This window comes from Macrosteles quadrilineatus, unplaced genomic scaffold (assembly GCF_028750875.1).
Source record: "Macrosteles quadrilineatus isolate MER2022 unplaced genomic scaffold, UCM_ALF_1.0 Scaffold_9__3_contigs__length_116548681, whole genome shotgun sequence".
Classification (NCBI taxonomy): Eukaryota; Metazoa; Arthropoda; class Insecta; order Hemiptera; family Cicadellidae; genus Macrosteles; species Macrosteles quadrilineatus.
This window is the reverse complement of record NW_026542602.1, coordinates 49,272,633-49,329,167: the sequence shown is the minus strand read 5'-3', so window position 1 is coordinate 49,329,167 and position 56,535 is coordinate 49,272,633. Positions and strand designations below refer to the sequence as shown.

At 37.5% G+C, this 56,535-nt stretch overlaps 1 protein-coding gene across 1 annotated transcript; it reads right to left on the bottom strand.

Moving 5' to 3' along the window:
* Positions 1-19,142: 19,142 nt before the first annotated feature.
* Positions 19,143-39,094, bottom strand: LOC129004376 (uncharacterized). The gene is made up of 2 exons (XM_054432944.1): positions 39,064-39,094; positions 19,143-22,150 (listed from the first exon to the last, which is right to left on the bottom strand). The coding sequence occupies exon 2, from the start codon at positions 22,101-22,103 to the stop codon at positions 21,597-21,599; it is 507 nt and encodes a 168-aa protein (XP_054288919.1). The 5' UTR covers positions 22,104-22,150; positions 39,064-39,094; the 3' UTR covers positions 19,143-21,596.
* Between the last annotated feature and the right edge of the window lie 17,441 nt (positions 39,095-56,535).

Below are 56,535 nucleotides of genomic sequence, written 5' to 3'. Positions count from 1 at the left end.
GAAGTTCGTCAAAATAGTGTAGCGTGGCGTAAAATTATTTTAACGTGAATACAAATTGAATGACATATTTTTATTTTATTTTCAAGATTGTACAATTTATAAAATAACCGTTATAATTCGTTGCAAAGCAGGAGTTTTCCAAGGCTCAGGTACATCGACCGGCTTACAGCCAATCCCTTATATTCCAGGTGTTTGGTTTTCATCACAAAGGATCTCTTATGTTTTAAGGGCCAAGATTTGAATAAGGCAAAGTCGTTACTGTAGCCCAAAGTCAACTTAACGATTTCTTGTTTTGTGTAAAGAAACATTTAAATTACATTAATAAACGTTTGCTTGAATATTGTTGGATTTGAAGCTCTTGTTAGCAGGGATAAGAGGCTCATGTAATTTATATGTAAGTATTGCTTTACTAGGGTTAAATTAACATGTTTGTCTGCCTATTTTATCTTTCTTTCCATCATTAAAGTATCAAGCTTTTTCAGTTGAAACTTATGACAAAACGACATCCATGTACTTAGGAGTGTCATAATAACATTACTGTTATGATAATTGTTTATGCTTCAATCAATGCTAACTATTTTTGACCCGTTGTAAATTTAAATTGATTTATTAATATATGCGAAGTGATTACGGAAAGTAAATAAAAATACATGTAATAATTTAATAACACTTAAAACAATATATTGACAAATAAATTTTGTGATTGGAATGCCTTCAGTGTGATAAATAAAATCAGCTGTTTCCTTCGGCAAAACAATCAATTGAAACCCCAACCATTTAGTACAGATGGGTCTAGTTTCAGAATGTTTAAACGTTGCGACTAACTACAACGTGTATCACAACATGTGACCGAAATATGCATGCCGAATTCGAACACAAATTTAAAATCACTTACACAGGCTGCTCTGTCAAGTAGATATTTTATTTAGCATCACAGATGCCCCAAGACTGACATTAGGTTCCCAATGTGTCCCTGGAGCCGGCGATGTCCGAGCTTTCTGATTCAAAAATGGAATAATTCCCGCTCCGGGTACATTCACAGTGCGTTTTCTTCCGTTATGCATAAAACACAACATTTCACTCGCCTCGCTCGAGCGTGCTCATATTTTTGAATATATTATCATTTATTTCTACCAAACTTGATTTTTTTAGGATCTTTTTCGAATTTCATTTTTTGAAATTCAACCCAGTAACTTTTGAATAATTTTAAGAATAGGGTTGAACAAACCTGATTCTAATTTATAGAATCAGTAATATTTCGCTTTTGAATATTTTTACTCTGATATTTTATCAACGAAAAAGAGTCAAGATCTGAAATGTAGCGTAGATTTTCGATTTTATATCAAATAATATATAAAAAAAACATTTTGAAGCAATACATGCCATTTGATGAATGACATAGTAAATTATTGACCTCTAAAGGCTTTACCCGGTGGATTTCAAAATGTTCATAGTATGAGTAAAATTAGCTTTATAGGGGATGATCGTGTTAATTGTACTTTAAGATGGATTAACGCAAGCCCATTGAGTTGAAGAGTTTTTGCAACTAAACTAATTTTGTACAGCTGTCTCGAAAGTCATTAAATGTATGTACAAATTTGGGATGGTAAATATTGGGTTCCTTAAATAAGAATATTTTATTACAAGTACCGAAAGTGGCATTTTCCGGAGCTCGCTCAAGCTTCATGTGCGAGACGAATCCGAGGAGGGAATGATTGAAGGAAGTGCAGGAAAGTCAATTTATGTCACCATACTTTTCGTTTCGACATACAAATAGTCCCATAGAGGAACCTTTGAGGTTACTAAAAAGGTTACTAAGGAAGCTTTTTAACCTTACTAAAACTATAACTATTGTATTGTCTAATTAAAGTTATTTTTATAAAGAAATGAAAGCCAAAAGTTATAGCAATTCCATATAAAAACTATCCAAAGTCAAAACTATAAGTTCAAGTTTAAGGTTATGTTTTTTGTTTATTAATTACACACTACAAAATAAAACATAACAAAACTATTTAAGATGTATTTCTGATCAAATTTATATTGTTGAACAGTAAAAACAGCTGATTTTTATAACGGAAATAAATTGTAAACAAACACTAAACAGGTGATAGAACTGATAGAGAGCAAAAGAAAGTAAGTTTAGAGCAAATATAAAATCAGCTGATCGTTTTCCCTTGCTCTAAACTACAGCTTGAAAACAAAGATTTATTTAATATCAGCTGTTATAGAAAATAACTAATTTTGTACGAAGTAAAAATATATTTTCTCAACAAAATAATTTTACAAGTACAAAGGTACTAATATAGTTACTCATATCACTTAAATATCATACGACTCACAACTTTTGCTCACATACAAAACACTAAACACATAAGGGAAGAATTGTGGCAGACAAACTTGTAGAGTAAAAGGTACCCAAAACAAGAAGTGTTCCCAAAAAAGTTGGCCTGAAGAACTATGGGACACGATATCATAGATAAGGCAAATATAAATAACAGTAAAGTCGCTCGCCTGACATCCAGTTCAGCGAGGATGTGTTCTAGACATGGAATATTTGCTCGAGCTTGGTGGCGTTATGAAATAGAAACTGTTTGATAGAATGCTTTGATATATCTACAAGAAAAACTTCAAGAAAAATATGGAACATGATTTTTAGGTTAATTACTTAAAATTTTCCATTTACATCATAGAAAGTTTAAAACAATCCACTTTAACACAATTAAACAATATATTAATAGGCAAGCATGTTTCTAAACCTTTTTTATCAGCTCGTGTGCATCGCAGGGAAAATCTACGCAGAAAGATAGTTTCCTGTAGATGTGCTGAGTTCCTTTACAAATTAAAATAGGCTCAAAAATAAGCACAAATAATGAGTTTAAAACTTTAAAAAATTAACATGGGTCTTATGAGTTGCCATTCTGGTGACGAATAACAACGAGAAATAAACAGAAAATCTAAACAAATGGAGGAAGTTCCAATCAGAAGTGTTATTTACAGGGTGGGATGAAATAGATAAGTCTGTACATTAAATATTTTTGATCAAGTTTTCCACCACTGGACGACTTCTAGTGAAATTTAAATTAACTATTTTAATTTTAGGGAAACATTAATCATTATAGAAGTTTACGCAACGATTGCGTAAGGCTAATTACGTGAGTTAACGTACACTACTTTACCTACGACAGTTTCTTAATTACTAAAAATCACTACTCATTTCCAAGAGAGGTTATGTTTGTAACCTCTCATTGCCATTGATTTTGATGCAATTACTTATTGTCCCAACCACAATTAAATTGGTCTCAACAGCTGAATTTGACGTTCGCAATGTTACAATTTTACTTCTTTTCTCTCAATTCTTGAAGTTCATTGGTCCAAACTTGTATTGTAAAGTAACAAAACAATACTGTAAGTAAACAATATTGTAAAGTGAATCTTTTCAATTCTAAGAACTGAAATGAAACGGCTACTTTAAAAATGCTATAAAAATATCCAATTTACCAATTGATAAAATGTTTCGGACTTATCCAATATCCCGATACAAACTAAGTCTTTAAAACAAGAAATTGGTCCCTGGCAAACAAACGACTTATAGAGGCTGAAGATCCCTTCTGATGAAATCCAAACACCGTGGAAAATAAGGCTCGCCATCCGACTATCCGAGATTGGTTATGGCTAAGCCTTGCATACGATGCGATGTGAGCGTTATATAGCGTTACAGCGTTATACATTACACATTTACTTTGCGTTACGAATGTGTGAAAACCCTTACAAAATATAAAAAAACACAAAGTCATTTGATGAATGTATACTGTACTTTCTGATGGAAAATAGGCGTGTTTTTCTACGATTTAGTTTGTAATGTCAAACGTCAAAAGGTGTTAAGTTTGTTAACAGAAAATACGATAGTGGGTATTTAAAGAAAACACACAGTAACTTCGACACGTTTGGAGTGAGTCTAGGTAACTTAACATATTCGGTAGAATTTTTTTGGTTTAAATTTTCTTAGAGCTTGAAATTTTATTATTTCTGTAATTCAGGGATTAAAAGAAAGGAAATGTTACTTGCCTATGATCATACAATGATAATTTATTATTTTATAATTGCTTAGATTATTTAAATGGCATAATGCATTTCAGTTTACACTGACACTTTTTTTCTTTGCTTATTTTCCTTCGTATATTCAAACCAGCAAAAACCAAACAACTAAACGATCAATCTTACAATAATATCGTGATTAATGTGTTTAAAATATATTTACACTAATAAATTAAGTTATAATGGCGATCGAGTTTGACCATAATCAGGACAGGATAAATCGTTGGAATTATTATATTCTTATATTCTCTGGAATTAATAATTATATAATAATTATTAATAATTATATAATTATAATATATAATTATAATATAATTATTAATAATTATATAATTATAATATATAATTATAATATAATTATAATATAATATAATTAATAATAATTAATTAATAATAATAATATATAATAATATAATATAATTATAATATTATTATAATTATAATATAATATAATTATAATTATAATATAATATAATTATAATTATAATAATATATAATTATTATATAATTATAATTAATTATTAATAATTATAATAATTATATAATAATTATTAATTATTATATTCTCTGGAATTATTATATCTCTTGGAAAAGGTCCCGGGTCTAAGTCTTGCCATGAGACCTACGTTAATAGATCATTCCCATAAATAAAGGACATTTTATAAATCAAGAACATTATGGGTCATGTTTCCACCAGTATTTAACATGTGAATATTGTACACAACAATATAACAATATGTGAACATTGTTGTGAACAATGTATAAATAAACAGCATATTAATTCACTTCATAACCAGAAGAGTAATTGCAATTGAGTAATTGAAGAGTATTTGCAGTGTTGGCAAATCTGCGTTGCAATTCAATATCTTTGCCAAGTATGATAATTGCTCACCAGACTCATCTTATAATTATGTTTCTAAACGAGTTGCCAACTAATTTTGAACTGGTGATACAAAGTTCCAATAAATGTCAGTTTGTCTTAGTTCCACACTACAGATAATATATAGGGACTACATGTTTGGCCCAAAAAATCAGCTCAAATGTGAATGATATTTTCCTTTTATTTTCAGTAAATATATAATGGTGTATTAACAGAATATTTATTCGTATCCAACTAAAATCATGGTTGGAATACGTATGGTAAAATCCTTTGAAAGAAAAAAAAGGAGAATGATAGATTAAACTTAAAACGCAATAAAATTAGTGGATATTGACACTTTAAGGACCACTTAAAATTAAACTTAAATTTAGGTGTAAATATTGTAAACATAAATTTCTAGTTTTTACAATAAAATTAATTTACCAATAAAAAACTCAAATCGATAATCGATTAGTAATTTAATTTGTTTATATAATACCGATAAAGATAGATTTACTTTTAAAAATCTATGACGTATTATAAAATAAATTATGATTAAATTATGAAATGAAAATATAACATAAAGATAGTCTTAAATTTTTGAATAAATATTTTTATCACGACTATATTCAATAAATAAATTCTAGATGTTGTTAATACATTTAGAAAATATAAATAATTCTAAAGTTCTTAATCCTATTTATAAAAAAGATTGGTTGTAAATGTTATAAAGTTTCTATATTATGAGTAACATTAAATAGATAGTTGCAGTTTAAAATAATACAATAATTATGACGGCAACTAATCGAAAAGTACCAAACACACTGTTAAATAGCTGACGCAAACGATTATATCATTCAATAATTTTTTTAGGTGTGTAAATAGGTTTACCAAACTCATCGTGAGCCAAGATCCTCTTACTTGCTTTCATGTTTGGATTTCATCAAAAAGGGATCTCGCAGGCGCAAGTTGCGATGCGCGATCGTCAAGTAATCTATGTGTTGTATGGAAGCCACCTGCAAAACACATAGTTGAGGTTCAAGGTTTGTGATACAGATGGAACCTCGATAACAAGTCGCCCTTGATAACAATTGTCATTTCCAAATCCCCTAGCATGTATTTTACCTCTAATAACATGTTAATGCAAACCTCGATAAGAATTCAACCTTGATAACAAGTCTTAATCTCTATGAGAGTGTTGTTATGGAGGTTCTACTGTAATACTAATTCATAGTTTGGATTTTATTTAGTCTGGTGGTTCCCTAAATTTCATAGGGAGTGATTGGCTGGGGGACCGCAGTTTCGTAGTTTTAACGTAAGTAGGACAAAAGAAGGCGTTATTCATGATTGCAGTGTATTTTAATGTAAACCACTATCATTTGGGGGTTTTGATTGAATTAAATGGTGGGTATTATTTTGGAAAAGTTTAAAAAGTAATAAAACCAATTTTTGAGCTGAACTATTCCTTCTCGAATACCCTTCTCACGGTTGGATCTGGCTGATTCACAAACAAATATAAATAATTAATTTATGTTTGCGTATTTCAAAATGAATCCAGACTATTTTTACAAAATCATTATGATCATCATCTAAAGAACATTCAACAAACGGTGTTTGTGGCTTCTTTAGAACCACTAAACGAAAAAGTACAGAGGTACCAAACCAAGGTCTTGCAGATTACGGCCAGAAACATTATCCGCAAACAAAAATTTACGGCCATAAAAAGTTATAGACTGATTTCCTAGCTTTAAGCCCCAATTAAAGTCAGAAGGTAAATCCTGTTATGCCATAGACCGTTGTAAAGTCGCCCACGCAGCCGATATCGGCTGATTTGTTTGACAAACAGCTGACTTGGAGACCAATTATCATTGTTGCCAACCACGGATAGCACCACTCTTGCCAGCTTTGCATATCGTTTAATTAACTTGTTCTGCCCAAGGATTATTGTGTTTAATATAGAGTTTTGCATATTTCCCGACTTATGGCTTCCTAAAGTAAATATTTTATTTGACAGTGTAATCGGAATTTCAGATAACGTGTACTAATAAACAACAGATTTTATTTGTTTTGGCTCGTTTCTTTATATGTATATTGGAACCACTAACGTGTATAATTATTGGAATACAAGACCTCGCTTTTATTATATGCTGCCCACTATATACCTACGCAAATAAGTAAATGATTTTGTTTTTGTTTCTTGTTTCACATTTTTTACTGATTACAATATTTTAATACGCTTAGAAGACTTAAAAACAGTTTTTCATTTTCGACAAGTAAGTCATAGAAGCAGGAAAATCTCTTGTGTCACACAAAGATAAAATTTAAAACTCTCCTAAAAAAAACCTATGTGTTATAGGAACTACTTAAGATTCTGTTCATTACTACTTTTAAAACTTTACAAAAAATAAACATTTACTTTTTTAAGTTGTATAGTACTTACGTTATAAACCATATACCTGGGCAATATTTCACGATAAATTGCACCGTCTGCTATCTAAAATTAATAAAAAAATGTAATATCGGTTTTTTGGAGAAAACTTTCATATCTTACAAAATAACGTTTCGTACGATTTTCTCTGGCAGTTATACGTGAAGTAACTTTAAAAAAAATAATATAACAATACTTATTAATTATTTTAATATTATTTTTTATTGATTTATATTTGTATTGCATTATTATATTGATTTTTAGTTTTTTTATCAATATTTATCAATTAAATTTTATTTATATGTAGTGTACGTACGATAACATTGTTCAAGGAATAAAAGTCCGCTTAAAAAATAATGTTTTATATTTTTTTTCAAATACAAATCTAGTATCTTTAACTCAAGTTATTAATTAGGTGAGATATTTTACTAACTTATATTTTGACAAGAGATCTAGAAGACTACAGTAGAGGTGGCATTGAACGTTCGATACAGTATCTGTGCTAGTCGGTACCACAGCACAAATATACCCAGGACATCCTCAACAAGACAACAGCCTTGGGTATTTCTCATTACCAAAGGTTGAATGGGGAAATTTGGATCGTAATATTGGCTTTGTCCAATTTCAAAATATTTAAAGTTAAAAATTAGTGAAAGCGACAAAAATGTCTTTGTCCTAACTAGATTTTAAGTTGGTTATTATTCTTATTTTTTTTAGTTTAGATGATCGATGATGTACTTTTAGCGAATTTCCCTATAGGGAAGTAGCTATTACCGTAGGTGGCACGGTAAGACCTAGACCCGGGACCGATTTACTTTTTCATTTTGATGTCCCCAGAGGCCAAAAACATCATTCGTTCAAATTTTTATATATGTGTATATATATATATATATATATATATATATACGTCCGTGAACGCGATAACTTGAGTAATTTTTGTCCGATTTTGATGAAATTTGGTTTAAAGGTGTAAATCGGGATAAACTTGAATGAGTTCGCGAACCAGCACGATCGGACCATGGGAAAGTGGTTTTTCTCACTTTTGACCCTCAAAACACAAAATTTCCCGATTTCTCTTTAGACCTTTTTAAAGAGCTTAAAAAAACAAATAATTTAGTATATAAAAGTATTTTTGTTCAATTATTAGTAACGGAGAAAATTTAAAAATTGTAAATTTCAAATTCCCATGTTATTCTTATGGAGAATATTGTCAAATGTTGCAGTTTGCTTGATTATGGATATATTTTGATCAAACTTGGCAAATTTATTTATTTTGTACTAAACTATCAATATTTTACTCAAAAACACACTTTATTAGTTTCCTTGTAGCAGCAAACCTAGGTACTCGTTAAACCTAATGTTATTAAAATATATTTAACTGAAAATCAATTCGGACAAATGGAAATTCGCTTAGTCGGCAGGTTTGCTGCGGCGGGGGTATTAATAATTCTAAGTAGTGTATCACTGCAACGTTAAAGAAATTGAGTTTTTCTCAAACAAGCAATTAATTCAGTTAATTCTGCAAGTATCTTCAGAATCAACAAATATACATTAAAATGACCTAAATATTTTTATTTCATAGATATTTTTCTAGGTTAAATCATAGTTATGCACGTTGAATGAATGAATGAATTCAACGATATGGCTATAGAATCATTTTTAATCACAACCAAAAACGTATTAGTGCAACGTTAAAAAAGTGCTTAGGTACTTAGAAATCGTAAACAATGTATTTTTTATGTTCATGCCAGTGGCATTTTGAATGAAAAAAGTAAAAACTATTTTAAGGAAAAGCAGGTTGAACTCCTAAATTTATTTTCGTAATTGTTGGGATTCGAACCTGTACCTTTTGACCCCGAGAGATATTTAATTCAGAGATTACCACTAGATTAGTTACACATCCGCCTTATTCAAACATACTGTAAACATTTAAAGTATTACCAACAGCAAACTGTAACATAAGTTGCATTCTACCCAGGACGGTTTCTGATTTTTCTTCTTTTCACCAAGTCCCTCCAAATCAGCTGATTGCTTGTAGTAAGACGTCTCTGTCAGCTGAACTGCTTGTAGCTTGTAGCTTGTAGCCTTGTACTCCTCGGTCCTTGTAATGTCTTGGCAAATAAACTTGCATGACGACAGCTCGGCTCGCGCCTCGAGAACTGACGATCCTTACTGGACGACGGTTAAACATTGTATCTTGTACTATTTTACTGTAAAATAAAAATATCAATAGTTTTACAATTTTTACGAATCTACCAACTCCTCACATGCATTGTAATTTTAAGTTTTAAGGTAAACTGTGTAATGTAGAGGGTATTGAGATTTTGCTGTTGTAATAAAATGTATTCTAAAACTATTTTGATTTTGATATAGGGTTGATTGAGAAATTAAGAACTCAGAAGTTCATAAACTGTCAGTCGTGCTGCGGTTACCATGGTTACCATAGGTTCTGGCACACATCGCTGGGAGCGGCATGTAGTTACGTAGTGCATACACTATAACTACATGGCGCTCCCAGCTGTGTGGCCAGAACCTATGGTAACCGCAGCACGGCTGACGGTCTATATTTAATTTTTGTTGTCTATGATAATACAGAACAGTACTTACTTACTACAGTAAATCGGGATACCATGTCAGTAAATTATGTTCAATATTTGTTTACAAATTAAAATACATTTTAAAAACATTTTGAAACAAATCGACGCCGTTTATTTATAATGCTAGTTTTATCGATTATAGATGGAACAGCAATATAGCCTCTACAGTATCCTATTTCACAGCTGCAATTAGCGTCTAAGTCATTAAGTTGTAGAATAATCGGTTTATCTGCACACCAGTAATCCTTGGTATAAGAAACATATGATCGCGACACCGGAGAGGCGAGAGCAGACTTCAGATGGTCTGTGACCTTTTCTCGCTCGTCCTCCGCAACCTCACCCAAACCAAAGCCCAAACAAGACATCAGAGCCGCGACCAGCGCCAAGCGGTATTTGTAATGTGTAATGTCTGGTATCAAATAAAACGGGGAAGTGGGCGAGCGTTGGCGCTTACAAGCGGTCCTAACTGACGACCAGTGTCGCACGGCTCTACTGTACGTTCTGTGTGAGGTTGGCGCTTACAAGCGGTCCAACTGACGACCAGTGTCGCACGGCTCTACTGTACGTTCTGTGTGAGGTTGGCGCTTACAAGCGGTCCTAACTGACCAGTGTCGCACGGCTCTACAGTACGTTCTGTGTGAGGTTGACGCTTACAAGCGGTTCTAACTGACGACCAGTGTCGCATGGCTGTACTGTACGTTCTGTGTGAGGTTGGCGCTTACAAGCGGTCCTAACTGACGACCAGTGTCGCACGGCTCTACAGTACGTTCTGTGTGAGGTTGGTGCTTACAAGCGGTCCTAACTGACGACCAGTGTCGCATGGCTGTACTGTACGTTCTGTGTGAGGTTGGCGCTTACAAGCGGTCCTAACTGACCAGTGTCGCACGGCTCTACAGTACATTCTGTGTGAGGTTGGTGCTTACAAGCGGTCCTAACTGACGACCAGTGTCGCACGGCTCTACTGTACGTTCTGTGTGAGGTAGGCGCTTACAAGCGGTCCTAACTGACGACCAGTGTCGCACGGCTCTACTGTACGTTCTGTGTGAGGTTGGCGCTTACAATCGGTCCTAACTGACCAGTGTCGCACGGCTCTAATGTACGTTCTGTGTGAAGTTGGCGCTTACAAGCGGTCCTAACTGACGACCAGTGTCGCACGGCTCTACTGTACGTTCTGTGTGAGGTTGGCGCTTACAATCGGTCCTAACTGACCAGTGTCGCACGGCTCTAATGTACGTTCTGTGTGAAGTTGGCGCTTACAAGCGGTCCTAACTGACGACCAGTGTCGCACGGCTCTACAGTACGTTCTGTGTGAGGTTGGCGCTTACAAGCGGTCCTAACTGACGACCAGTGTCGCACGGTTCTACTGTACGTTCTGTGTGAGATTGGCGCTTACAAGCGGTCCTAACTGACGACCAGTGTCGCACGGCTCTACTGTACGTTATGTGAGAGGTTGGCGCTTACAAGCGGTCCTAACTGACGACCAGTGTCGCACGGCTCTACTGTACGTTCTGTGTGAGATTGGCGCTTACAAGCGGTCCTAACTGACGACCAGTGTCGCACGGCTCTACTGTACGTTATGTGAGAGGTTGGCGCTTACAAGCGGTCCTAACTGACGACCAGTGTCGCACGGCTCTACTGTACGTTCTGTGTGAGGTTGGCGCTTACAAGCGGTCCTAACTGACGACCAGTGTCGCACGGCTCTACTGTACGTTCTGTGTGAGGTTGGCGCTTACAATCGGTCCTAACTGACCAGTGTCGCACGGCTCTACTGTACGTTCTGTGTGAGGTTGGCGCTTACAAGCGGTCCTAACTGACGACCAGTGTCGCTCGGCTTTACTTACGTTCTATGTGAGGTTGGTGCTTACAAGCGGTCCTAACTGACGACCAGTGTCGCACGGCTCTACTGTACGTTCTGTGTGAGGTTGGCGCTTACAAGCGGTCCTAACTGACGACCAGTTTCGTACGGCTCTACAGTACGTTCTGTGTGAGGTTGGTGCTTACAAGCGGTCCTAACTGACCAGTGTCACTTGGATCTACTGTACGTTCTGTGTGAGGTTGGCACTTACAAGCGGTCCTAACTGACGACCAGTGTCGCATGGCTCTACTGTACGTTCTGTGTGAGGTTGGCACTTACAAGCGGTCCTAACTGACGACCAGTTTCGTACGGCTCTACAGTACGTTCTGTGTGAGGTTGACGCTTACGAGCGGTCCTAACTTACCAGTGTCGCACGGCTCTACTGTACGTTCTGTGTGAGGTTGGCGCTTACAAGCGGTCCTAACTGACGACCAGTTTCGTACGGCTCTACAGTACGTTCTGTGTGAGGTTGACGCTTACAAGCGGTCCTAACTTACCAGTGTCGCACGGCTCTACTGTACATTCTGTGTGAGGTTGGCGCTTACAAGCGGTCCTAACTGATGACCAGTGTCGCACGGCTCTACAGTACGTTCTGTGTGAGGTTGACGCTTACAAGCGGTCCTAATTGACCAGTGTCGCACGGCTCTACAGTACGTTCTGTGTGAGGTTGGCACTTACAAGCGGTCCTAACTGACGACCAGTGTCACACGGCTCTACAGTACGTTCTGTGTGAGGTTGACGCTTACAAGCGGTCCTAACTGATGACCAGTGTCGCACGGCACTACTGTACATGTAATTTTAAATATTGTGACATTATTTAAATATCAGTTACATTATTTTGGTTTACTTGACATAATTTACCCTTGTGGTTTTATGGGTAAGAATATTATTCCAGCTTTTTTCAGTTTGTCGTAAGAGGCGCAATTGACTTTTCACCCTCCCAACTTTTCTCCTCATCTTTGTCTTGGTACTCAAATATTTAGCTTTTCCATAAATTCTTATCATTTCAACCACATGCTTGTTCACCTACTGACCTCAAGTAAAATGACAAACACTCCTACCTTTTAGATGTGTGCCCAATAAAGTCAAGTGATTTTATTATGTGAGTTGATCAATGCAGGAGTCTCACACTACATACCAGCCACTTGTGACTGTAAAAATATATTCTCCCCTTTCACTAGAAAAATTGTATTAATTATTTCAAATAATTCTATAGTGTCAATAATCTTGTATTTCATTGGATAATATTTTCCTCTATTATCCGTGTGTTCGTTTTTTAACGTGCAACACCTCCACAAGAAGCGTTGTACATTCGCCAGCTGCAGTGCCAAGATAAGCCAATGTTTGGTTACCCATAATGCAACAGCAATATTACCTCTGGAATTCACATCGGAAAACAAGTAACTCCTTGTGATGAAACGCAAACATAGTAGAGTAAAATCAAACTAAGCTAAAAGTAGTGTTTGGAATTTTTAACAGCACAATATGTGTGCACATTTTATACCTTTTGGATGAATCGGTTTGAATTTTAGACAGGATGGTAACTTGTGTTTGTGTAAAGATATTAAATATTTTTAAGTGTATATTTATTTCAACTACTATCAAAATATTCGGTAATCACTAATTTTTTACCAGTCGCAATTGTATGGTATAACCTATGATTTGGGAAACTGATTCATTTTGAAACTGGAAACTGGATGCAACATAATACAACATAATGCAACATGTATCTAGGCTATTTGGTTTGTGTTATTTTACACACCCTCGTGCAGGACCTTATGGATAAGCTAGCAACTGAAATGTATTTGTTCGTAGCATTACTTTGAGAAAGATAGTATCTGAACAAAAATTTTTTATGATATTCCCAACAACATATTTTTTTCTTATTTGTTTGTATTGCATTCTGTTTTGTAATAGTAAATGATTTAAATTTACTTGATGGTTTGCAAAATTCTATGTATATGCTATTTTCAAATGCTGTTGTTTTGTAAAAAAACATTTTGGAAATAAAATATTTCGAATCTCGTTTTTTTACTATTTGTGTCATTTCACGACAGTTAAAGCCATTTTAGCCAATATAATAATCTATTTGTAAAATACTAATTTATATTCTTAATTAAAACCAAATAGCAACGCCCCCTTAGTAAAACTACAATAGCATGTAAAATATCTATATTTAACATCAGTGGGCTCAAAAAATACCGGACCAACACTTCAGAAAGGTATACTCCCAGTATATAAAGTAAATTACACTCAAAATATCTTCAGTTTCTGCAAAACCCCTTCATGAAAACACACTAAACAAACGTATATTCGGAAACTAACCTCCGAAATTGACATTCTCAGTAATAGAAAAGCAATATCAATCTCGGTCTCAGTTCGGTCATAGCATTGTTGCTGATCGTATAATAACATATAACAATCAATGCTCGTCAAAGTCCCTGAGTAATAATGGAATCTCATATAAGTTTGTCCTTCGTGTCCCTGCATATACATATTGTTTTGTAGTCAATACCAGTTGGGGATATCCCTGAAATCTGGAAGATATTTTACTTGGCTTTAGTTATTTTTTGTGTAGTCTCAAATCGCTTGAACAATATAAGAGGTGTTACCTTGATTTTGTCTAGTGGTGAAATAACCTCTTAATTATTTTTTAAAATTATTATTTAGTAATGAAAACCTCCCCTTAGGCTAGTTAAAATGTTTTTCATTACACTGTCTCAAAACAGCTGTCTTACGGATCGTTTTGAGTCCCTAAAGATCCCTAAAGCGGACTAGTCCGTAAAATTTCACGGACTCGAATCATATGGTTATGTCTAAAGCTCAAAATAAATCAGCTGTTCTGATCCTTTAAAATTTTTCTTACAAATTCATTTAGTGTTACTGTATTTTGGCTATATTTTGATATTTTCTGCTATAATATATGACGATGTAATGAAAAATATTGTTCGTAACTCATCCTCAAATGCTTTTTTTGTGACTTAATGGAATTTCTGGTTAAACACGATATCGTCCGAAAAAAGCATACTTTTGGGACTAGTGACGAAAACTACTATTTATTTGAAGTTTATTTTTGTGTTTAAGTCTTATGTTATGTATTGTTCTAAATAATTCAAACTAACTGCTACACGCATATTGGAACAGAAACTGTATGGATCTTAAACACAAATAATGTCTATGGCCCGAAAATAAATAATGTTCATATTATTATAAAATGTAACAGTCAAAAAATTAGTAGAGGAGTCGAGTCAGTGACGTAATTTGTTTATGTTTTGATCCATACCGTTTCTGTTCTAATATTCTTGGTTAAGAACTTGTACTTAAGTAAGAGTTGATGGTTTATGTTAAATGAATAGACAATGCATTTGTCAATCATAGTACTTTTTCATCCTGTTTTTGGCCTATCTAATAATGTTAGAAATTAATCTATTAGAGGTGTCTCTAATGTAATGTGTTTTAATAGTCAAATTTGCTATTTAAAAAAAGTTTTAAATTATTCCATTTGACTTGTTTAACTGTTGAAGGATATGCTAGTAATGAAACCCCTTATGAAACTGTTATTCATTTTCGAAACCAACACATACAATGACAAACACATTTATTTATTACTGTTCTAAAATTGGATTGTAATTCTCCTGTAAGTTATATCACAACCTCTTACCATGTTTATGAACATACTCGTAAATATGAGTACGTTTATTTATCGTTCCTATGTAAACTCTTAGGCATAATTTACTTTCTCAACCTTTTCTAATGCATCTAGTTTTACACAGCAAAGTGGTTGAAATGAGCGAATTAGGATTTTCGAAATTTCTCCTTAAGTTTTAGCGAATTTCCCATATAGGGAATAAGCTATTACCGTAGTACTCATGGTAAGAACTTGACCCGGGACCGGTTTGCTTTTTCATTTTGAGGAAAATTCATTTATTTCTTACTACAGTAAAATATTAACATTTTACAAAAAAAAAAAAAAAAAAAAAAAAACACTTACCCTCCCTGTTGCAGCAAACCTAAGTACTCGTTAAACTAATTCTATTTAAATAGGGAATAAATGTGATATTTTTAAGGTACATTTTAGTGTAAATCCAATCAGGCAAATTGAAATTCGCTTAGTCTGCAGGTTTGCTGCGGCGGGGGGTATTTAACTTATTTAATCGTTCTGTCATTCGTAGCGGTATCAAATATGTAAAATCTCAAAATCAAAGTGATATATATTTTATTCAGAAGATTTAATCGTGTCTTTGATTCTAAGCATGGCTTTGAAGTACTCCCCCCCCCCAAGGACAGTGGCCAGAGGCAGGTAAAGCACCTTGATTATTGGCTATACTCGAGCTCTACATAAATTGTGTTAATTATTTTAGCGTCTCCCGAGTTTATTGGGCAAATAAAAATATTAACGACGAAGGCTTGGTTGTTCCCTGCGGCTTTAATTAGGTGAGGTTCCTCTGGGTTGAGCTCCGGTGTGTGGGATTGTGTATTGGTGTGGTAATTTAAAATCTAAGTTCCTTCCTTACTAAAAAAATTGTTTCGAGTAATGATCTAAATTTTGTTATACCAAGCTCTGGGCGTATTCTAGGCATCCCATCCCTATTTTTAAGATGTCACCAGTTTTTATCGAATTTGTCGTAGTTGATGTGAGCCACCAAACAGATTGTGCTGATCTAAATTACTATTTTTTTGCCAAATACACGATTCTTTTTACCAAGTCAAACTGATGGAACTTATTGTGAACTATAGCAACTATTATAACCCATCAACTATGGCAGCACCAAAAAATAAGGTTGAAATTTAGACACTAAAGCATTTTGTGACTGGCTCACAAAACTACAATATTTACAATATTGTTAGTAAATTGGTGACAACTGGTCCCTATAGATGGGATGTCTACTTATGTATCCGAAAGTCAATGATTCCACCCAGTTATTAGTGTTGCTACTGCAATTTCTGTTGTGTCAGCTGTGATTTTCCTGTTTGTTTTGTTTATTATGTTCACGTTAAAAGATATAAATTTTTAAACTTAGAAAAGTGTTACCCTAAACTTAACCTTTTTTATTCAACTTGTAACGAAAGTACCAAACTATTTACAACCAATCCACAGTCTATTCACTACATTATTCTACTCCAAAACTAACCATCTCGTTCAATCCTGTACAGCAGCCACCAAGAGCTTCAAACTACGGTAGTTGGACTAAAAGTTGAATCACTTAAAGATATGCAAGGTAATTACCACTATTTATTATACATTTAGTTGTGTCACTGTGTAATCGTATTTGTTGAGCAATTTTAACTTACATCCACTATTATCCTGAAGTCCCTCTTTGTGAAAATGTTTACTATTAAAGTAGGAGCGAGTTTAACTTTCATTGAGGTATAAATCGTATGGTGTCTTTAAGCCATGAGATCATTCAAGATTTGTATTAACTTAAGTAAAATGTAAATTACTTGCGTTAATTCGTCTTAAAATGAAATACCCTTCTTCAAGTGCTATGAAAGTCCAGTTCTCCTCCATGAAGTCTGGGCATCCGTCAGAGAGAGCCGTGAAAGAAACATCATTATCTAAAGTGATTCATATTCTAAAACATTACCAAGCTACATTGGAGATTTTCTGCCGTTAACAAATTCAACCACTGAGAGTTAAATTCACTCACCTCATTTATTCTAATGAGAGGTATTTTCAGAGTTTGAACCCTTCACTTATATTAGTTATAAGCAATAGATTATTAAATCGTCTTCCATCAAAAGTGTTTTTCCAAAGAAAACTCTCTCTCAAATAATCATCCTACACTCATATTTAAGTTAAAATACGCACATAGTGGCGTCCCTATCTTAAATAATTGATAATTGATAATCAAATTAATACAACGTGATTCAGGTAAATTGGAAACAAAAGCGCTTTCTAAATTGTAATAAAATTCAGATTATTTTTCTGACTTTTTTAAGGTAGGCCTACCATACATTTTAAGAGTTTTTCTAACTGGTAAGCTTTGCAATTTTCATTAAACGAATGTATTCAAATTACAATCCTATAAGGTTTTACATACCAATCTCTCTTAAAATAGAAATGTTTGTGTCATTGATGAATATAATCATAGCCTCTACCATAGATAAAACATACTCACTCTCCTCTACTAATACAAGGCCGCGGCGAGAGAGAAGTGGCAACACCGCAATCCCGGCCTCTGGAAACAGCTGATGCACTAATCTATAATGGAGATTCTGCGCTATGTTTATGTTTACGTTTGTTATTACTGTTATTCCCAATATTCCGGCCGTTGCGGTGTTGCCATACTCCATGACCTTGTATTAGATGAAATTATGATATTATACATTGTATACTTAATTTTTATGTTATCCAGACAACCACTTTATCCACCATCTCCGTGCTCTGTTCTTCCATCTTTATCTGCTCCAAGACTTGTTCCAGTGTCCCAGGATTTGAAGGTACGATCAAAAATCCAGTATGCTTAGAGATAGTAGATGTGTATGCTGTATTTTGACAGAAGTTCCCAAATGTAATAGTTTGTGCTGGATTAATTTTGTGAAAATGAATCATCGTGGGAAAACTCCTCTTTCAAGCAAAAGTGTATAGTTCAGTTTTAGTTAGTTTATCTAATAAATTTACTAATATATAACAGTTCTTTGAACATATTATAGTACTTCGTATTGACAGTTGCGTCTAACTTAGCAGTAGAGTCCATTATTGTTTTAGATAATATAGTGTATATTTTTGTAGTGAAAAGTAGTCATTTTTCTACTTCTTTGTTTCAAAAAAACATGAACTTTTATAATAATTAGATTATTCTATAAGAAATTGTTTTTAAAATATTCCACTCAAACTTTAAACTGTATATATTTTACTTCTAATAACATATTATGGTTCTTCATGAATTGTACAATTGCGTGAAATTCGTCTTCAGCCATAACAGACAAACTAGCTTCTTTAGAACGAAATTTATGTAATACAAGATGTGTGTGAAACAATGTACGATGTGTTACAAAATAAAAAGCCTTACAATCAACAGTTAAGGGTAGTTTGAAATTTTGTATGGATCTCATCGTGTCGTGAGACTTAATAAACTTCAAACCAAAACTAAATCTTGACATAGCTACTGTAAATTCTTGATAAGTATCGGAAACTGTACAATTACAAAAGTTAATATTCAAGTTGTAAAAGTATTTTTTTTTTCTTCAGGTTGATCAACCACTTATTTCCGTTGTTTAATTTATATTTCTATCATGCAGGTTGCTTTGGAGTGTATAATTTACACTGACTAAATATCGAAAGGTTAACCAATAAATAGACAAGTGTACTCATAAACTAGTAGTTTATTACCATTTATACAATGCAGATAGTTTTTTCTGGTACAATATGGGCAGGCTATGTTTGAGAATCCCGTAAAAACAAAAACATCACCAGTCATTTGTGTAAAATAGTTGTTTCGTTTTGTAACCTTTTTAAAATGTATCTGACTTTCTCTCACACTTGCAACCATTCATTCGCACACACACACACTTCTATGTAGTCCTCAATGTAATGACCCAGAAGATAACTGATAATAAACTGTATATACATCACAATCAACGTCGAGAGAAATAAATATAATATAATATTAATAGTGTAGTAAACAATACTAGAGGCGTAACGTAAATAAATATGAGCATGTACAACGAAACGTGACTAAATACATAAATATTACAAATAAATACGAGATTTAACAATACAGTCACACTGCTTGGGTGGGGCTTTGACTAACAATACTAACTATACAGTATGTACAACGAAAATACTAAATACAACAAACAAAATGGAGGGCAAAAACAAAAGCACTGGGATAAAATAAACAGCATCCAAGGTTCTTTGAGGGCAATAAAAAATATAATAAAGGAAAAAGAGAAAATCACAAGAGTTTTGTGATAAAACGAGGTTAGTGAAAAAGCAGAAAAAAATTGATTCGAGGAATACACGCCATGCAAATTTTGAAAATCAACTCCACAAAATGAAAATAAATCAGAAAATATTTTCCGGTTTGAATTGATTTGGAAAATAAAAGGGATAAAATCACAACAGAAGTACATACATGCATCATGCAAATTATTTTATAAGTTGTTAGTATTGTTAGTTCAAGCTTGAAGAAACGTTTTGAGGCGAAAAGAAAACCTTAACGTCAAGACAACTATCAGAAAGTCCTTGTTTTTAATCTGTAATTGCCAAAATGAAAAGTCTATAATTTTGCTACTAATGATGTAGAAGATCTAAAGAATGAGCCATGCGAATACTTATGAAGTTAAACGGGGCGAAGCCCGCGGGTACAGCTAGTATAATATTGTCAAAATTAAAAAGTGTAAATTTTTTGAAAAAAGAAGATTACCCTCTTGTATTTTTTTGTTGATCGATCGATGTTTTATATGAGTAGGTGGACTTTCTGAGAGTCGCTCGGTGGAGGTAGGTAGTTGTGACTAGGAACTAGCATACCGAGGAGGCGTAACAACGAAGTATAGGAACATGAGGAGTTGTGCCATAGCATTGAGGATCGCGATTGATCCGTGTAAAAGAACAGTGAGCAGTCGGATAGACCCTATACTATCTTACTGTATCTGTGTCCGAGGCATCAAAACATTACCATTACACTAACATCAACACCTGTCACACTTAACTAAGAAACAGTACAATTAAATCTTATATCGTAATAATTATTATATAGAAAAGCATTTGGATCAGGAACCTTAGTAAAATGTTAGCTAGAGATAGGAACCTTAGGTGCTGGGAAGTTTTACAAAAAAATGTACTTTTGTTTTTGAACCCTCGGCCATGTGGCGAGACAGAGACAGTCTTGTGGGGGTGATATGTCGTCGCTGAATCGGTGTGATTGGTTTACTGTTATCGGCTGAATGACGAGTACATTTAGTTGTGGGACGTCGCCACCGGTCCCAGCGCCGGCGACGACGTAGGAGCCACTTTTGGTTCCTTTAATGCCAACACATAATCAAAGGGAGCAAAACTGGCCCCCGGATCCCGTCCGTCCGTGCGGCGGCCGTGGTGGACCGATCTGGCTTGCGGATAGTTACAAAAGTGACGACCGCCGCCGCTCGGGAGGGGATCGGTGTCGGTGTCGAAAACCGAAAAAAAATATTTTGGACCCGTCAGCACCGCGGTGCCGGGCTGACCCGAAACGTAACTGACCAAACGTAACGCAAAACGAACGTAACTGTACGTTACCAAAAACGTAAACGAAACAAAATTTATACAGCGAGTCCCTCGCTCGCTGCCACGACGGCGAGGGTGGGTCAACGAAACGTACATTTACACATTTAAAAACACACGCTTATATTATTTATAGATGAGTAGATCGGCTCTCGCCTCTTATTGATACCGTATATAATATTTATATTATTAAAATTGCCAACGATACAGCGAATTAGCGAGGTTTGGGTTGCAGCGGCAGGCGCGCCCTCGGCGGCACCCGCCGCTTTCATTTTACTATAATTAATTAATAAAGATTACTTATATACAAAGTTAACGGTGTAGAAAGTTTGTCTCAGGTGATTAGTCACATTCGGTGTAGGAACACGGACTTGTCGAGGAGGAACTGTGTGTCTTGATCGGTTGAGTTTGTCGTTGTAGATGTAGAGGCCCGCCCGACAGACGTAGCGGTGCACAAAATAATAACTTTCTTATCCATATAAATTCGATATCACAAAATAAAATATTTATATATATTGGTAACTCTACGTGTGATGTGGTGTCGGGCGGTGCTGATGTGTTTACTGTCCGGCGCTAGGCACGGGCACGGAGTGGAACATCTTGGGCTTCTTGGGCTCCGGCGGCGGACAGAAGATGTTGGCGTTGGGGTCGGGCGGACTCTGAGCGGCGGCCTTGGCGGCGAGGGCGGTGATCTGGTTGACGACGTCCTCCATCTCGTGGGTTAGCCCAGGGGACGGCGCTAGCGCCGGGTCCGCGGGGTGCGCGCTCTCGAAGTGTTGCTGGAAGCTCTGTACGGAGTCGAACACCTCACCTTCACAACGAGTGCAGGAGTATCTGGATCGGATGAGGCGCAGGACGCCCTCCGAGCTGCAACTCTTCTGATGTCCCTGCGTTGCGGCCTCCGAGCTGAAGACCAGTCTGCACGCCTTGCAGACGAACCCGGCCTCCGTCGCCACCTCCACCGCACCTAGCACGGACCCTGGGTTCAGCCGGATGTTGATGGTGCCCTGACCGGAAGTGCTGCAGCCGTCCAAGACGTTCTGCAAGGCCGCGGGCTCGAGACCCATCGTGCTCAGAGGGACTCCGCCCCCGTCCTCTCCTCCCTGTTGATTTCCTGCAATCAGACGGAAACACTTTATTGTAAAACAAAACACACAAATCTAATTAATTAACCTGTGAAAGAATTAAGTAACATTGCAAACAAAATTTAGATTAATTTCAAGAGTCAGCAATCATATCAGCAATTTACATTAGTTCAATCATCATTTCAACCTTGATTTCTGCTATTTAACAATCAAATCTGTCCTTGCGAAATATTACAATTACAGACCGGAATTAATCTCGTAATTGGAGTATAATTACACGTAATTATCCCTGAAAAGGCAAATTGAAATTAGAAATCTCCCGTCCGAATTAGCTATCAACCGCAGAAGCGTTTGGTTTAGCTGCGCAGTGTATCTTCAAGATGTTTGGACCTAGGACTATAACATCAGGTCGCCAATTAACGACCAAATCGATTAGGAAACATTGCACCGTCTTACAATTGGACCGAAATTGTACGAAGTTTCCAAATTCGACTCACGTACGATGTTGGGCACAATCAAAACATCCGAGGGTCATTAACTGATCTCATTTCCATAGGCGCGCCCACTGGGTGAGGTCGGAGCGTTGTGTCTCCTCTTAGCGTCGTCGATAGGGAAATACGGTATCGATTATGACTTAGGTTTTAAGTATTGACTGGGTAGCCGAGTGTATCGCCTTCAAATTTGAAGGTCGCTGGTTCGATTCCAGATGAGTTACTAAATTGTTATTGGTCTATAATGGTGCTTTCTAACAAGATAAGGTGCTTATACACGTAGATAGACACAGTAAAATGTGTGTAAATCTACTTATACAAATACAATTTAAAACAAAAAAAAAAATTCTGGATTAAGCATATTAATATGATTTTTCGGGATGTTATACTCCATTTGAAACCCTTCTACGAAAAATATTATTTTAATGTACTTTGGTATTATACCGAACAACTGACCTAACCTAAATTGGGTTAGGTTACCACACCTAGGTTAGGTTAGGATGATCTGAACATAACCTAACCTAAAGGTAACCAGTTTAGGTGTGGTCGGTATAATACCAGATTACCTATTTAAATTCAGATTTTTAAACTGGAATGTTTTAGATTTTATAAACTTTAGACAAGTAAATCACTTTAGCTAAAAGAGCAGGAGGTTTTATTGAGGGGCCGCGCTAAGGTGGTGTCACTGTGTAGACTATTAGTCGGACAAATGTGTCGGGTTGTCTCTTGTCATTGAGGTTAATGAAAGTTTCCTGTTCTCTCGGCATCCATTGATAGCTTGTACGTTGATTTACCTTTACTGCCACTCCAAACGGTTAAATACTCGAGCTAGAATGGATTTTGGGTATTTCGTTGATTGGAAACAAAGTACAATATGGGAATTAGTTTTTGGTTTAGCGGGATTTAGAATTATAATTTTATAAAGTATTTGGGGGAGGGGTGCGATTAAGGCAATGGAAGTAGTAGATGATGTTACTTCATTTTAGCTGCATTAAGTTGAATAAATACTTAAAGAATAATTTTACAGTCTTGTAAATTCTTTAAGTCAAAACTACTTGTACAGTACTTTAACTATAACAATATATACACTTTAAGAATCCTTAAGTGACGAACGTAATCACCGAATTCTGTTGTCAAACGTTGAGAAATATAGTTTTTGCTGCTCAGAATAGTCAAATGAATTAAATGAAGTCATACTCTCCATGCTGACTATCATCTAAAATATCTTTTAATTTTGATTCATCGTCCGTGACATTTTGTAAGGGAGTATACTTAACGGTTTTCAAACACTCCAAGTGGATATATTACCGCACTGATATCCTCGGAGTTTACTGTACTAGACTTCCAATTCACTAATCCTCTCTATTTACTCAATTGTCTGTTACCAAACGTCCGTCGATTTCTCCGTCATTTGAAACAAACATTAAAATCCGCGTGAGAACCGCACAACATCAACCTATACGGAATCACTTACAAAAACAACGCGACATGATGGAAACGCGTTGGGAAACACCGACAATACGATAAATTATGAAAGACAAAATTGGGAAAGCCGGAGAAATCGGTAGTGAGATTGATGGATTAGATATATCCAGCTGTAACCAGTGACAGTTTTGGAGCGGTTACCGTGAACTGTGACAGTTGTGGAACGGTTACCGTGTCACTAAAGGTTACCCGGGTCACGGGTTGACCAGTAATGCTGCAACTGAGTAATCGATGGTCAAGATTTGAATATGAATAATCGAAGGAAAATGCAAATTGAATTCAGATTGGTATATTAGTTGCATTTCCTTTGGTCAGGAGCTTCGGTATCAAGAAAAATACAGGGTGTTCAGTAAGAGGTCCATTCAATGGTCATGAACATCTGTATTTGCCAATGCGAACAACAAGAAGAAAGCAAAAGGGATATTGTTTATTTCGATCAAATAATTGTATTGCAATTTTTCTGTAACTATGACTTCTATGACTACTTTTAGTGTTCGAAATTACGTTCAACCTTCCAGCGTTTTGTTTAGTAAATTTAAGGGCAATACTACAGAGTATTTTCATGTTGTCTTAAGATGCCATACTCTTCAAAGCATTTACAACAACACGATAGGCCTACTCACTTGAAATCTCTATTTTCTGCTAAGGGTTTGTAATTGAAATAACCATCTTACATGAAACCATCTATGTCGACATCTGATAATTTCTTGGTCCAAATATTCATACAGCTGATCGATTCAACAACCTATCCTCGTAGTATATATCAACTCCAACGTTAGTCCCTGGACTCATTGGACCAGCAAGATTCTAGACCGATTCCGAGTAATTTACAAATTAGACTGGACAGTTGTTAAATTGGTAGAAACCCATTAGAACTGAAGGCAGATTGGTCCGATTAGTGCTGGACAATGTCTGCGAGATGGATCCGTTACGTCACTTCCGGTCACTGCTTTGTTGTTACACATCCGATTGTCACTTCCGGTTTTGGTGACAGTTTAATGGCGCGGGCGGGTGGCAATGGGCTTAACGAACCTCCAATCACGCCAATCTGGAGCAGCTAGTCGGTTACGGTTACACTCCTCTACACTCTACAGTCTATAGTCTGTATGATGGAACCTGTCTCCTGAGTCCTAACCCTCCACCAGGGACTGGTTTGGGCCTTCTTTACGTCTCTGCCGTAGCTGCATCCCTTTCCCTTGCTGAAGAGGACAAAGTCCTTAAAAAGACTCTTGGTTTCAATTTTCTGGACTGGAACTTCGCGAAGAAGTAGAAGATGCCATAACCATTGGCCAGGTAGACGCAAATCCTTCAGTGGGATTTTAAAGTATACGATGGTAAAAGGCTCAACGACACCATGATGTCAAAGAAACAAATATACTGAATGTTTACTTTCAATATCCCATACATGTTTTAAGCATTTACGATATTTTGTCAAGAGTCGATGTCATTCGTCAAGCGAAATATGAATCTCTAGTTGTAGTGTCAAAGAAAATTACATAATATGGCCAAAATCCAAAATTATTGGATCTAGAAAAATACACAACGAATCTCAAAGCCAAAACACTTCTTGACAATATAATTTTCAATCGAGATTGGGACGCCTGGTTACGGATGATTGTAGAATGGTATGAGATGATCTGTAGCTTTGTTACTCATAACACTGATGACTGAATATTAACAGAGCCATCGTGAATGTTAATTCCCAGGACCGAGGCGGGCCCAAGGTGCGGAGAGCGGGAGGGGCCTCAGATGGGCCCAATGATAAAGCATATTCGAGTAATTCTATTAAAACAATGCCACCCACAGGAAGAGCGACGGTTTTAATTGACCATCTGTTCCCAATTATTTACATAGCGCATGATGCGTGTATATTAGTCGTAATTCCCGCTTTAACAACTACAAATTACAGAGCGTGTTTAATTGCGCTGGACGTGTCGGGAGTGCGGAGTGGTGCATATCAGATGGTTGCGCGTCGACACCCGCTATACCTAGTAATGACATGTGTTTTTGCACCCTCCTAGGTAGTTTTGTAATTTTAATTCCCACCTGGGGTCGATGGTTTCGGAGATATGTGTGTGAGTAGAATTTTTGGTAGATGTTTGAAGGTAGGTGGGGAGGTCGGTGTATTCACTTTTGTTAATGGTATAGTAAGTGGCGGGGGAGCAAGCTGGTCTAGTGGTTAGAGCGCGGGACTTCGGTTCAAGAGGTTTTTTGGTTCAAATCCCAACAAATCACCGATGGATTTTATCTATGTGATAATGTCGCAACCCCTAGACGACTAGGAAATATTAGCAAATATTAGACGCTCGTGCCTAGCGTCCTAGAACCAAATAAGTGGCGATTTTAGTTTTATTGCGATTTTTGGATACAATTACACAAGTATTTATTATTGAGAGATTGGCGATGTTTATGCGAGGAACTTGTCATTCATATAGGCTCCAAAGTCCTGCAGGTAAAACGTTTTAAGCAAAGCGAGGGATAAGCCGTTGTAGTAAAAGAACAAAATCATTCTTGTGCATTTTAGTGGATGCATTGTAGTGCGTCGCACCACCAGCTACCTAAAACCCAAGCAAAATTATTGATTCGGTTGTAATACAGAGTCTTTAATTCATAATCTCATCTTTAAGTGTCAACCAAAAGCCTGAATTACAAATTAAACTATTTGGCATAAAAAAAAGAAAAGCCATTGATTTTTTTTTACCAGATCCGCGCACTACAGGTTGACAACTTATGGTAATCGGGATAAATCGATCTCGAAGATATTGCCTCTAGCTGTATTGTAAATCACTAACACTTACTTCAACTTTGGTTGAATTTGAACCAGTGTACCTAAAGGTTAATAAAACATCCTGAGCTCAGATAGCTTTGGAAACATATAAATTAATTCCTCATACTCGATTGCGTAGAAAATAATAATACTCATAACTTTATTTAGTTTCGTTACGTTTACACTCTAAAAATTTATCACCTTGTAAATCACCCTGTAATCCTTAAGCTAAACAAAAACTTCAATCTCAGAGGGAATCGTTCACAAAAAGCGTTTGAAAGATAAAGAGCGTTTGGCTCATTTAGCTTAATGCAATTAATAAAAGGCGTCGAAAGCGTTAAAAGACCTACAGAGAAAGCTCGGGCTGAAAAACTCATTTGGATCCGGCAAAAATATCAATTCCCCTCCCCGAGTGTTTGTAATGCTTGAAGGCTTCTTCAAGACATCGGGGGAGCATTGAGAGCGAAAAAGAATCTATAATGTAATGTGAGGGTGAGGGGGTGTTTTTTTCATTTCGTCAGAATTAAGGAGCAGCCCCAGACCCCCGTATAGACGAACCAAATTAAACGCGATCAGTCCATTGTTACGGCCAACTTTTAATTGAAACCGTTCTTTTTGAAGTTTCTTTATAACTAGACAACTTCAAGACATGATGTTATCAAGTCCGATGGGTTCGGGGATGTTTTGGGACAAAAAGTTTGGAATACGGGGGTTTTAATGGTAAGAACATTTCTATTATGTACAATATTTTAAAATTCGCTTTCTCAATCTTTATCAATAAAGTATTAAACTATTAGTTTGAGTAGACAATTTCTTAAAAACTTAGTGATACATATTTTACGAAAACATGAAGAAAACTACCTGGCTAAAATCCTATGGTAAAACAGTATTCAACAGCCCAAATCCTAATAATTTATAACTTAATATTTCCCCAATGTATATACCAAACGAAGCCTACTTCATCATTTTATAACCGAATCTTTCCACAATTTCTACCCAACCAAGCCTACTTCAAATCATGTATAACCTAATAATTCCACAATGTATACCCAACGACGCCTACTTCTAATCATTTATAACAATCGTTCAACGACGCCTACTTCAAATCATTTATTAATTAATCATTCCACAATGTATATCCAAAGGAATCTACTTTAATTCATTTATAATCTAATCTTTCCACAATGCATTGCCATTGAGGCATTCTTCAAATCATTTATAACCTAATCTTTCCACAATGCAAACCCAACGACGCCTACTTTAATTCATTTATAATCTAATCTTTCCACAATGCATTGCCATTGAGGCATTCTTCAAATCATTTATAACCTAATCTTTCCACAATGCAAACCCAACGAAGCCTACTTCAAATCATTTATAACTTAATCATTCCACAATGCAAACCTAACGAAGCCTACTTTAAACCATTTATAACCTAATCATTCCACGATGTATACCCAACGAAGCCTACTTCAAATCATTTATAACATACATCATTCCACAATGCAAACCCAACGAAGCCTACTTCAAATCATTTATAACTTAATCTTTCCACAATTTATACCCAACGAAGAATACTTCAAATAATTTATAACCTCAAATTTTATACCCAACGAAGCCTACTTCAAATCATTTATAACTTAATCATTCCACAATGTATACCCAACTAAGCCTACTGATGATTTATAACCTAATCACTCCACAATTTCTACCCAACGACGCCTACTTCACGGCTTCTTCTTCTTCCTCATCAGTATGCAAAGCGGATCGGCTCAAGTGACACAGCTAATTGCTCGCCTACTCGCCTGTTTTAACCGCCCTCGCCTCGCTTACCCGCTTACTCGCTTCCTTCTCAGCGGCGCAATTACATCATTAATTACTCGACTTGTAACGACGCTCTTCCTGACACAGATCAGCTGTTTACTCGCACGCGGAGGACGCGTGTCGTCTGCTAATTGGTCGCTCATCGCCTTATCACAGCTGATATGTTACAGGTTGTCCTCTAATTTGCATCACTTAGCGAGATAAGCGAGATATATGTTTCCTGGTGTATCGATTATTCGAGTTGTGCTTTGAATTTTTATGGGGAGTTGGAAAATCAGGATTGTTTTTGTTGGTAATTTGCGTAATTGAAATATCCTGTTTACTTTTGGAATTTGTATGTAAAGGATTTCAATTTATGGGATACGGATTTTGGTGTTCTTCATTAAAATTGGCGTTGCAATAGGATCAAAAGAATAGTGTAGACTTTTAATGGTGCATCCACTGGGGTTGCAGAATTGTTATAAACCAAGATGTATAGAATATATGTTGGTGACCTTTATGTGGACGGTTTTACCTATAAAAGAAAAGCTCACCCTCCCCCCCCCACCTGAGAGAAATAAATTCTTATAAATAGGTGGACCAGAGGACCTTAAGTTGTAAGGTGGTCACCAACCCACCTAGGTACATACGATTTGAAATATTTCCTCTAGTTCAAAGGCTCAACTCTCAAAATTCCGCATACCTAACCATTACAATACTATCAGATATAGCATTTCGTACCAATAAGTCAATACTTGAATAATTTAAAACGTTTTTAAAGCAACATACAGGGGTTTACGAAACCAGTTATTCACACATATTCCTCCACGAATAACATCGTAACCTAAAGTATTTTTTTATAAAAATACTGTATATCCTCATCGCGCAGTAACCATTCAAACTTAACAAAGTGAAAGTGTTATGTAGCACAAATGGTGACTAGGTGATATACCATACAGGGTAACAGAGAGCTGTGAAACAAGTAGAAGGTAGGTTGTCTGCATACAAGAAGATGAATGGAGCGCTGTCGCATTTATCAAAACTTGGCTACTTCTCCTCTCCTTCTATGGTTTAATTTCCTCAGCGCCCCTGATACAGCTAATGGATTCATAACTTTTTGACAGAGGGGTATGTTTGTGTTTTAATTACGATAGGGTGTGGCTGTTCGATATCTAAAATACTCTAGTGTGTACCAAATAGTTTAGGGAAACCTAAAGAAATTATTATTGAATTTTCCTCAAATTTATTTTGCTACATTGTCTTCTCAAGTGAAAATTTTCCCTCCACTAGGTGATACATCAAATAACATTTTGACCGAAATGGTTATCATATTTTAATTACTACATATTTTTGGTCCTACTTTACAAGATCTAAACAATGTGTGAATTGAATATAGTTAGTTGCTGTATATAAGAGGGATTATTGACATGATTGTCATGGCAGTGCGGTGAAAATTTTAAGGCTTTTCAATCTGGAAACAATATTGAAATGGGTCTGTAGTTAGTTATTTTGTCTGATCACTTTTAGCTATTTGTTAATATATCCAAGTGTATATTGAATAGCCAATGCTGAATTCGAACGAAATATTTGTATGAGTGTGGTGGAAGATGAACATTTATTAAATTATGATAACATAATCAAAATCTTGTTCACTTCCTGTCAAGTTTTGAGGTTATTACCAGTGGATTGTCCTACCAGAGAAGTCTGGAACGGTCAGTAATCAGGCAATACACCCCGCGGCAGAAGCTCAGCACAGGTGTTGCCGCTTCGAACACCGCGCATCACAACTTTTACGACGCTGTAAACCGATCCAGACTTTGTATTAGCATACACGTAATTGTCTCCGCACTAGAGTAATTGTAGTGTAAATTACATTGTAATTGAACTGTCCACCGCAAGTGTAAATCTCCGTAAACGCATTCTGAGAAGCGAGCTCCGGTGTGGGGTACTCGCTCTGTTATTTACTGCGAGCGTAATGGCCGGTTTTTGGTTTTGTTAAAACTTTTTGCCGGGGGCGTGGCGGGGTGTAAAATTCACACCAAAGTCTGTAAATCACAATACTTCGGTATTGTTAACACGGAACAAAGGGACGAGGAGCTGGAGTATTCCTGGTTTAATTGCGCCAACGCCGCTTTGCGCCGTATTTCAACGCTTCTGGACACTTGTGGACGTGTTGAGGTTTAAAATATCGCATACGCCCTAATGCGAGCTGAAGTGCTGTAGTCTGTGAGATGGAACTTGTCTTCTGACCCTCAAGACTGGCTCAAGCTTAACAATTGCCAAATCCTCAGGTAGATGGAGGGTCAAGAGACAGGTTCCATCATACATACTATAGATGTTTTTAAAAGTCACACACATGGCATATACGCCCTAATAGCGAGCTCAAGTGCTATAGCCTGTGTGTTGGGACTTGTCTTCTGACCCTCCATCCACCTGGGATTGGCTCAAGCTTAACAATTGCCAAATCCTCAGGTAGATCGACCATGAGACAGGTTGCATCATACAGACTATAGGGGTTTCGAAAAGATGCAAACATGCGTGTAACAGACATATCAAACAGTAGTGCCTTGGATTCAGAGAAATAAATTTGCATCCTCCACAAAATCACCACAATGAATCGCATACTAATTTCCTAAAAGTGAAAAATATCACAGAAGCCCCCCACACGGTCGGGGAAATTATCAAAAACAAGGAAACAAAATTCTTTAAAGACGATCAGAATTACCGATTAGTAACACTTGGACGTTTCACGCCAGAGAAACTTGGGAAAGAAATGAATGACGGCCCGATTAATTTGGAGGTGTAATAAAAAGACAATCGACGTCGGTGGCGGCGACGGAGGCGGAACGAAAGGATATAATGAGAGGAGCAAAGAGGAAATTGTGACAAGGCTTGCCAGTACGTCTAATTTGTCAATTGCAGCTGGTTCGTCCGTAAACCCATTAACGGGATTAAGAATCCCTCAAAGTGCCGTTACATCATACCGAACAGTCGATAAACGGGTCCCACACACGGGAATGTGTGGTGGTCAGTCTAATTTGTGAGAGGAATTGACTTTCGGTGGAAGACTGATTTCAAAGTTTTCAGGACTTGTACAGAATTTGAGTTCTTTAGTAAATCACAAATATTTGGAAGCAAATGTTTAAGAGTATGGTGATTCACGAGAACTTGGTTGTGTGATGGTCACAGTTTAATTTGTGTGAGAGAAGTAGACTGTTGTTGTAAAACCAAAATTCCAAAGTTTTCAGGGCTTGAAAATTCGAGATTGGAAGTTTTTGTAAAAAATTACAAAACAATAAATTATTACATAATTACAAACAAAATTTAGAAGTAAGTGTTTCAGGGATTCATGGTGATTCTTGAGGACTCTGATGTAAAATTTAATCAATTAATTAAAGCATTGGCATGACAATTTAGCATTATAACTACTTATGAGGACTTGTACAGCATCGGAATCCTTTGGTAAATCACACACATTTCGAAGTACAGTAATTGTTTGAGAGATGTATGGTGGTTTTTAAGATGTTGCAAAATTTGATCACACAGATGATTGATGATTTGGCATTCAAATTGCTTACCTAACTATATCCCAAGCAAACATTTTGAAAGTTTCAAACCCGGTTCTAACTTCTAAGTTATTGTTGTTTCCACAAATAATAAGGTGCCGCAGAGAAATGGAATTGAGAGAAAATGTTAAGTTTATGGGTTTCGCAAAAAAAATTGATCCACTATCATTGCCTGGTTCTTCAATCTGTAATCTTACGAATCCTTAACTCACTGTCGTAACTAGGAGTAAGATAAATTTGTATCCAACCTCATTAAGGGCTACCTCCGAACAACGAGTACCCTTGTCGATCCATTACAAAGACGAATAGTCATAGACGATAATAAGTTTCAAATTCGGATCTTTCCAGGGACACGCCCCTTGTCGGTTTTGCCCCACGGGACACCTCGGCCCCTCGATACAGTCGTTGGGAAGTATAATCGAAGAAATGCAATAATTGGAGCTGGAAGGACAAAGCCGGAGTCAGCCTGAGGAAGGGGTGAGCAACTGTGACAAAAGGTCGGTGTTTTGCGACTCCTCCCATACTGACACTTCGGATCACGTGTAACCGTTGTGACATGAGAAACGTCGAGGTTGGGTAAATTGGGGTTGGTTTGGTGAAGAAATTCTATTCGTTTTCAAAAACTTGAATATGTTGTAAATTTTGTTGTAAAGTAATTCGGTACTTTGGTATTATACCGATCACACTTAATATTATAACCTAACCTAACCTAATCTAATCTAACCTAACCTAACCTAAGTTAACCTAACCTAAGTTTTTGTGATTATTTATATTCAGTCAATAAAAACGTGAGAATAAAGCTACAAACCAACCTAACCTAACCTAACCTATTGTAACTTAACCTAACCTAACATAACCTTACCTAACCTAACCTAACTTAACCTAACCTAACCTTAGGGTGGACTATTTATTAGGTTAGGCCAGGATTTTTTTTTATTTAAACTAATTAAAATCTTATTTGGAAGTCGATATATCGGTGTGGTCGGTATAATACCAAAGTACCAAACATTCACTTGAGAACAAATCTAATAGTAAAATATTTTTAATGGATTTTAGACAGAATTCCACATTTTTAGCCAAATATGAATGCACGGTGAGTGAAGAATTGAGTGATATCTGATTAAGACTAAATCAGCTGTGTCTCTAGCCATCATTTAAATGTTCAATGATCAAGGACAGCTCCCAGATTCAAACGATCAATACAATTTGGATCAAACTGATTTCCTCTTAAGTGAGCACTATTATAGTTTCGTGATTATGTAAACGTTAAATTCATCATTTCTGTGTCACTTAGGTACGAAGTCCAACTGATCGCTAAGTAAACCATTGATTTTCTTTAGGGAATAAATAAAATTATTAAACCTTGTCATTGTGTAGGTCCCATAAAATATCTCGTAGCTGTGTGCTCACACTGTATTTCACACCCCGGGTACAGAGCTCGCCAATCAGAAGGTCGCTGATTCAATCCCATCAGTAGGTGGAAACATTCATTAGATTTTTGAGGGTTCAACGCAGACCCAAAAGTTCTTGATTAGTGGGATTTAAAATTGCCCTGAGGGAAACAGGAGATCTTAGTCATTGCAAAATAACAGATTATCCATTTCATTTTACACTCATCCTTCACTAATATTTAGGTTAAAATCCGCAGGGTTCCTGTCTCAAGATAAAGTAGTGCGCCTAATTTACGCTAGCTGTCTCTTTAATCTGCAGAAAACAATGTAATTAAAACATTACAACTAAAAGTTTACAAATTTACTACAAACAACCGAACTTCCAAACAATTCTCACCAAAGGAATGTTAAGACTCCCTTAACCACTCAATCAAACCCGTCGCGGTGGGGGCGGTTTGAGAAACAACGAAACAATCTTAATTCCGGATTACAACTTAATTAAGCGTTCTATACAGCGTGAAGCGTCTGGGGTCTTGGAATGCAAATATTTTGATGCTTTTCTCCCCGTAAGCTCGACGGCCACCCTTCTAATTAAAATCAAGAGACCTGCGGCGTTTTGACGTCTTCCCCCACTTTTCCCCAAGCGCTGCGACGGGGCGATAAAAAAGAATATTGCGTTTGTTAATTTCCCCTAAAATGCACCGGCTTGCTTTTTTAATAACGAGGGTGCTTTCTGCCCTTTCCCCAGTTCACCCTCGCACTTTTATTCCCTGCCGTCATTCTTGTGATGTCTCGGGGAGTGAAATAACTTTGAAATAAGACATTTTGATTCTTTAAGATTATTTGACAATGTCATTCGCTGGGAGTTCATTACCTGGATTGTTTGTATAAGAATTTTATGTGTGGATTTGTATCCGGAAACTTGAACTCCTGTTGGATTACTTATCATAATTTCTTGGGAAATCCGTATACAATTTGCTATAAGAGATTCATTAGCAATACTGTATCTCCCCTTATAATTATGCATTTGTTTGTTCTAGCTAAATAACAAATTTCCTTTAGGATCGAATAAATTATCGATACTCCTGCTGTTCGTTTAGTATATTTATTCATCGTTCACAAAATTTAGGCGGTTTTAGAGGAAGAAAACTACCCTCCACTTGACTTTTACCAAATAATAGTTTAACAGCTGATTATGCAACATACATACAAAAAAGGTGGTGGGGAAACTTCCCCTTAAACGGAATAAGAGACACGTAATGGAATCATGTAAAAATGAAAGTTTTTGTGCAAAAACAATCAATTTTATCTTACAAACTAATAATATAACTGCGTGTTCACAAAATTTGGAAAATTCTTTATTCTATGAGCCCGAGACTAAATAAACTTTAAAATATTTCCACGTATCTTCGATGCATAAGGTAGCTATGGTTCGGTAATTAATTGTGTTTACACTAGCATGGGACAAAAAATTATACATACAAAATCCAACGATTTGCATCAGCTTGAAGTAAATTAATGAGAACAAACTGTAAAATACAATTCCAAACCACTGAACTTTAGAAGGGGTTTCTCAGTGACAATTACCAAGGGGACTCAAGAAGCAATTAACACAAACGGATGTCCTCTTTGTTCTAATTACCCGGGGATGAAGACATTCATCAACACTTCCGCCCCGACACCCCTTCAACCTGTTGAGGCTATTAAACAATTAATTTAATCGCTTGTAAACTGTATGCTGGTCACGCAGTGTTTTAATTACCCCTGTAAACAGCGTTTAGCTATCTCCATCTTTCCGCTCGTTCTTTTTCAACTCATTAATTTTACTCCCGTTTAATTTAATCACCGCCATCAGTTTGTTGGTAATTAGTCACTGTATCGCTTGACCCATCTTTTGAGATTGAATCGCGGTGGAAATTACTGGTCTTCAAGGTGGTTTTTGGATTTATTGGGTGCACAGTCGATTTGGTGAGTTGTTTTGTATAGTATTGGTTGGGCTGTGGAAGTATTAGAATTTTATGTTTTAGTGGCAATTCAGTGGAGCATCATGGAACATCTTTGAGTTTTAGTCAGAGGAGAAAAATCGGGACGAAATCAATTAGTTATTCTCTGTACCCCCGTGTGTTAAATTGGCGTTGTTAATTTTTAAGATAAGATAAGACTATGATTTGGTTCGGAAATTTATTTTAGTGACTTCAGTAAATTACTAGGGTAATCTACAAACGTGTATGCTTGTAGTCGATCATGTGCCTACGTTTAATTTAAATTTATGTGGCACGTATGACTTGTCTACAGTCTACAATTACTAGATCGGGGCGCGGTTGGTATTGTGGATCGAGTGAGGCATCTCTCTCATGAAGTTACGGGTTCAAATCATAGCAATCACCAATGTTTTTTTTATTTGATAATGCTATGATCATGGGGTTCTGTGCAAAACCTTAAACCATAGATTCATTTTCCTTAGACGACTCACTTCTCTAAGTCATACGATATTACTTTAATTTCCTACAAGGACACAGCACATATTAAGTTCATTTATCAAATGTCTATCATTCGATTCCTTTCAATAAAATCACCACCATACAATAAGCACGCCCGTATAATTCAGCAATACTTTTGTCCCACCCCTTCCCTGGCCGGATTCTAATGGAAGTCCGACGTCCATTAACCCCCGATTACAATATGGCCGATATTGTCACCGAATAAATAATGATTATTGACATTGACGGCCAATCGTCATACGGGCTGTCAATAAGGTTGACAAAGAGGCGTTACTGCACCGTGTAATACGCCATTATCGTCTTTAGCGCAGTTGGAGGTCCGCAGGTACTTTGGGCACATATTAATTTTTCGCAGCGGAAATCGAAACAAAGAGCCGCAGTTTGCATTTTGGCAACGGGAGCCGGGCGTGATTTATCCTGAGCTTTGGCGGCGTTTTTGACAGAGGGGAAGATCACGATCGAGAATTATGGAAGTGTAAATTTAATATTCAGTCGGTTGGTTTCCGTCTAAAGACAATATAGAAAACCGTCGCATATAAATTCACAAACTGGCTCTACGCTAGTGAAACGGTATTCGGAGAAATCGATATTAGTACGATTGGTCGGTAATTATTCACAAACTTTGATTACCTTTTTTTATTTTTTTACATTGTACCAATTAATATTCTAGTATCACGTCCAAAGATGACTACTATAATAAACTACTTAAATGAAGTAAACACAACCATAACACCTAGATAGCCTTTAAACTTGCGCTCACGAACGAACAATAAACGTAAAACCGATAAAATAATCACTTTTACAATCCTTTGTTTTAACTCGCACGACGAACGTGTGTTTCATTGTCCAATTATGCGTAGACCGGACTAACGGCTCGCTATTTATTACGCGACATTGAGATGCGCGATGACGACCAAAATACGTGATTCTTCGGTTAACTGGCTGTTTCGAAATTCAAATATGATCGGCCACTTAGGCATTCAAAGCGGGCACCTAGGCAGCTCCGAGCCTACTGATTAATGCCGGAGCTCCATGGAGGGAATTTGAAAGGGAAATGACAAGATAAGAAGTTGATACGAGCTAATGCTGGGAACTGCGACATGGGGAGTTATGACTAGATGGGATCTGACCAGGAGGAGACGGTGGAGCAGGGACCAAAGGTGAGATGGGATCCTGTCAGTGTTCTAGACTCAGTTCCAGGGAGAGGTGGATACCGGAGGAACAATCTAAAGTCCCGAAGAACTCCTCTCTGGTAGGGAGTCTTTTATTGGAGCTTAGAGGGCACAGTCTCTCGGTATTAATTTGTTGCCAGTCAGAATACGAAATAACTGAATCCAACGATGGGAGGAAGCAAAAACCAAACCTAGATGACATACTACCAGAAAATACCTAGGGCTTAGATCCAGGAAGAACTGGATGTAAGAGGTCCCGGGGGACTCTTCTTTGGTAGGAGGTGTCTGAGAGGATCTTGGGGCCACTGTTTGTCAGAAGTTAAAATTAGATTTATTTATTTATTGCCAATTACTATACGACATAAACTGTGACGTCAGACGATGGAAGGAAGCAAGGACCAAAGTCCAGAAGAGATACTACCAGGAAATGCCTAGGGCTTAGATAAAGGAAGATGTGGATATTTTAAGAACAACCGAGTTTCCCGAAGGACTCCTCTCTCGGTCTCTAACAGGTGCTTGGAGCCTCCTGATAGTCAGAAGTACAACTCAAATGATTAGACTTCATCATGAACCCAACCCAATAACAATTAATAATATTTGAATCAAATTTTGGTTCAACAGCAAACCTTTTATACAAGTCATAATGTAGAGGTATGGCAATACATCAATATAACAGAAATAGAATACACAAATGTGTATTTGCTCAGAGTCACCTACAAGTTTAACAATTTTGAACAAAAGGTTCTTCGGAAAAAAATAATTAAAAGATTCACAACTTTATGGTACAATGTATTAACAATACTACACACAAATTATCCCAAATCTTGTACCACAAACGTTAAAACAAGGTAATTGAATACACCTGAGGCGGGAATTTGTTGACAAGCTCATGCAAAGCTCGGGCCTAATTACAAACACAGTTCGTCCTTGTCTCATTTGCATCTATTCAAGCGGCCGAAAACTCGGGGACAAAAAACAAAGCTAATGAATGGTGCGCGTGTCCCATTTATTGAGATAATTAGGTGGGCAAAAACACCGTCTTTGTTGGCCGGCGATTGTCATAATAAATGTAAACGAAGGTGAATAATTCCGTTTTTTACAGAAGCTGGTGACACGCGCAACCCTTTCGTGACGCTAGTTTTTTTTCTCTTTGCGGTATGATTAGCCTAGGGGTTGACGTGCAATGGATGAATATAATTTTTTTAATGAACTGTCGGAAGTTTCTTTGGAGTGCGATTAGACACACTTGTTCTATACGGGTGTAATTTGAGGGTTTGTGTTTTGTAAGAAGATTTAATTTGAAAGGTATTCGAATGTTGTACGTCCTGTTACTAAAAGTCAAGTGTTTAATCGTTAACTCAAGTATAAGTGTGCTACCTTATAAAACTTGTGAAAATAAATAGTATTTTTTTAAATTCGAAATTCATATTGTCTGGTACTGTAATTAGTCATGTATATATAAATCAAACATTACTCAGATTTTGTTCGAACCTCTGATGACAGGGATGAAAACTGTCAAATTTGTTAATGAGTCTGAAATTTGTTTAACTGACATTAAATTTTCGTACATGATTATATCGTCCGTATTAAGTTTACTGAAACGTCATCCTTCAAAAAAATCCTTTAGGAACAAATTTTTTTTCAACATTTCTTCATAATTGCCTCTCTACAAAGCCTACAAAACTCGACACACTGCTAACTCTTGTACTGGGATCTAAGGGGATATCTACCCACTATGTATGTTTTTGAAGTTGAAGTCAACTGACCTTATCAAAGGAGTGATAGTACTCAGCATCTGTAAACGAAGGAATCAGTCAGAATAGTTACAACAAAAACACGAAGTTCTGCGTCCCGGAATAAACAATATCTTATTACTTTCTCCCCCTAGACAGTATATGAAGAAGGTATCGTTTTTAAAAATTTCGAGTTTGATTTTTGGCTGGAGATGTCCGTTTTGCCCCCCACCCAGGACCTAGGGGTGGTTTTTGAAGTGATGCCTGTGTGCGTGGATATACACAGAACTACAGTCACTTGTGGTCTTCGATGAAATTTTGCTTGTGAATGGGTACTAATTCACGGTATCTCCATACATTTTTTTTCGAAATTTAGATTTTTTTGTGATTTTTTAGTAAACCCTCAAAACATGAACAAAAAGTCGGATTTTCACAAAAAAGGCTAGAAAGATTTTGGTTGAAATTTAGTATGTCTTGGTCCTTTTAAGTCTAAATAAAATGGTACAACCCCTAATGTTGTAAATTACGGTTTAAAAGGTATTACAACTTTAGTGATTTTACCCTACCTTAGTTATTTAGCTGACACCCAACGGGTTGACAAGCTTATGGGGAAAAGTATGTGGTTTGTTAATACCGTTTATTATTTTTTGTGACATCTAATACATACAACATTTTGTTTTTAAGGAAATTCTTGAATCCACAAGACACCGAAGGTAAAATGTAGAGGAAATATATAGTAATTGACCCAGACCGCTTTAACAGTCTGTAGGTGTCTGAAGAGGAGATTTGTTTCCCGCCGAAACGCTGTACAGAGGTTATCGAGTGGGACAAAATGGCGTCGTGCATCATTGTAGCCAACTTGTAATCCATTTCACAAGTTCCGGTCCGCTCTGTTTCGCCCCTTCTTTGCGAAATATAAAAAATGATGATTTATACCCAGAATCAGACTCACCCTTTCCCACCCCCGTTCACGTCCCTTTTTGGATCTGAGAACAATTCCAAAATCTGATCAATTACACCGGAATCGTTAATGGTGAATAGTATTTTATTACCAGGGGTCCGCTGATAGATGCGCGCCTATGCGAAAGTTTGTTTTTTCAGAACTAGGGTTATTTATTACCACGTATTCGGAAATACAATGCGTCGACAATGTCGTCGAGGGGAGCTGTGGGACTCTTTGTTCGTTGTTTAATGCTTTTTTGCACGTTTGCCGGGGCGGTTTAATGTATTTTATGGTTTTCATATTTTACATTTACCATTACTAGGGCACCCGCGGCACAAAATCGAATTAATCTTAGTTCAATGAAACCCATATAAGCACGTTATATTTAGAATCGAGCAAACTCAATTCGTGTAATTCAATATTTGAAAGTGTATATAGCAAAAGTAGATTTAGATATAACCTAAAAATATGTTGATTCACTTTTTTGCAAATTTGTTGAGACTCCTAGAGCCAGGTAAGGAACAGTAGCGCTCGCCGGGGTGCTGATTTGGAATCCGCCCTCCCGAAAATGAAGGTAAGCACATCTGAGGTATTTCTCCCCCGCAGATGGCCCAGACCAGCTGGCCTTGTTTTACCTGCAGGTTAGCCACCATTCACCCGCCAAATTCCCACCCATAGATCACACTTTGGCGGGACTGGACGTAACGCTTTGTCACCTGACGAACTGATTGTCCTTCCTGATCGATCATCTGATTCTTCGAACGAACCCCCTCGGCTTTTTTGTCATTGCTCTGCATTTTTGAAAAGTTTACACAAAATTCCGTCTACTAATGATCCCTTTTCTCAAATCCCTACGGATTGCTTGGATGCTGAAAAGGCTTTGTATCTTTGTTGTCTTCGAGGAATCCCTGTGGATTAGCGGGGGTTTCGTGCAAAACAACTATCGAAGGGCCCGGGAGGTATTGAAGTTGTAGACGATTCGTCTCAGATTCAAACGAAAGCGATACAATACAGGAATATATTTTTCAGTGTAAATTGGATTAAACCATCATGTGGGTAAATAAATAGACAATGAATGGTAATTGTCCTACTTTTTAATGGCAGTTTCAGTTTCAAATGGACAAAAAAACATACTCCCTTGTGTTGGTTAGTCTGTAATGATGGTAAATTTAGACTCACTAATAAGTGATATTGGGTCATTTTCAGAGGAGGGCTAGCATTTCAACTGTGAAAACCCCACAGTTAAGGTTACGTTAAGTTGGGTTAGGTTAGGTTGGGTTAGGTTTGGTAAGGTTAGGTTAGGGAGGATAGGTTAGGTTTGGTTGGATTAGGCTAGGTTAGGTTAGTATATAGCTTAACTTACACGTTTTTTATTTACTGAACATAAAAAATCACAGAAACTCAACTTAAAATAATGGCAGTCCCCTTCTGAAAAATACTTTGTTTCTTAATACCCATGTAAGTTAGACCTAGAAACAAATTCAAATCAATCCTCCAACTGATGAAAAATGAAATCCCACAAAAATTGGGAAAAGCAAGATATTTTCCAATTTCATATAAACCGATTTTAAACCGGATTTCCACCAATTTCAAGATGTGTTCCGGGTCTAGGGGCGGCGCGAGGGTAGTTTGTCCCTGAATGGGATTAGAATCGCAGAATTAACGATGCAGCTGAGATAAAAGCGAGGGGACAGTTTCTTCCAAAATCGCGGAACAGTTCCCAAAGACGGTCTTTGTCACCTTCTCATTATGCTTGGCCCATTATACCGAACTTTTTGTTATCCCGATCATTGCCGGCCCGCAGGCTTTATACAATGCTGTATTTTGTTTACGTCGAGAGAGGTTTCCCTCCGTTTTTATTCAACGGTTTGTCCAGCTGAAACCGCGCTTTTACCCTGTCTTTGAGACGGACGTTGCAAGAAAGATGCAAGTTTGATGTCTGAAATCTGATCGTCATAGATGAGCTAAAATATGTTGTAATCGATTTAACGATGTTTAGAAATTCAATAATTGCGGTTTATTCCTTGTTGTGTAAAATTTCAAAGTTTTGAATTACTTAAAAATGCATGGAATATTAGTAAGTACAATTTTAACAGGAAAGTTATTGATTAAACTGGTATACGTTTACCAGTCACATTAAACTGCATAAGGAATTAGGTTGAAATATAGTTACAAATTATAAACTTAGATGAGCAATATAAATTGGGAATCAGTAAAGGATACATTCAAACATCGTTAGTCAATTAACTATTTCATCAATTTGAACTCCCCTACTGACATTTTGAGGTTAAAATCTTCCATCTAAATTCAATATGAATTACGATATCAATTTCAATTATTTTCAACTATATTTGAATAGTATTCCTACATATTACAAGAAATTAATTCTGATCAAATTGACTTTTACTGTACATCAAAACTAAACTCTAATCGCAAAAATTTTCGTGTACTCAACTCAAACTACGCAGTCTAGTACCTTCAACAGAGATACAAATTTGTTAATCCCAAATATTGAACAAATTAAAATTCTATAGCAATAATAAATGACGCTTTGCAATTATCACGATTATGATAGATGCATGAATAATTTTTTACATTTGATGTTTTCCTAACAAAAACCACTTGAATATACAACAGATTTGCCCCCGTGTATCGCGGTATCGCAGGGCCACTGTCACACCTGCTAGTGTTAATCAAACCATCTCAGGTCTCTGGACGCCTATAACTGGACCTGAGTCCAAATTGAATCCAGAATTGGCTCAGTGTCCGCGTCCCCGAGCTGTGGCTCTCGAATTATGGCTCTTGTAGATTCTACCTTTACATACATTTACACCTTTACATGTGGGATTGGATTGGGAGCTGACGATCCAAGTGTACACTTCGATTTAGTAACATGGACTTTGAGGTTAACATCGTAGTTTACAAAATGAGATGATTGTTGCAATGCCAAGAAATAGAGTTTTGTAAACGACATGGATGTGCTGTGATAAACTGGACAAGTACATCAGAAAAGAGGTAAGCAGTGAACAGAATCAAATGTACATTGAATATGACAACATAGAAACCCCAACCTTCTCAGTTAAAAGCTATAAGTGTGCTGGTTATTGATAAGAGGTGAGCAGTAAGCAGCAGAATCAAATGTACATTGAATATGACAACATAGAAAACCCTACCTTCTCAGTTAAAAGCTGTAAGTGTGCGGGTTATTGATAAGAGGTAAGAACTGAGCAGCAGAATCAAATGTACATTGAATATGACATCATAGAAAACCCGATCTTCTCAGTTAAAAGCTGTAAGTGTGCTGGTTATTGATAAGAGGTGAGCAGTAAGCAGCAGAATCAAATGTACATTGAATATGACAACATAGAAACCCCAACCTTCTCAGTTAAAAGCTATAAGTGTGCGGGTTATTGATAAGAGGTGAGCAGTGAGCAGCAGTGGGTGTTGAGACTCGTGGCACGCGGGCCTGTAATGCATTTCGCTTGTAGGAACGACTCGACATTCCTATTGGTATGTTACGCTCCGTGACCTCATGAATACGAACGTGAAATCGTCTCAGACCGGTGAGTTGGTGAGTTCTCGGTCAATAGCCGTGGCCATACAACACCGTCCTGCGCTGCGATTGGTCATCTTGGATACAGAGTAGAATTGATAGACATATTTGGAAAATTAGGCTTAAGGATGTAACGGGATTTTAGTATAAGTAACCTGTGCTGTACAACACCATTCTGGTCCTGCTGTCTGATTATAGTCTGTATGGTGGAACCTGTCTCCTAACCCTAGGTCTACCTGGGGAGTGACCAATGGTTTAAGGCCCGGAGAAGTCTCATGTAGAGAAAGGGTCAAAAGATTAGTTCCATCATACAGTTTTTAATTTTCTTCTGGAAACTCCAATAAGATTATAGTCTGTATGATGAAACCTGTCGCATAACCCTCCGTCTGATTCGGAAGTGATGAACGAGTTAAGGCTCGGACCAGTCCAAGGCATATGAATGGTCAGTAGACAGGTTAAATCATACAGAGTTAAGTATTTTTTTTTCTAAATCTTACTAAAACCTGAGGAGATTTGTGTTTTTCTTGAGTGTAAGCTACCTAAAGTTTATATTGATTTTACTGAATCACATTCGTATAACACCCCACCATGATCTTTCTCTCCGATTTGTCAACTTCATAAAGACATTTTAACAGCGTAGACTTTTCTGTAATTGGTGAGATCAGATTCTGGTATAGGTATCAGGTGGTGGGGTGTCCAAGGATGGATCAGGGTTCTGATAAGAGGGGACGGGGTTTCAGTGAGTTACTCGAATGCGTTCAGTTTCAGAAAGGAACTCAAGACACCATCCAGTTATTTGATTGGTCAACTTTGATCGATGTGTCAGAGAGGAAACGTATTAGCAGTCTAGGAATTTCAAGTGTAGTAGTCGTACTTGGTTACAGGCGATTTCAAAAATAGTTAATGAGTAAACTGATGAAAAACAACCCTGCAAAGACTCGAGCCGGGTGGCTTCCACTGCTTCAGAGAAGACAGATGCTATCAAAACTATCCTGCCATAACTGGTGGACAGGTTCTGGAGGAAGCGGTAAATATATAACCGACGACTTATTACAAATCAATGCCTAATAAATACAAGCGACAGACTCGTTCTCGACCGGTATACGAGACATCGCTATGGCGTCGTTCAAAACAAAGGTAGAATTAGCTCCACAAATATTACTCTGGAAAGAACACCCCTTCAGAATTTTCCTGATTTTGTGCCAACATTTCTACAATTAGTACTGTATCAAAATGTGAATGTCTTGAGACATACGTGAGTTTCTACACCTTCTAGTCTGGATCTAAATAGGAAAAAAGTATCCAAAGTTCTTTAAAAAAAAAAACGATAAATAGTAAAATATTCCCATCCATTCAAAATCATTTCCTGAATCAAGTTTCTAGAAGAAAACATAACGCACTGTCTTGGACACAACCATGGACATTCCTTTTAAAGCAACTAATTAATTTATGCAAATGTCCCTCTAAAGCTGCCAAGCTCAATTCATTACGGATTCAATTTATTTATGGTTTTATACCCCGCTGTCCTTTCCTTAATGCCAAGGCAGATCAAGCAGATCAAGTTTGCAAGCCTTGTGAAGTTGTAAGAGGGATCTGAAGATTACGCTGTTGCCAATTATGACGTCAACATATTTTAATTTTATGCTAACTGTTTGCACTAATAGTACCACAGGACGATCTCAACTATAGTAAACAACTCCGGACAGCTGCATGGATTTGTTTGTCGCCGTTATCGAACGAACTCTTTGGTGCATTTTGGGGCGAAAACGAGCCATGAAGCTAGTTTCATTAGCGGGCCAGGTGGTGCTTTGTTTCCCCCTCGGGGCCCAAAACCATTGTTCCAAAGAGGGGAAATTACTGTCAACTGTTTCGAGGCCCGAACTGGAGATGCAAGGGTAGTAGAGCAAAGGCCCCGAAATGTCTATCCCTCTTCGGAGATACCTGGACCGTACAAAAACACTTTCACTGAATCTCTCCCTTGGTTAGCACCTCCACCCCGGATGTGATCTATTCTTCTTCTTCTTTTACAACCTCATCTCAAACTTGTTTAGGTCCTGTATTTGCTCAGGAGGATATTATTTCCGTCGGTCAACATTTGAAGAAAAATATTCATTATTGATAACAACTATCCAACTTTGGAAGAGTTGTTAGAGTGATAGAGAGTAATAGAGTGTTCAGATTAATAACAAGATGTAGTTTACATTTGCTACTTATGATTACTTAGAGAACTTTCGAAGGGTTTATAAAATTATATCAACTTAGGAATACATTTTTATAACTCAATTAGAGATTAGGGGTTTCATCGGACCATTTTGAAAAAGTAGTGATATGTTCCACGTATTTTTAGAAGAAAATTACAAATATCACGAATTTCACATCAACACAGCGAGTACAAACTATTGGCGAAACTACCAAAGTCCATAGACAAGAATCTAATCTAAATCTCCATCTTTACACAACCACGGTACGACCTACGGAGGAAACTAAAAACAAATATGAACAAACACCTAATTAAAATGCCGGCAATCCAAAACAGAGGCAACAAAGAGAAAAATCTGGCTAAGACGAGAATTGGCCTGGGGACGGATGAAAGAAAAGGTAACAGTGTTCGTTGGGACATCTGTCCTTGGAGCCTGGCCTCTTTGTCTCTAAGGGTGCAGGTGAGGGGAGTTAGCACCTGAATGGTCCACCCCCACCCCCTCCCACACCATCCCCTACAGTTTGTTCTCTCCTCTCTGCGAGATTCCGCCGTCCTACCTCGCTCCAGTGGACAACGACCCGCGGATAATTGCTGAAAGAAAAGGAAACGTGAAATTCTGCGGGAAAAATGAGCCTGTCAATCAGAGGCCGGACAAAAGGCTCGTAATTAGACCCGCCAAAACCGCTCGGCTCGGGACGCTGGACCGCGGATAAGCTTCTCGGCTTTGCTCGGTGTCTTTGTCGGTAGCGAGATCCTTCTTGGAATTTTAGGAGTGATATTAACATTCGGGATAATGAATACACAGACACCTGAAAACGGGGTCAAGGTGATGCAAAATGGATAGAAGAATAGAGATTTAACTTGAAATATCCTGTAAATATCTTACTTTTTTAATCTAATATAAATTGTCCTCCAATAAGGTCCGGTTACTTTGTCGGTGTGAGCTATCGCTGATTTTACAACTCCACACCAGCCATCAACCTCCCACAATTCCCTAGAAATCCACCTCACAAACTCAGTCGGCGACGTGAGGGAATATGACTCACAAGTGATGCATGTTATAATTATCCCCGGATCTCAGAAATACCCGGATCTCGTCGGTTAACCCAATTATCTGGGCATGCGCACGTGTGGTCTACGGATTAACCGGTAATATGCATAAGGCCAGTTTTAATCATCAGGTTTCAAAAGTGACAGCGCGCATCACCCGTGGCGCTTCCAGCGAGCGTTGCAGGAACTTTTGGAAAACCGGCAATTAAACAAATAGGGCGATAATTGCCGCGATCAGTTGCTGTACCTTCCGCCTCACTGACTTCGGGCGCTTCGTGTAGCCTGGACATAAAATTATACAACGGCGGGCATTCAAAAGTGGTATTTCACGAACTGTGCAGAATGCCGAGTAAAATCTGTTAGATCATAAATATTGGAGAATCGTTAAAATATATTTGAGACCGCTCTAGATACAATACATATCAAATAGCCAAACGTTCTTTTGGTCCGACACGTTTCATACAAATAAACAGCTGCGGCCGAGTCACAATGGGAAAGTAAATTAGAATACGACTTTTATTCTTGTATAACCAGCCGAGGCTTGCCAACGCATTTGCATATTTTACCCAACATAACTGCTTGCGCAATTAAACGAAGCTCATTGTAAATTAGTATCGCAAGTCCGTACATTGTCGGGTTTACGAGGTACCGTGTCGGGTGATTACCCCGGTTATGGCGCGCCCGCACTCCGCCAACCTCTATAAATTACTGGTAATTTATATAGAAATGTCATTAATGTAGAGAAAACAAAGAAGCTGCAACATGTTAAGGGTCGATCTTGCACGGTGGGAGAAAATGTTCTAAGGAAAACGATTTATCCCAAGGTAGATTTTTTATTGCTGACAGTGTTAAAGATTTATATTTCTAACAAGTTTTACGTATTTTCAGTAAATTCTGTAGGACGTGTATCTTTGAAGTATAGTGAGGGAAAGTTCATGTAATGTTTGATAACCTAAAATGATGTTTCACCATACCCTCACATTACCAAATTCCACTACAATCTAGCTCAGCAAACAACTGGCAATAATTGAAAACAAAACAACCACAGGGCCAATTCGATTCGAAAATCAGCGCTATTTACACAGAACTCATAACATGACCCGAGTTGGCGACCGACATTCCCGAAATGATTCACGGGTCGCGATTCGGGTACAAGGAAGTGATATACGTGGACCGGTCGAGAGTGAAACTCCGGCGATAACAAACATGAGAATCGGCGCGAAAATTCGCCAAACCCACGTAAATCACAGGTTCGGAAATACACGAGGCTTTCTCACAGCGAAAAAGGTGATAAATCCGCCGCCTATGATCGTAGTTGAAAATTAGGTGTAATGACGGAGACGGTGTAGCGACGTAGGTGTGATAATGAGAGAGTGACCTTTGCACATGCGCTGTGCTGTAGTCATGACTGGCAATCATAATTAGAACAGGGGTTGTAGCCGGGGATCATCACGACCTACGTAATTGCTGGATGTTGCAGATATTGAGGCGAGGCCTTTGTTTGGACAAGCTTCACGCTGCGAAGGATGCATTTGCATGAGGTGGGAAAACGTTCTTGGGTACCTCTTTGAGGGACAGAGTGTTTATAATTGTATGTTGTAGTATAGGTTCTCCCGATTTCTTTACACGTATCAACGTTTAGGCATTATACGTCAATTTCATTCTAACACCACCTACTGTACTTTGAAAATCAACTAATCTTTTCAAGGACTTCCAAGCTCAACTCGGGAGCCCCAGCCGCATGTGGACAGTCAAGCAGTCTCGCGTCCAAACGGGACTCTGGATGGACAGCCTATAAATCTCCCCAGAACAATTAATTTCCGTGGGTAGATTAGTATGCATCTGAGGAACAAGCGGCATTGTTTATATCTCCCATCTGTTTGTCCCCGGGCATCACGTGACCGAGCGACCGGCTTCCATCAGTCCTATGGGAGGCGTCACACCGCTCAAAGTTATTCCCTTTTGTTTCAAAACTTTATACATTCCAAACATGATATCTCATAGTGAAGGCATTGTTACCGGGATTGATCGTACGAACTGAGCCTAGTTTAGAATGTCCAACGACGTGATCTGTATCTTGTATCTATGAGGGATCCCGTGGAGTTACTTTTCTGAGATTATTTCAAAGTTGAACGAGTAGATTTCTTCACTCCGGTTTTTCCTAGACCAATCCAACTAATTCCTAGAAGCGTGCCGAAACACTCGACCGACTCCACATCGCAACGATTTCCCTCTTTCCCCAACAGTCGTGTAATAATCGATCGATTAGCCACGTTCATATCGCGTCACGCGTGTGAGTCGACTTGGGCAACGAGAGAGCGTGAGAGCGACGTGGCAGCGGACCGTGGCGTAGAACATGGGGATGGCGATGGTCAAGCCACTTGGTGGTGAAGGTGAACAAATACTATGCTAATTAGGAAAACGATCCTGGAATACTTTTTTCCTCTAAGCATAGGACAAATCCGATGGTAAACCAGTAACTAGACATAAGGGCAAGGAACTCTCAAGAACATTCGGCAGCGTGGAACATGGGGATGGCGGTGGCCAAGTCTTCAAGGCGGTGAAGGTGAAAGATACTTATCTGATTAGGAAAATGATCCTGTAATAATTTTTCACCCTAATCTTACGGAAAATCTTCCCGAAACTAGTCCCTACATCTGAGGACCTAAGTAAATTATTGATACTATCTGGGAAAAGGTTGACGTCAGTAACAAGAACAATATTTTGGCTATTCCCTTCATGGTGGCAGAAGGAACTGTAATAAGTTTCTGAAGGCATCAACAATCTGAGCCTCTTGTTCGTCTAGAGGTCTGCCTCAAAGTAAGTGGTAGTGGTTAAAGATTCTGTAATGAGCATTTGAATGCATAAACACTAATTCTGCTTCAAAGTAAATGGTTTTCCTGTAATGAAACATTTGTTTGTCTACATGTCTGGCCTCAAAGCAATTAGCCGGTGGTAGTGGCTGGAGCTGTAATGAGTTTCTGAAGGCATCAACACTCCCAGCCTCTTGTTCGTATACAGGTCTGATAATTGTCGATGACGATGATTAGCGGATACTGAGCCCATAACACAACAGATCCAAGCAGTTTGCATACCCGGTTAATTATACACCGCAGCCATCGACGGATGATTTCATTCGCGCCCAGATTTCGTTCTTCCTGTATCATGCACCTGGGAGTAACGAAGGTTGGAAAATTGATGTGTTGTGAATCAAAATCAGAGATTTCTTGATGCTTGAAGTCGTACTCTACATTCTACAAATATTTTACAGTGGTGCAATGGACTAAACTGGACATTGCTGGCTGTTAGGGGATGCCTAGAAGTGTGCACCACTAGTCCATCAATCCTAAAGAAGAATGGAAGACTGATCAAGAAAATGACAAGTCCTTCCACAGTCGTTGCAGTCTATCAGCCAAACCCCCGTCGCGGATTAAGACATTTCCTCGTTTGTAAGGCGTTTATTTAATAAATACCAAGCGCTTTACCAGCTACCGAATCATTTTCCACTGATGTGGCAATAACCAACCGAGTCCAAATCGCTAATAAATATCCAACCAGCGACGGAATCATTAAGGTCATTTCCTGCAGCAGATTACGCTCTATTCTCCGCCAGTGAAGATTTTAGGACGGGCGCAAGAAACGAGTTTATAATACCGTAAAGCTAGCTGTATTTGCTGATTGCGCTTTCCTAATGCTTCATGGCGATTGGTCACTAACTATCCGGGGGATTGGGTCGAGAAATCTCACTCATTTCGACCAAAGTAAAAGCGATTCCCAGCATCTGGAAATTGCTTGATGTTTTCTTTCCGGAATCACTAATGAGATTTGGATTTCGAGCTCAGAGTTAATTCAGGAATGGGTTTACTATTCTCCAGTAGAATGAGGGTTTCGTATTTGATCAGTTCCTATAATTTGCTGCAAATAAATATTACATGAAATGTTTTTGTAATTCAACTCCGATCAATCGAGGATCTGATTAAACAAGTTTCAAGCCACACTGAAGCAATACCGACACATTTACTGTACTCCAACTCCAAACAACCATAAATCCCAAACAAAATCAAACCGAAGCCATAACTCGCTTCGCCAATAACGAACCAGCTACACCGGTCATTTGAATAAAACCTAATTCCTCCTTACCATAAACCAATTAGAATATCCGATAAATTACCGATAGTAATTACCGTCAGTGTGATTAATTAAGGACCGGTACTCCGAGAGTGACCATAATTCACCGATTGTTGGAGCCCCAGGGGGGCGAGGTCCGAGGTATTGTACGGTCATGTGGTTTCTCTGGCATTGTCTAGTGTCACCTGCGAAGGACCCACCCTGGAGACGAAGGAGAGGACGAAGAAGACAGAAGAGAGAGAAGGTAAAAAATAGGTTGGCTAATCGCAAGGGGTCGTAAACTTGTGAATGAATCTCGCAGGACACCTGGATGTGGGGATCCTGAAATCTGGCAATAACAGATTTGAAATTTTAATGGGCAAACGTGCTCTTGGTGGCGAAGAATTTTGAAATGGCTCCTTGTGAATCTGATCACCACAGAGTCTTAGCAAAGAAGTTGTATAGTGAAGAAAATGATCTTATATGTTTTTTTCATAACTATTATGGATGTGAGGGACTTTGGGATAGAATATGGAACCTGGAAATGCTAATTTGAACATATAATGGAAAAACGTGGTATTGATAGAGAAGAATCTTGAAATGCATCTTCGTCAGGAATGGGTAGTCATTCATCAGATGTGTTAAAATAACTGTAAAATCAGGTATTAGGTTACTTTTTTGAGATGTCTCCTAGTTTTAAGTCAAAACCAGTTCAAAATCCTTTCGATCAAAACAATTTAATGGATTCCTTGCGAAATTTATACACAAATAATTGTGATTTTATAATCCGTTTTAGGGGTGTCGTTAACAGTCCAAGAAGTAGGCCTACACATTTTGCAGATATATTTTATTTTATTTCTAAGAACCCTGATTTAAATGTATCCAATAGCCTCAAATGTACTTCTTCTTTTTCAGAATTCACCCGAAACCCTCCAAGTATCGATCAGTAGACGCACAAGTATGAGTCACAGTTCGGTTAACCCTACCGTTAAAAATCGACGATTCCGTATCTATAAAATATCGCCAGCTTACAATCTAATTTCGGCCCTAATCTCATTTTAAAATCGGCCCTAGGCCGAGCGCATCCCCAAAACCATCACCATTATCTCCCCTAAAAAAGCGGGGTAAAAGAAATATCTTCCGCCATTTCGACAAAAGAACAAGAGATTAGCTGGGTGACTTTTTCAAGCGTTGGAAAAGGATGGAGGTACACAATTTCAAAAATAAAATCCAAACTTGAGAGTCTATGATTGTAATGTTTGAAGTTGCTGATTGAACAAGTATAACAATCCAATTCAGTAGTGATTTCTTGTTTACCAGAGTTTATCCAAAGTTAATTATAGGACAGGGACATAATTGGATTAACTTATCCAAAGGCTTCTCTAGAATCGATCTGATTAAGATATACAAACCGATGAGCTCCCAACAATCCATAGTTGGCCTTTGATAAAAATGCTTTCTCAAGTTTGTATTTCAAAACTTGCGTGAGAAATTGGATCGATTCCCGGTAATTCCACATAATATGGGTTTGGATCGCTTGCCCTGAAAGCGATTGAGTACTTCCTCTACAATCGACATCTCTTAGAAATTTAAGAACAAGCGTAAACAACAACAAAAAACTATTTCACAAAGCAAAGTTGTTTCTTTCCTTAATGAAAGAGTCATTTTATGAGGGAGTATCGTATCTCAAACGATTTGATAGAAAAGTTGTCTAAACTTAAAAATTTTAGTGAAATGCCCAAAAACTCACTCATCCCTCAAGCACCAAAGTCAAAAATGCTAACCACTATAGTATGTATAAAATAACCTGTCCCCTAGCCATCCGTCTACTTGGGACTGGCCCAAACTTCAACCATTGACCGGATAGAATCATAGGAGACAGGTTCCACCATACAGAGTATATAGCCTATACTCTGTATGGTGGAATCTGTCTCCTCACTCAACCCTATTTGTTGCACTATTCAATTACAATTTTGCACATGCATATCTAACTTCTTCTAGTGTTCCTCCTTGTATACGGTATCGGCATCTATGTGTAACACATAAATCAATTTCCGCACAGTCCAAGCGTGGTCTAGAGTTGCAATTATCGGAACGCCACGCCAACAAGAGTTATGCTTGATTCTATCTACAAGGTGTTCGCCTTGTTACGGTCAATTTGTGTCTTTATTTTCTCATTAGTGGGAGAAAACAAAACGAATTCGACCTTTCCTTTATGGTCCAGCTATCACCGGGTGAGAGGAGCGCCGCGCCGTCTGCAACGCCATTCGCACGATTTCAAAATTTGAAACAATTTGTCAAAACATATGAAACTATAAACAGTGTAGGGGAATGAATATAAAAGTTCTACGCAGTATTTCATTTGAAGTAGTGTGTGTTTTTCTGTATAAAGCTCGGTTTTATAACTAACTAGCATGTTCTTTATTTTACGATACTGTACTAAATGTATAATGCACGTGGTTTGGAAAGTACAATTTTGAGTTTAATGACGTTGTCTGTGGGAAATTATTCATGTTATTAAATGACAGTCCATCTTCCAAATATTTAGAAAATATGGGTACTAAACAGTATACAATTAGATCACAGATGGAAAGACAAAATATGTACTCGTACGTTTTTTAACCTAAAGAATACGTTGATAACATGAATGCTATAAAAGACCGAGAATATTATGAGGTAACTTGTGTAGGTTTATTAATAACTAAGATCAGCTGTTTTTACCTTACCATAGTCTGTCACAAAGAAAAATAAATGAGAATCGACGCGTTAACTATTCGTAAATAGTCTTTTACCCAGTTAAACACATCTTCACTGATAATAGTATAACATCAACCAAAGTGTAATTTATGATAGTACTGCCAACCTAGCCAACCCTCAACAAACAGTGTTGCCAATATCAGGTGTGCGGGCAAAAATTGGCTGTCACGTCTGAGCGCATTAACCCGCCTAATCTCGCCTGAAATAAGGCGCCATTTTTCACAATCCCTCCCGCGTTTTACTACATCCCTCACGCTTCGCTTTTCCACCCCGTGTTTCCCGTGTTTTCCGGTTTCCTTTATCTTTGCATTACGTTTTATGTAAGATTAGAGTCTCAGCCCCTAATAAGAGGGTGGCCCGCGGCTCTAGACGTAGTTATACAATAAATTTTAGAAAGGGAACGATGAGGGGTCGCCAAAAACAAATCTTTCTGTTGCCCTATGGAGATTATTCCCAAAAGGCCCCATCGCGTTTTTAGAGGGGTGTTTCTGGGGGAGGCTTTATTGTTGTTTCAACAAATTTATGTTTTACGCCTTTGGATCGGATGTATTCTGTATGGTAATGTCGATTAATTTTTTAATCCTACGTTCCGGCGGGAGTTTGTATCCAATATGGCGGGTATTGCTAATACTCGATACTATCGGACATTCCTCTGTCACATTGTTTCAATGTTTATTGCATTTTACAGATTCCTTCCCCTCCTCTCGTCGCATGCTGTACGTCTTGACTGACACTGCTTTGCATTTGTCGATCCTCATATTCGTGGCTTAAAATTACAGGGTCCATTTAAAAATACAATTCAGGATATTATGCGTTCCGTATACGTTGCATCGATCTTAGATTCCGCATACAAACGTCTCTACTATGTATGAATTTAAAAGAATCAACGAAACGCATTGTATAATACTAGTTATAGATAAGGTACAATGAATCACCCAATTCGTTAGAGGCGTTATCGTTATATTTTGTTATTAAATTACAAAATAGATATTTGTCTTTTAAAATGGGACACGATAGTTGATGACAAAAAGCCCAATCTATTTTGATTGCTAACTAAATACTACGACAAAAACCTTCAACGCAAGACATTAAATTGATTGGGTTCACCTGAATCAAATTGAATATGCGTTAATTAACAGGCCAAAGCCGACCGAAAAAAGTACAACGGAAAAACGCCAAGTCACCGCTCTTATTATAATTATCGAAGTCTTTCCCACAAATCGTGCGTTCGGCCAGCTTTCTCTAGTTTTTGCCCATCTGTTATGTAACGCCTATAACGCGTAGAGCGTCACGCACCGCTTGAACGCGTAAATAACGCTAATCCCCTCTTGTTCTTGTAACGCGTCGTAAATAAGAGTTGGACAACGGAAACGCGTTTTTGGAAATCGGAGAAAAACTTTAGTTTTGCTTTGGATTTTCAGTATTTCATTATGAATTGTCATTTCTACCACGTACACGCATACTGAATTCGTTTATTGCTGCAGTGACGAAGGCTTTGAGATACTTAGGTTTAAAACACAACTCAACTTGTAATGCAATAAAAGCGTCCCAAAGACAATCGTGTATTTTAGGTTCCCAATTTGGAGATGTGGGGAAAAATAAACAAGGCGAAAAGTATGCGGACCGACAACACCGAATTGGACAGGGTAAAAATGTAACGCACGTCTGCAGTCAATTTTTCTCCCCTGGGCTCCCCCCTCCCCCGTCGTAAATGTAAGATGTAGGGGCGACCGAGTCCTCCAATTTGTATATCCGTATGCGAAGAATCTTAATCAGTCAATGAATGGGAGCCTGTAGGGGAGCGAAGAACGAGACGAGCTGAAAAACGGATAACTTAAAAGTTAAAATACAGTGTATTCATTGATAGTATGGAATTTGTTGTTTTTTAAAATTACTACACCATGAAAGGCAAATTAGGGTGGATAAATTAGTATGGTAAAAACGGAAAAAGGGACAGAGCCAAAACTATAAAGATGGACAAACGAATTATACATCTCAATTAACCGTAGAAAAAGGTATAGTGAACCTATGCGAAATCATGCCCGTAAAAGAGGGGTCTTATATATTATGAAAATGACAATAATCTCATAATTTACGCAGTGATCACATAAGACCAACATTTAATTTAAACCCAATGTTGGTCTTGTGTGATCGCTGACTGTTAAGTTTGGTTTTGGACTATTTATTCATTGTGTTTATCTTTAGCACAATCTATAGGCTACAAGCTAAATAATACTTGTATGTTTAAAAAATTGAATAGATTTGTATTAGAAGCCTTTTAAGATTATAAACATTTGTGTAATCCAAAAATAAATCTTTCTTCATAAAAAAATGCAATCAATCCACATTAAAAAACGTCACAATGGTAAACAAAACGCTCCTTTGCCACTGCGTATCTACAATTTGTAGTAATTGAAAACATATAAATTCGATGAATTAGAACCTCTAACGTTAGAAATGTGCACGAAATTGTCATACAATCGTCGCTAAACGCAGCCAAATCACATAGAAATAAGCGTTCCCAAATGTAAATTTAACAGTGGACCTGTTATAAAAAGTGTGACTCCGACCAGGAGGTGTAAATAGCATTGAAGATCCCCGTGGACCCAAGCCTTTGTATGTAGATGAGGCGTACAACCTCAGCCCTTTCATCCCTAGGGCAAAGGCCAAAACAACCCTTCAAGTCAAACCGTGTCATTTTTTAAGACGCTGTGTAAAGTGGGTCAAATATTTATTCACTATTGACCTGTCATAGCCAGAACACACTTTGTGTATTTAAGTAAGAATATGTGAGCCATTGGAGGATATTTATCATTTTAGGTAACGTAGAAGAAATTTTAGCGACTGCAATGTCAATATGCAAGAGATGTAAGTCGAACGAGCAGCTAAGAAATG

Bases quoted from the DNA above. Each gene is read 5' to 3' on its own strand.
- LOC129004376 (XM_054432944.1), bottom strand. From the start codon at position 22,103: ATGGGTCTCGAGCCCGCGGCCTTGCAGAACGTCTTGGACGGCTGCAGC.